Source organism: Terrapene carolina, unplaced genomic scaffold, assembly GCF_002925995.2.
Source record: "Terrapene carolina triunguis isolate 2854851 unplaced genomic scaffold, T_m_triunguis-2.0 Scaffold130, whole genome shotgun sequence".
NCBI lineage: Eukaryota > Metazoa > Chordata > Testudines > Emydidae > Terrapene > Terrapene triunguis.
In genome coordinates, this window is record NW_020664481.1 from 5,373,572 (window position 1) to 5,445,660 (window position 72,089).

The following is a 72,089-nucleotide window of genomic DNA, read 5'->3' on the forward strand; positions in this document are numbered from 1 at the left end:
TGAAGTCCTGTTGACACCTGCTCCTCTCCACACTTTAAATGTGAGCCATTGGTCCATGGGGAACCAGGGCTTTAAAAATAGAAATTATAGTAATTGTCTTCTGGGTTATTGGGAAGGTTGTAATAAACGTAGAAAATAACGCTCTGGCACCACAAGACTATAGCTGACAGGATGCATAAATTACTCCAGGTTTTGATATTTTCCAGCCCCCCAACAAATGACATAAATCACTGGATGCTAGTGCTGCGTTACCAGGGGGCGGAAGGGAGGGCTACGCGGGGAAATTTCATCTTGCTGATTTGAGACCTTTTCTTCAGCGGTGGCACCTCAGGGGGCTTTGTCATCTCCTGGCTTTGAGAAACTAAAATAAACACCTTCGTATGAAAAATACAGGTGCAAATCGCACTTTCTGCCCGTTCACTTCTTACAGTAAAGAAACACACACACACACACACACACACACGCTTTTTGAAAGGATACGTTCAAGAACTTAAGCAGAATTAGAGTAGGCATTTTGAGTCATACAGCCTCTCCTGCTCCTCATTGAAGAACAGATCACGTGGCCAATAGCTGGCTCTTGTGCTGGGCTTTATTCCAATGAGGAGCCAGCATGCTTTGTTTTCATTATACACTATGCCAGCCGAGCAACAGAAAAGGGAAGCAGCACCATACTGCTCATTACAGTGCATGCTCCAGCTGCACTTTCCAATTCTGTTCCCTTCCTTCTCCGTTTGAATGTATTTAACCAATGCTAGGATTCCACACACCCGCTATTTAACCCGTGGGTTTAGTTTTTTCGAGCCACTTCATTTTGTTACATTGCAGAAGCTCATCACATGATGGCCAGCAGGACTTTGTTGAGATGAGAACACTTAGTCAGGGACATTCTGTGCAGAAGGTAATTCACCCTTATTAGGACAAATCAGGTTTGAATGTTCTTGTTCTCTCTCTAAACCAGATATGTATGATAATCATGGGGATGGTAATGTATTATCTTCTCCCTCCTCCTCCATACAGCCGTTTTAAATGGACACTAGAATCCCAATTCTCTGCACCACTTTGATAACGTTAAAGATGCTTGGCTAGCCAGGAGTTCAGGTAATCAGGAGTCGAGGCATTGCAACAGAAGCAGAGTAATTCCACACTAATGCCTGGTGTCAGGAGACAGACTGACAGCTCAGTGGAAAGGGAAGTCCGGCAGTCCTAATCAGGAATCCACTGTACCTCGTCATAAACACTTACATCCATATTAAAAAAAACTTGCTTGGTTCCTGCTCCGCTTGAGTCCATGAGAACAGACCTCTGCCTCTACATGGAGTTAATAGAAGATCAGGATCCAAATTGATGTGTGTGTGGGGGGGATCTTGCTCCTGGTTACTTCTTTATATATCTGGATTGGAGCAGGGCACAACCCTGCCGATATAAAGAAGTTTCTAACTTCATACATCTCTTTGACCATCTTTAGGATGAGATGTAAAACTAATGCCCTGCATGCTTTTGAAAGTTTTTAAAGATCCATTGGTGTGTTTCATAAGAGCCTATTCCTATCCTTTTAGCTTCTAACTCCTGTTGTTATACTCTGCCGATTGAGATTGCTTGCGAGAGGGTGCTGGTTTTTACTGGGGACTGCAGGTGCTGCTGTAATAGAAATAATTATTTCTCCTCATCCTGCCTAAGCTGTTGCATGGTACTGACTGTTCAACAGATGCCCGCTGCACCCCAGAGGTGGCTGCATGGCAGCTTTCACTACTTCACGGTTTGTTGTGATGCTTAATTAATTAATGTTGAGCACTTTGAAGTCCCAAGTATTATTTATTCATGTTGTCATTCCCTACTGAGCATAATGTTTGATGTCCACAATCTAGAGGTCATCTGGATGCTTCCTTCCATCTGTGTAAAATTTCTCTGAGTGAAGGTAGAGGGGTGCTGTCAAGCGCGCCAAGGAAAAAGCTACACAGAAGATGCTATTCATAGTGCACAACAACAACTTTATTGAATATAAAGACATATGAACAATACAACATGCCCTATACTCTCATGCCAATAGATGGCGATTTTTATATACACTAACGCTCTACAAAAGTGCAGATGCCACTTTTATTGTCTAGAAATTTCATAATAGAGGGAATTCATTCAAGGCTGCACAGAGCAATCTTCAGAGCTTGTGGTTTTAGACAAATAAGCTATCTGTCCTATATCTTATTGCTCACTCAAGCCCCTGCTTGCAGCCCGCCAACAATAACAGCCTTGATCATCTGCTTCTCCCACAAGCATCTCTGTACTGTCTCCCACAAGGCCCCTTGTGGGTAAGATAAAGCTCCCAGTCAAAATACAGCCACTGTCTTACCCGCCTTCAAAACCCTCCTCAAAACTCACTTCTGTTGCAATGCACACAGAAAGCTGCCATCTGCTGGAAGCCGGGCAGATGGCGAGTTGCTATTACGGGCGAGACAGTGTAGCCTAGTGGACAGTGAACTGGATTAGGCATCGGAAGACCAAGGTTTTATTTCTGGCTCTGCCATTGGCCTGGTGGATGACCTGAGGCAAGTCACTTCATGCCTCAGTTTCCCCATTTGGGGTAATGGGATAATGACTTACCTCCTTTGAGATCTACTGATGGAAAGTGTTACAAGAGATAGCAGTTATTATTATAACCACTACTGATTGGCTGAGAACTGCACCCACAACTGGGCTGTGCGAAAACATCCCCTTGCATTTGTTACCCGTCTTCCTCCGTACTTTTTAGTCTTATCCACCTGATATGTCTCATCTTGTAAACTATGAGGGCTACAGACTGTCATTTTACTGTACGTTTGTACAGCACCTAGCACAATAGGGCACTGACCTGGTGGAGATTTCTAGGCGCTACACCAATATAAACGTTATAATAATAATGCCTGTGCAGATCCCAGTGACCTATTAAAATGATGACACATACATGTTAAATAATACTCCTTAAAAGCACATGGAAAGAGTTGCATGGCACCTTGCTGAATTTTTTTTTCCAGACATGAGCCCCGCTATGTCTGGTGCAGTGCTGGAATAGCCACATGACCCAAAGAGGGCGTGAAATGCCAAAAATGTGGTGGTTGCATTCAGATAAAGTTCTAAAAGTTTAGATGTTAATCAGAACCTCATCCAAAACTCGCTGAGGCTCGGTCTTCACCGCCAAACAATAGGGACCGCTTTGCATCAAGACCGCTAATGCCATGTAAAATCCTTGTGGAAACAAGGCACAAATGGTTATTATATCGATGTTGTTAGGCAAGGTCAACCCTCGCCTAGGGTGAACATAAGAACATAACATAAGAACAGGAGAGACTGGTTCCAGCGATTACAACACTAGGTGGGGTTTTGAAGACCTGTGGGTAACATTTCCCCTGTGCAGAGGACCAACACAAGCCCTCTTCACCTCTTAAGTCTCATTAAAACCCTTACAATGGGGTTTAATGATACTTCCAGGGTGCATAGACCTGGAGCTGGGCTTGTGCAGAGGGGAGAATTTCACCCATTATGATTTTACTCCGTTCTAAAGTTCATCTGGTCTTGCTGAAGTTCATCTGGTCCCTCAAGGCTGTAGCTATTTTCCTTCATGCATGCAGCTGGGAAAAGAAGTTGGTAGGTTTTTGGATAGAGATTTAGGACCTCATCCTGTGATATGGCGTCACCTTCCACTCTCGCTGCCTTCAATGGTTCCTGAGGTGCTGAGTACCTCGCAGGCCCCTTTGCACAAAACAAAAGCCGCATCTTGACAAGCCTGGCTCAGATGAGTAATCTTTGCTCCTGGGAGCAGCTTCCAATAACATCCAGGGAAAATCATTGCTCACAGGAGTAAAACTTTGCAGGGTCTGGCTCCAAAATGGTGTCCTTATAAAGTCCTTTCCCCCTCCTTCCCCCCAGGATGAAAACATGCAAGTTGTTTTATATGTGAAGGGGCAAACTCTCCGCTGGTTCAAGGAAGTCAGTGGAACAATGCCATTTTGCACAACCCCTAAAAAGCAATGTCTGCAAAACAAAGCCAGCTATTTACTTGGTGGGCCAGAATATCATATCCATTCTCCCACTGAGCAGCACCTATCTTAGAAGTCCTATTGACTTCAGTGAGATCACTTGTGGTTTAAAATACTATCTGATGATCATCAGGGTATCACAAGCTGACCATACAAATACTTTGGGTGAAATTGTGGACCCATCAAAATCAATGGTAAAATTCCCACTGACTTCAATAAGGCCATATTTTCAGCCGTTTGGTCCATAGAGCAAGAGAAATGCTACGTTCCTATTGGGTGAAGTCTTTATATGATAGGGAAAAGACAAATCAGGGCTCCTCCCCTTAGAGTCAACCCAGCAAAGTTAGTCTGGCCTTAATTTGAAAAGTAATACAATCAGTATCTTTCTCAAAAAGACATTACAGCCTCCCCAGCTCCAGGCATTTATATTGGGTAACTGTTTCCAATACATTCTTAAATGCTAATTTTGTCGCTGTTTGATTCCAGATGAGTTTAGAAAATGACGATAAGAGAGCACGCACACGATCAAAGTCTATCAGAGGTGAGCCGTTTATTCTCCTCCTGTGTGGAATTACATACATTGGCTATATCTGAGGTTAATGTGCTCCGGTTTTTCCAAGCAGGCTCTCCTTTCAGACCCAGAATCTCATTCTTTCACGTTTTTAAAACACTGCTTCCCCGCCTCCCCCCAGCCCAGGAGATCTGTTCACAAAAACAGCTCTAGCAACAAACACTTACACCCCACATAGTATTTAACCTTCCTTCCTCCCCCCTGTAAAAAAAAAAAATCCCTTCCATGCTTAGTTCTATAGGAATCGTGATAGCTTCAGATCACTTCCAGAGGCTTTCATCATGTATGCTCTGCTAGAGGCTTTGAAGTTGAACATCTGAGAGTTCCTGGCAGAGGTTGTACATGCTGCAGAAGCAAACAGGCCGTCTCATGGCGGGGACTTGAGGACAAATGACTTGTTAATTTAAAGCTTGATTGCTATTTATTTTCCAGCTTTGCAAAAAAATGTATATTTCATCCTCTAGATGCCTTTTCCCCGCAAAGAAGGAAGGTGCTGTCATCTATATTGCAGCGTGTAAAGTCATATCCAGATCATTGGTACCCTGTGTAATGATTACAGCTCAACCTCTGAATTTATTTTTTCTCTTTTCTGTGTGTATGGATCTGATGCAGTTCAAAGGTCACTGAAAGAGAGGAACTAATAGCACTGGTTAAAATGAAGGGTGATGTGGGAAGGTATTATGCAACTTCATCTACACAGCTGGGCCATTGTGCCTCACTCCATGCTGACCTACATCATTCTCCTTCTAGGCATTTGCATCGCTCAGAAAGCAGATACAGCCAATTGTGCTGAATCGTGCCACATTATGTGGTAGTTTTTGTAAGATATGTAATGCTCATTAGGGATTATAATGAGACCAGCCTGATTCTGCTTATTTTCCCACCTTAAACACACTTAAAGCTAGGTCTCCCGATGTGAAAAGGTAATTTCTTGGATACACCATGCTACGTACTGTTGCCTCCAGTTTGTTGAAGTTTGTGAGTCACTCCATTGAGGTTTGGATCCCCCAGAAACCCAATTAGCTCAAACAAATTGAGCAGCTGTGTTATGCCTTTTACCCTGTGCCACATAGCATTTTTTTTCTTCTTCTTTTTTTCCCCTGGCTGTTTGGATTCCTGGCTGGACATCAGGTTTTCAGTAAAGATACAGTAATGTCATCTGTATTATTCAGAAATGAAGAATCATCCCTAAAAATCTAGATTGGGGTGGGCTAACTTTTTGGCCCAAGGGCCACGTTGGGGTTGCAAAACTGTATGGAGGGCTGGGTAGGGAAGGCTGTGCCTCCCCAAACAGCCTGGCCCCCGCCCCCTATCCACCTCCTCCCACTTCGCACCCCCTGACTGCCCCCCTCAGAATCCCTGACCCATCCAACCCCCCCTGCTCCTTGTCCCCTAACCGCCCCCTCCCAGGACCCCTCACCCCTAACTATGCCCTGAGACCCCACCCCCATCCAACCACCCCGTTCCCCGTCCCCTGACTGCCGCCCTGACCCCTATCCACACCCCCGCCCCCGACAGGCCCCCCGGCACCCCACGCCTATCCAACCCCCCCGTTCCCCATCCCCTGACCCCTATCCACACCCCCGCCCCCTGACAGTCCCCCCGGGACTCCCATGTTTATCCAACCCCCCCATTCCCCGTCTCCTGACCACCCCCTCCGAACCTCCAGCCCTTATCCAACCCCCCGGCCCTGGCCCCCTTACCATGCCACTCAGAGCAGCATGTCTGGCAGCCGCACTGCCTGGCAGGATCCAGACACGCTGCTGCACTGCTCTGCAGGAGCATGCAACCCCACCACCCAGAGCGCTGCCCGCATGGCGGCGTGGCTGCGGGGGAGGGGGGACAGCAGGGGAGGGGCGGGGATAGCCTCTGCGGCTAGGGTGACCAGACAGCAAGTGTGAAAAATCGGGACGGGGCTGGGGGGTATTAGGAGCCTATATAAGAAAAAGCCCCATATATCGGTACTGTCCCTATAAAATCGGCACATCTAGTCACCCTATCCCCGTCCAGGAGCTCAGGGGCCGGGCAGGACAGTCCCGCGGGCTGGATGTGGCCCGTGGGCCGTAGTTTGCTCACCTCTGATCTAGAGCCTGTGCTATCGTTACAAAAGGGATTAAAATGAGAAACTAGAAAAATGCAATATTTTAAATGCATCTGAACTGCCAAAAAACTGAAGAGACACGAGAGAACTCAGTCAGTTCCTTTACCGGTTGCAGTCCAGATCCTGAGCTGGTTTAAATCGATGTCGCTCCATGGATTTCAATATTGCCACGCTAGTTTAAACCAGCTAAGAATCTGGCTCTGTGTGTGTGTTTGTGTCTACATAGAGATGTAGGCCCTTACCCTGAAAACACGACATGCCTAATGGTAACACGCTTAAAGTTAAGCATGTGTGTAAGTGGTCGCAGGCTGAGGGCTGCAGAGAGTTTATGCTTTTCTATTTACTAGGTAGCCTTGCCTATTTTATGATCTAGGATGGCTTAGCTCAGCGGTGGCAGTGGAATCTGTGTTTTTACTAACAACCTTGTGTTTCTTTCCACTTTTGTTTCCTGTCCCTCTGCTCAGTGCCCACGGAACTCATAGGACAGGAGGTGAGGTAAGAAAAGTGTCTTCTCAGCCCCATAACTTGGGGAGGGGGAGGGATTCTGGCGCATTCCTTAGGGAAATAAAAGCTGTGGAAAGCATTAGACGGGGCAAATCTATTACCAGGCCCAACCCTTACTCCTCCTGCAGCCCCTTCTTCTGCCCCTCCCACTTGGTGGGTCCCATTTTATGGCTATAGGGAAGAAAAATGAACAGGATTTTAGCTGTGTTACAGTTCCTTGTACATCATGTAGCCAGACACTCAGGGCTTGGCCCTGGGTAAGTCCCCTTTGCACCAGCCCAGAGCACAAAGGGACCCCAGGAGGGTTATAGCAGAGTTATAGCAGATTGAAACAGGAGGGGAGAGTTCTCATTGAACCAGTGTAGGGGGAGCTGTAAGGGCACACTGCTTACCCACGCCAGGCAGAAGAGAGCGAGCTGCCCTCTGCACTTCCCCATTCCCACTTTCTTTAATGGCGGGGAATCTGGCTTTTACCATTCACTTCCCCCTCCACGCAAGGTGCATTCTATGGTGGGCTGAGGGCGGGAGGCGGCCGGATAGGGATGAGAAGGAGCAATCTTTGGCTGGCAGGGAAGCCCCTAGGGGACTGTTCCAGCTGGTGTTAATTAGAGCGGCCCTGTGACTGCCCTATTGCTAGGCCCCACTCCAGCCCATAACCAGTCCCAGGAGCAGAGGAGGTGAAACGATGCTCAGGGTCTCCTCTCTCTGGGCTGCACTAAGGGCGAGGTCAGCCTAGGATCCAGTCCCCAGAGGGAACTGCAGCCTTAAATAATGGCACTTGAAAAAGTATTGTTATGTACAATGGTTAACAGCAAACTTCCCCTTCTGTCTCGGGTGTCCTCCCCCTGCTCCCATTCCTGGATCATCCGCTGGTTCCCTGCCCCTCTCGTCCCTTTGGTCCTCCTCCCCTGTCCATGTTCCTGGTCTCTATCTCCCCTTCCATCCTCTCCCCTGCCTTACAGGATGGATTTTAAAATGATTTAGCCCCACAGGTACAGGATAAGATTTTTCCATCGGTACAGATCTGATGCCCACACCCCCACCCGTCAGCCTGGCCATCCCATAGCCCGATGCCTGAGATGTTCAGGCGGTCCTGTTGTTCATTTGGTGTCGCTTGCATGCCAGCAACAGCCAGAGAAAAAAACTGGCGCAAACCTTTGCAGTCTTACAAAGCTTTTTATTATAAATCACAGGCTCCTGGATCTCTCAGATCTCTGTAAAACTGACATAAGTGCTTATGCAAGAGGAGGATTCACTAACCTGGGCATGTGCTAATGGCAGGGGCTGCATTTCCTATGGCCTCTATTAGAAAGCTTTCCATGTCAAAGAGTAATTGGACCTTAACTGTCCTAATTTCGTAGAATTTCTGCTCCTACGCTCTGCGATGACTCCTGAGAGACTAGCATGGGGGATGCTGGGCATTACACTTCCCTAACTTTTATTGCTGAATACTTGAGTGGAGGTGGTAATTGAAGCAGGTGACATATTTCAGGGGCAGCACAGAGTGCTCCACACAGCCCTCTCTGCAGCTGTCACCTAATTGCCTGATTAACTGGACGATTAATCGACTAATTGGAAGCTAGGCATCGTCTGCATGACAATAAGAAGGCTTTTGTAAAAGTATTAAAGCTGTTGAGAAAGAGAGAGAGAGAGAAAGAGAGAAATTGGTGAATGTTACAAAGAAGGGGGAACCATTAACAAACCACGGAGCCCTTTGCCACCAGTGACCCCTGCCAAGATGTAAGAAATTTCCATCTCTAAGGATTTCACAAATCAAAGTCCTAGACCAAGATAAAATGACCTGGCATTCCAGAAAGCACTGAGCGCCCACCCTCTGAATATTGGACACCTTTGAAGTTGTCTAAAGCTAGGCACCAAAAATGGGCCACCTAAAATCACTAGTCACTTTAGATACATTTGGCTCAGAGCCTCTGGGCTATTCTCTCTTTTTTTTTTTTTTTTTTTTTAACCACAGGCTGTAATTTACTGCCTTAAAAAAGGGAATCAACCTTAACTGATTTAGCAAAGTTTAGAAATGCCCATAACATCTTCATCAGAGCTGTTCTTGTTCCACACTAAATAAGCCTTTTTATTTTTTCAGGCAAGTCATTGCTAGCATAACCACTGCTCCGTGTCTCTGTGTGCAGTCACTTAGAGTGTGTCTGGGGCTGTTCAGAACAGAGCGATCTCAGTCATGACTGAAGGCAATTAAAATTAAATAGACTTTAAGATCATCAGTAAAAGGGAGGGGGACCCTCTTCCAATTATGCACATTAGCCTGGAGAGATCTTCTTATGTATGATCTCGAGCACGTCACTTGGAAGAACCCTCTGAGCTGCCACTTCCACTCAGCCGAGGCACCCCGTGAAAGGTGCAGTTTGGTTTGAGCGTATGCACCGTACAGAGGCTAGGAGGCTAAAGAGAACGCTGGGCATCCTCCCAGTTGATCGTGTGAGTTAAAGGAGAATCATCAGCTCAGATATTAAGCAGGTCACAAGTCAGCTTATTGCAAAAGGCAGCCCTGGGGTTTCAGTGTTACCAGGACATGTAGCAGGACCAGGAGGGTTTTGAGATGAGATAGGTCTAGGGCCTCTCTGGGAGTTCAGAGTCTCTGGCTTCGGCTTTCCTTCCAGTCAGCAAGCTCCCAAACACAAAGTGCTGCTGTTCTCCTAGGGCTCCCTGCCCTGAATTCTGGTCAGCAAAGCGTGGCACCACATCAGCTTCCATCTGGACCTTGGCCAGGAGTTAACCCTAACGACCTCAGAAGTGCCTGGCTCAGCTGGGCTAGTTCATAGGGACACCCGCAGAGGAGGAGGGGAGGGAGGATCCTGAAGAGTTGCTGCAGTTTCAGCAGCCAGCAGGGGGCAAGGGCCTGGCACAGGGCACGCTGCACATGCAGAGCAGGCCGCAGCACCACTCCCCGCCGCACCGTGCACGGATGCTAGTTACGAGATCACTATGCGTACGGCTGCATGTGCACCCAGCCAACCCCCCCCCCCCCCCCCCCCCCCCCCCCCCCCCCCCCCCCCCGGCAAATTGCATCTCGTGACCAGCAACTGGCAAGAGAGTTGAGAAACCAGCCAGCCCAGTCAAAAAGTGGTCAAGCCGTGTCCTGGGTGGCCCCCCTGGCTTTGCAGCCTATGGCAATCGCCAAAGCCTAATGTACATCCGCCAGGCGAACTGGCTGAAGCCGCTTTTCAGCCTCTGGGGCCCCTGTAATTCCTGGAGACTGGCCTATCTGTAGGGGTGACATTTACCAGGGCAGAGGAGCTGTGCAAAGCAGCATGCACCACTTCAGTCTGTGCTAAGGGCTTTAGAGGGCACAAGTCGTGCCTAGGGTTTCTGGAGCCCTCTGCGCTGAGACTGTCGCTTCAGCTGAGCAGACGCCAGGGCAGGGGAGCTAGTGAATTTTGTCCAACATGCTCTGACTCCTATCACCAAAGGCCTGACTCCCCGTGTCCATTCCTCAACCTGGCCTTCTCAATAGGTCCCCCATTCCTAGCATCCTCAAACAATGCTTGTCTGACAAGCCATAAAATGAAATGTAAAAAACCATGATTTATTTTGTACACTAGTGAAAAAGAAAACTAAACAGTGGCAGTGGGAGGCAGGGTACGGTAGTTGTCTGGTCTTTAAAGGCTTGCTTTTACACATGCAAATCTTTAATTAAACATACTCATAAAACTATAATGAACCGTTCATTTAATTAAATGGGGTGACTCATTTCATTAATTTTTAGCAAACTGCAAAGCCGCCATCCTGCCCTCCTTGCTTGGAATTCAAAGGGATGAAATGAACTATTTAAAGGAAATTATCTTCCCTTTTGCAGTTTTTGTTCCTTCTGCACAGATTCTTTTTAACTCTCCCACAGTTTATATACTTTAATTAAAATGCATTCTTCAAGTCATCACCGTTCTTGTTGCTTGATTGTTTCCCCCTCAAGCTGCCCTACCCCAGGATGTAATGGCTCAGGACACATCCGTGGAAAGTATGCAAGACACAGAAGGTAAGATTTGGTCTGGCGGATTTCCAGTCTAAGGAACCTGAATGCCAGTGGTAGAGAGACGTAGGAATCAAGACAGACTGACCCTGATCCAGCTCCATTGACTACAATGGGAGTTGGATCAGGTCCTAAACGAGCTTCCCCAAACTCACGGCCGATGCAAAAAGGAGGAGGCTGTGTTGCTATAAAATGAGTTTATTAATTCTGCTGAGATGTCTTCAGGCTGAGGACTTGCTCTGCTTGCTACTTGCGTGCATGGTGGAGGGAAGTGGGGTGGGAAATACCAGTTTGTTGCCTGCCTTGCAGTCCATTCTTCTGCTAACAGATTTTTCATCAGTGCATTATACTAGGCAGATCTGGACTCCTGGTGCCCATGAGTTAAATATGCCACAATGGCTGGACCTAAATACCAGTTCTTCTGGACTCCTGGTGCCCATGAGTTAAATATGCCACAATGGCTGGACCTAAATACCAGTTCTAGTTTTATAGCTAGAAGCAACCAACAGCCTTTAGTATCCAACAATGTCCAGGTTAGAAATAACTGGGCCTAGCGTAAATTGTGATGGCAGATATAAGATGCAATAGGACTAAATGTTTTTACTGGGCCAGGCAAACTCCCAGTGATCTCTGAGCAAAAACTGAGTAAAGGCATCAGGAGCTGGTCCATTCATAGGTGAGTTTCTTTAGAGAAGAGTGAAAAAGAATGAAGGCCAGATCTTCAGCTTGGTCAACAAAGCTAGGACAATGTAAACCAGCTGAAGATCTGGCCCTCCCTATGCATTGCCCAAAGTTGACCCGTTTCTCTTCAGTCCTTAAAGGACTTTTTTACCCCTTGCTGCATTGAATAAAGCATCCATTTCTGAGGTCTTTCTCAGACCTGCTCCCTCATGCAATGAGTCCTCTTTTCCTCTAGTTTACAAAGCTGCCCTCTAGCAAAGAAGAGGAAACTTCAGGACGCTGAGGCCGAGCACCTGGTGTCAAAGAGAAAATCCCATCCCCTGAAGCTGGCCCTTGATGAAGGCTACAATGTGGACAGCGATGGGAGCGAGGAGACGGAGGTGAAGGAGGAGTCTGTCACTGATGAATCCGAGGGGACTTTGGAGGAGGAAGAGGCAGAGACGATAGAAGAGGAGGAGACCCCCAGCCCTGAGCCAGCGGAAGGTGCTTTATCATTATTGATTGCAGAGCTTATTTTACAGATGGAAAAAGGGCAGTGAGTGTTAATAATGAAGAGTTATAGTGCCTCTAAATTATGTATAGGATGGGTTCTTCCATTATTATATTCAGTGGAAGAACAACAGAAAAACCCTGTTTAATCTGAGAAGGGCTGTTCCTGGCTATGCTGGTCACAGACTGTCTCCAACATCTTAAAAATAAGAGCTTTCCCATCAGTGACGATTCCTGGGGAAGGAACTATGGAGAGTATAAAAGCACTTTTCTGTGCGGCTCAATAGGTAAAGCAATGGGAAAGGCACACTGGAGTCTTGGAGCCTGATCCAGAGACAAGTTGTGAGCTTTTCTGTTGTCTTCAACCTGTGGAACTCGTTGCCGGAGGATGTTGTGAAGGCCAAAACCATAACAGGGGTCAAAAAAGAACTAGATATGTTCCTGGAGGATAGGTCGATCAATGGCTATTAGCCAGGGTGGGCAGGAATGGTGTCCCTAGCCTCTGTTTGCCAGAAGCTGGGAGTGGACGACAGGGGATGGATCACTTGGTGATTACCTGTTCTGTTCATTCCCTCTGGGGCACCTGGCATTGGCCACTGTTGTAAGACAGGATACTGGGCTAGATGGACCATTGATCTGACCCAGGATGACTGTACTTATGCTCAGTGGTCACAGAGTAAGGCCCCTAGGCCCAAATTCATGCCACTCTCATTGGCTTTGGGAGGAGGTATATGTGCGTAACCCGGGCAGAGTTTTTGCCCTGGGACCTTAGCCTTCTCCCTTATCTCTTTCCTTGTAAATTATTTGTGTATCACGGACCCCTGTTTATTGAGGCAGTTTGCATCAGCCTCCAATGGGGTGCTCTTTAGCATGAAAACATCACCTTGGGCTAGTGCAGACAACGTGAAAAAATGTGTAGCTGATGGTTTCTGATGGTTCAGTGGAGAACATAGATATCTGAAGGTGTTACTCATCTTATCAGTGGGAATAATTTTAAAATGGAAATCCCTTTTTATACCTGCCATTACTAAATGCAATAAATCAGGCTTCACCCAGGGCACAAGAGCAAGACTTGGGGTTCAATTAAACTGAAAGGAGACAAAGAGCTCTTTATGAGCTTATAACGTTTTTCCTTCTTCCTTTTTGCAGTAAGAAGCCCAGCAAAATCATCACACTATGGACAAAATGCAGCTACCAGTACACCCGGCCCTAGCAAGGCCAATTACAGCAGCTATCAAGAAATCATTGCCAACTCTCTCCTAAATCTAGGCCAAATAGCAGAAGAAACCCTTGCAATAGAGGGACAGATGCCTGAAAATGAACTGCAGGTCTCCAAACCTCCTGTTAATGTTGTGCACCTGGTCCATGAAGGGGCGGAAGAAGAGGTGGTCGAGGAGGAAAGTGACAAGGAAATTATTATCCAAACTGAGGATGCGGAGGAAGTCATTGAGGTCACTAGTGAACGTAGCAGTGAATTGTGTCCAGAGCATCGGGACGATCTGAACTGTGAGGGGTCCTGCAAGTTGCAAAAGGCCATGCAAGCAGAAGCAGAAGAGGAGGAGGAGGAGGAGGAAGAGGAGGAGGAGGAAGAAGAAGAGGAGGAAGAAGAGGAGGAGGAGGAGGAGGAAGAGGAAGAAGAGGAGGAGCTGGCACCTGAAGTCATCTGTGAAGAAACTCCTCAGACGTCTCGGGACTCCCAGAAAACCCACTGTGAAGGGCGGTTCAGCCCAAAACCTGAGTACTCGGTCATCGTGGAGGTCAGGTCAGACGACGACAAAGATGACGATGCTCGCTCCCAGAAATCTGCCGTGACCGATGAGTCTGAAATGTACGACATGATGACCAGAGGGAACCTGGGGCTACTGGAGCAGGCCATTGCGCTCAAAGCCGAGCAGGTTAAAATCATGAGGGAGCCCAGCCGCCTGCCAGGGGAGCATGTAAAGCATTTCCAGGTGGACGAAAAACAAAACAAACCTTTGGACACGATCAGAAAAAACTACTACAGCAAAGGTGGAGTATCTGAACAAGCTTCCATGCACCATCTTCCTCCCCAACAGCCTTGCACTGTGAAAGAATCTGAGCTTCACTGCTAAGTGTCCCATGAAAACTAGCTGGTTGTGGATTTTCAAGCTCAGTTAGGTGATTGAGCCACATAGTTCCTATTACTCTCAGTGGGAATTGCATGGCAAGTCCCCTAGTTGGCTTTGAAAATCTCAACCTGTACCTCTAAGACAGAAATGGGAAAAGCGATGCAGAGTGGATAATCCGGGAGACTATTTCTATTCATTTTCTTTCTTTCCATTTATTAAAATGTTCCCACCCAGTCTTTTGGCTATAAAGTCTTCCCAGTGACAATTAAGACCAAAATCCATAAGCTAGGACCCTCCAAAATAAACTCAGAACAAAAACTCTCCCACCAGTGCCACCCTTCTAGTCATTCTTCCCATTCCAGAAAAAGCCTGTGAGACCAGGTACTATGGACCTTGTAGCCTGATTTTAAGGGCATTTGGGCTTTGGTGCCATTTTTTACTTGAGCAATAGATAAGTAGAAGCCTTCTCCATGGGGCCATGATGTACGTATTGAATAGACACATGGAGAAAGTTCCATCAATATCCTCAATCCATCAATTTCATCAGAATCTTTAATCAGCACCAGTTTACTTTTAAATAAATTTTTGAACTAAAACTACAAAGGAAAGCTGTAGACAGGAACCACCTGATTCCATGCACACCTCTCCTACTGAGAGTTTGTCATCCTCTTTCCTAGCATAGGGCAGGAAAGTGGTGGGGGGGGGGAATATTTGCAAACGTTTCCCCCTTTTCATTTTTAAATTAAAAATTTTAACAATTTTTGAAATTGAAACACAAACAAAATCAACTAGCTCTATCAATTTCCATTTGAAAAGTGACTGAACACTTTCATGAAGAATTTCATTTAAAATGTTCCTAATTTATGAATCAATGAATTATCTTTCAAATTTCAAAACTATTAAAATTTGAAAAATTTCAACTACTTCTGCATAGGACTCATATGAAAATATCAACCTGAAAACTAATGCAGTTCACGTATTTTTCAAGCAGGGTATCACTTGCTGAGCCTTTCTGGATTCTGCAGGAAGTATTAGATACTAAGTGGGCAGGCCTATAGAAACTGAAGCCTGGCCTAAGATCAATAATTTCTTTTGGCTTGGCTTGGTCCATGATCGAAGATGAGCCAATGGGATTATCCTGGCATAATTCTTAGATGACCTCACTGACCTTATATAGCACATTACACGATACATTTTCAGCCACACTGAGCATGCCCTCCCTTTCGTATCCACCCGCAAAACTTGCACCTGTATTTTTAAACCTATAAAAATGTAATTGGGTTTGCAAATCAGAGTATTTGCACCAGTAACTACCTGATTTGCTCCAACAATCAGGCAGCTGGTTGTGTGAATATTCAACCTTGGACTCTCACTTGAACTACAGATGCAAACATATCCCGAAATCTTGGCGATAAACTCTATCACAGCAGTGCTGTACAATAGCTCCTTTTCTTTTATCCAGTCATCATGATTTGTACCCAGTTGCTGCCCTTGCCTTGGGTAATATTTTTCCCACATCCCCCTCCCCATATTTCCTAGATCCCTCAAGACCTGAGAAGCGAGAGATCAAATGTCCTACTCCAGGTTGTGATGGCACCGGTCACGTCACAGGCCTCTATCCTCACCATCGCAGTCTGTCTGGTTGCCCACACAAAGACAGGATCCCTCCAGAGAGTGAGTATACTGTAGAGATTCCCACACCGCAGAAAAAGGGCTGCCTAACCTGGGGTGCCGAGGCACTTAGCAGGTTTGCGCCTTAGAGCACATCTGTATTACAGTCTTGAGTATGAATGGGAGCTTGTCTAGATGCATCCACACTAGCTGAACTCTAGTTAGGCCACTAAAAGTAGAAGTGAGGACACAGTGGCAAGGGCTTCAGTGCAGGTTGCACAAGTGACTATGTACCTGTGAGGTGGGGGGGAGTCGGGCAGATTTGTGCAGCTCACCCTGCAGCATCCTCACTTCTATTTTTAGTGAGCTAGCTAGAGTACAGTTAATGCAGGTCCGTCTACACAGGTTGCCATTTTACATCCCTAGCTACAATGTAGATGCACCCTTAGAGTGAAATTCACCCCTGTGCGGAAGAGCCCCATCACAAGGCCAGGGCACCACTGAAGTCGCACGTAAGCTCTCCAAATACAACTTAAGTGGTGCACAGCTCATGTGCCGGCCTTCTGTCCTGGCGTAATTTTTGCCTTAAGAGCATTGTTTAATTTCTCGTGTTGTGTGATGCAGTTACAGTGTCTTACCTTTATGATGACAAAAGTTATAGCTACCCTTACGGGAAAGTTCTGGAGAATTTAATAGAAAATAATAACCTTTTTATAGGCTTTTAGATCCATCCCATACAGATCTCCCTACTATAGAATTCTATAGGGTGGCTTAAAAAAATACTACTTTTAGAAAGGATCTCATTCTCTGTTTACTTCTCTAGGTGTTGTCAGTAATTTCTATAGAACCCTACTGATCTTCTGTTGAACCATGTCGGTTTGGTCCCTATATTGAATCCCACAGATTTTTTCCCCCCCTATGGAATAGCTTGTTGGGAAGAGGGAAGAAGGGTAAAAAAAAAAAATCTGTACAGCAAATTTTTTTTTATTGTATAGCAAAAAAAAGTAACCATTTGATATGTGCACTAGAGTCAAATCTCTTTTTAATCACTCATGACCCTGACAGTTACAACATACCACCTAAAGATTCATATATTCTGCAGAAAATATTTATCATTATGCCATTGGCTCTTTTTTTTCGAATATAGATTTTATTTCTATTTGTACCAACATCCTAAATAGAATTCTCTGTACATGTAAATAAAGTTCAGTATTGTGTGCTCATGATAATGGAATAATGGCCAAAAAAACCCACAACCGCTGCCTTATCTGTAATTTCAGAGGTTGCAGACCTGCCATAAACACAGAACTGCAGGAGACAAGGCGAAAGTAACAGTTATCTTCACACAAATGTGCATACAAAAAATAAAATAAAAAAGCAAGCTGCGTGCTTTCTAAAGGCTTGCAAAGCAAATTATTTTCTTTACTTTTAAGGTCAGTGCTGCAGGGAGCAATAATCCTGAAGATTAAAATTTTTCAAAATCAAACAAAGACTAGTCCTAAGGATAAAAGCATAGATACAACTCCAATCACTTAAATCCACCTGAAATGGGCAGGCATGGCTCCGGAATGAAGGGGGAGGAGGAAAAATGGATTGCAATCAGCTAGCAAGGAAAAAAGACCAAGCTGGCCTGTGCAGAAATGCTAATCTAGTGCTGACCTGAGCAGTGTTGGCTTGTAACTCTTTTCTGTAGGCAGACAACTTTTAATTGCACAGTTTCATATTTGCTGATTTCTAGGAAGCCACCATCAAAACTTGACTATTTGTCTTTTTTGCTCTGTTTTTATAAAGTTGTTTTTACTTCCCTCCCCTCTTCCCTTCCTCTCCTCGCTACAAAGTCTTGGCTATGCACGAGAATGTGTTGAAATGCCCAACACCAGGCTGCACAGGACAGGGTCATGTGAACAGCAATCGCAACACACACAGAAGGTACTTACTTCAAGTTCTAATCAATAACCGCAGGGGCTGAAACGTCGTCAAGGCAAACAGCAAAAATTACATTGGTTTTATCCCTGCATAATGAACTTCACACTGAGATATGGTGTAACTAAGACAGATTAATTATAGATGGCTATAAAGAACTGGAAATCAGACAGAATATCAGGTATCAGATGGAAATGGGCAAGAAGGCAGAGCAGAGTTTCTTGGTTTGGGTGCAGGCATTTAGTTAGAGTGGAGTCAAGGAGATGGTATTCAGCTGTAGAGGAAGTTGAAGATGAGGTTCTAGTCCAAATGAGGGTTAGCGTTTGATGGCACAGAACACTTGTGAGGTTTTTGGTTGGTAGAAATATCATACGATCAGCTATTGTCACATGAATTTCTGCCATCTCAGCATGAATTTCATCTGTAGCTCCACCAGAAGTGAAAAATAGCCCCCATCTAGTTTTGGATCTCATACAGAACTAATCAGTAGAGATTGGTTCAGATCTGGAGATCTGAAATTGTACGTACCTCAAGTTCTGGTTTTGCCCTCGCTCTAGTGTAAAAAAGGTTATTGGTGGATGAGAATTCTGAGGTGATCCTCAGAAGATGTTTCATTAGTCAGGAGGGCTTCTAAGAAGCTAGTGGTGCAAAGAAATGCCAATGGTGTTGCCTTGGACAATATAGGCTGTATAACAGAGGGCTGGGGTTATCTAGCTCAAGCTTAGGACTGTCTTGGTCAAATCATTTGACTTTAATGGACATACAGATTGGCTGACAGAATCATAAATGTTAAATTCATTTGCAGGCGCTAGGTGAGTTTGCGTAATTATTTATTCATACGTTGTGGGGAGGTCATGAAAAAATTGATGTGATGAATGCCTCCTCACAGCCTGAGAGGCCAGAGGAAAATGAGTGAAATGTTCTCACTTAATTGAGAAGACCCACTTTTCATGCACACTAACTAGCAGTGAGCATCTGCAACGCAAGTGGAAGCATCCACCGTTACTGACAGATGCGCGTAGGTGGCAGTTGGCCCAGAAAAGAGCAGCAAGAGAAGTTCATTTTCAGTTTACCTGCAGGTCAGCCCAGTGATAATACAAGGGACTGTCAGCTGTTTTCAGTCTGATAGTCGATGTTCAGCGCAGGGGGGGGGGGGGGGGGGGGGGGGGGGGGGGGAGTGGTTGAGAGTTGGGTTCGTGAACTAGATTTGAGTCTAGTGGCCTGAATTCAAATGCTGGCTTGGGTCGCTGGTGATAATAAGTACGAGGGCCTTAGTCAACATCACAAAACTGCCCCATAACCTCTGCGCAAAAGGTGTCTGTGACTGGAATAGCAGGGGTGAGCCCGGCCAGGATTGAAGTTCAGATGCAGAGCTCTGTAAGGGAAGATCGTGGAGCGCCTCCTGTACTATGCCTGCTCAAGCCAGCCCTAGCAGCATCTCTCCTAAAGGAACGCTGAATTCACAGAAGTCAATAGAAGTTTTGCCTGACTCAGGCCTCAGTAAACATGGAGGGCCTGGAGCCTGTCTCCATGGGAACAAAGCCTCTCCACCCATAATTCCAGTCAGACCCTTGCACAAGGAGGGGAGCAGGAGTACTTCCTTCAATAAGCTGAGGTTCCATGCCCCTCAAAGCCATGAATCCCCTGAGACCATGACAAAGAGCATCTGTACAGAGGCCCTTTGCCGCTGCATTAGTGCCAGGGCCCGCTGGCTCCCGCTTACCCCTGGAGAGAATCGCTTCTACAGGGGCCAGGTTGCTAGTGGCTGCCTTGGCATCAGCTAATTCAGAGCCACTCTTTGGGCTTGAGGGGGATGTTTTCCAAGCCACTGAGAAGGGAAGCCATCTAAGTTGCTGCAGACTCTCTCCACAGGAAATTCCACCAGCTTCCCCTGCAGGTGTGAAGGGGAGAATCCAGTGTCAGCCTGCGGGCTGCCTACGCCAGGCCCTACCCTTCACCTGTTCTTGCCCCGCCATCTCCATGTGCGTGGAGACTGAACCCTGCAGAGTTCTGACAGAGGAGCTTCCACAGTGGGGACAGAAGAGAGGTGCTTGACACAGAGGTGGCCCAAACCTTCTCAGGACCTCCGCCCCCCCCCCCCAAGCTAGGATAGGAAGGGGCAGGATCCCCACTGCAAACATCTGAAGGGGGATGGTCAAGGCCTGGAGGATCCAGCTGTGCTAAAATGGGAGCCTCTCCTGTAATACTGAGTTACAGCCAATCATAGCAAGCATTTCAGGATCTGCCTGGCCTAGGCTGTGAGTGGCTCCTCTTCAGCCTTTCCAGGGCAGAACGGGGAATAAGTAGCTTCTCCTCCCCACCCCTTTCATGGCTGCCCAAAACAGCAGCTCCTTCACTCCCTACACGGGGTGGGTGTGTTCTGTTCCCCTGCAGAAAACAGGACTCCACAAAGGGTCCTGGCTCCATCACCCACCCTTGTAGCAATGGCCCATGGAATTGGGCTCATACACCCAGGGGTGCAATCTGTCCCATGTCCAAGGAGCTGCGCCAAGAGGGACTGTGCCTCTCTCAAGGCAGAATCTTTTTGGGACTCCTTTGGGACAGGGCAGCGCCACACCACAGCCTATGGACAGCTGTGGCTTAAAAGCCACACTCAGGCCCCATCCATGTAGGTCCTGGCAAACGTGTGTAAAAGTCACACTCAAACCCCCCAGTACAAGTAGATGTTGACACAACTGCACATCTACAAAGCACATTTTCCACTGAAATCATCCCTGGAAATGTTTGCTTAAGCAAGGAACCAGAACAAGTAAGGAGAAGGAATTCCATTTATTTATTAAAACTTCTCCAAATGAACCATACCTCCCTCATTCTCTCTTTGAGGAACTCGACCCAGTTTATTGATATTTTTTCATCCATATCCTGGTTCTTTGAATGCTTCTGAACTTTTGTTTCTGAGCAATGTCACTGTGGATGCCTGAATGCCAAATAATAATAATAATAATTAATAATTAATAATAAAGTATCAGAGGGGTAGCCGTGTTAGTCTAGATCTGTAAAAAGCAATAAAGAATCCTGTGGCACCTTATAGACTAACAGACGTATTGGAGCATAAGCTTTTGTGGGTGAATACCCACTTCGTCAGACGCATGTAGTGGAAATTTCCAGACACCATCAGCTCAGGATTAAACAAAGACTGTGAATGGCTAGCCAACTACAAAAGCAGTTTCTCCTCCCTTGGTGTTCACACCTCAACTGCTAGAAGAGGGCCTCATCCTCCCTGATTGAACTAACCTCGTTATCTTTAGACTGATTCTTGCCTGCATATTTATACCTGCCTCTGGACATTTCCACTACATGCGTCTGACAAAGTGGGTATTCACCCACAAAAGCTTATGCTCCAATACGTCTGTTAGTCTATAAGGTGCCACAGGACTCTTGTTGCTAATAAAAATAAAGAGATTTTCTCATGGGCTCAGTGCATATCCTGGTCTGTAAAGCATATGGAGATCTTCATCCCAGTTCCTCATGCTTAGCTTTTTCTTTCTTTCTCTTTTAATTCCATACAGTTTATCTGGGTGCCCCATAGCCGCTGCTGAAAAATTAGCCAAATCTCATGAAAAACAACAGCCGCAGGCCGGTGACCCCTCTAAGAGTAGCTCCAATTCTGACCGGATACTCAGGTATGCTAGATTTATAACAAAGGATTTGCAACAACATTTCTTCCAACCCCAACTCCCACCCAAAATAAAATAATGTAAAATCTGTTGCAAAAAGCACCCTGTCACAATCCATCCATGTACTGCTGTATCTTGGTACTGCCGATGCCTGTTATTGTGATCATAGGTCTCTCCAAGGTGCGGGGATATTTAATTGATGATCCCATGGAGGGCATCCAGGACAATGAATTGCTTCTGTAGCATCAATTAATGCTGAGGCTACAGGCCAAAGGGTTTTAACAGTACAGCAGAAGGCACTTGTGCTGATTACACTACAATGCAAACTGCCTGAGAATTATGGCTATTATATTAGCATTATAAGTAGGGGGTTGTTTTTTTTTTTAAGGCCACATACAAATTATTCAGTCGCAGCTTTTTTTAAATAAACCTCAACACTTGTCTTTCTTTGACTACATGGCTCGCAGAAATGGGACCCCGTTGGTTCGAAGGGAGTGTAATCATTTTTGAATGATTTGATTGATTTGTTTTGGTTTTATCTGATCTGCCTGGGATGAGGACTGGCCAGCACTAAGGATGTCCCTGATGATTCCTTGCCTACACAGTTTTGTGATTCATGATGCTATACCTGGATTGTAATATGGTTAGTTAGTTTACAATGAGAGCACTAAGGCAAGACTGCTGTGCAAACCCTTCTAAATGTTGATGTGCCACAGCTCAGCGAAGCATCAAGCTCTGATGGGTTTTTTTTTTTTCCAGAACAGCTGAAAACTCAGGTCAGCAGGAGTTGTGAGTGCTCAGCATCTTTGGAAGAAAAAAAAAAAAAAAAGACCATTAGCATTATTTATTGATTTATTTATTTATTTGTGGTAGTCCCCACTATGTGCTAAGCCCAAGGTGCTCACAGTCTAAGGAATAACCAGTGGAAAGAGGTTAGAGGAAGGGGAATAACAATAGGCAATTTATATGCAAGCCAAATTGATTCACTATGGGCTGCACAGCAGAAGTGGGTCATTAAAAGAGACTCTGCAGATAGGGTAGCGGCCTTCCTTTATTGTGTGTTCATATTCACTGTGGAGTCAAACCTACAGTGGTGACTTGAGCTTAACTCTGCTCTCTTTGTAATATTTAATGCCATTTCTTTTCAACTCTCCCAAAGGACAGCACTACCCCAAGATTTTATTTCTATTGGCAAAGAGAAAACATAGACACCGTGTCCCACAATAAAAGGTTGCATTGTGATTTATGCAATTAACATCACTGGATCCAGTGCAAGAATTACGAATGTGAAATTTCCAGCCCTACTCTTTAGAAGCTCAGGGTCAGATTCTGATCTCTGTTTCTCTGGTGTGAGTCTGGAGGAAATGAAATCAGAATCTGGACCACATCGTATTTTGTAAGGAAAACCTGATAAACCCATGAACGGAGTTATGAAGAAATGATCCTGCTTTGTTTTGGGCATAATATTCGTAAACCATCCTCTGGAGAAAAGATATGGCTTGGCGCTTTCACTGTGAATCACTTACAAAGCGGGGAAATGAAAGAGAAGTGTTGTTGATTGTTAGGTTTTGGTTCTTTTTTTTTTTAATCTGCAGGCCTATGTGCTTTGTGAAGCAGCTGGAGATTCCTCAGTATGGGAGCTACAGGCCCAACATGGTTCCAGCAACCCCTAGGGCCAACCTGGCCAAGGAGCTGGAGAAGTACTCCAAGGTCACCTTCGATTATGCAAGTTTTGATGCTCAGGTTTTTGGCAAACGCATGCTTGCCCCAAAGATTCAGACTAGCGAAACCTCACCGAAAGCCTTTAAATGTAAGTTGGGACGAGTGAGGGGTTTGGTGCTGAGTGCTCTGTACTTTATCAGCAAATATCACAGGCCAGAAAATACTGTGGCTCTTGGGAGGGTGTGTTTGAGTGAAGGGGATGGGACAAATAAGAACAGCTGTCTATGGAGTCCTTAGCCCAAAGGACAGTTTCTTTGGCTTCAGCTTTGGGGAGAATTGCATCCAGCCTTGGGTACGTTCATCTGAACAATATCTATAGGTGGGATAAATTACACAGTAGCCTCCAGTTTGTCCCCAATATCTTACAACTCATATATATTCCTCCATTCATCCATCTGTTTCTATTCTAGCTAGTTGGCTTATATTTTATCTCTTCTCTATCTGATATCTAACTAAGATATTCTGTTTGTCTCATGTATTATATTGTATTAATCATACACCGTCTAGCCATCAGTTATCTAACATCTTATCTATCTTATCTACCTACCACTCTTATCTACCAAGGATTTTGCATGACTTGGCAGAGCCATTGACCAAAGGAAGCCTCCAATTAGATGCATGTATAAAATGAAATGATCAAATAACCCCCCTGAGGATGGACCTTTAGGTGTAGGAGTTGAGATGGACATGGTGGGCTAAAATTAGCAATCGTATGTTACACCTCTGTAGTGGATGGCCAGTGCAGACTCATGCGGTTTCACTGTTTAATGTTCCTACTCCATTAGTCTCCACACATGCATGCTGAATCCATCTTTTAAAGCATAAAAAAAAAAGATTTAGGAAACCAGTTTGCAGAAGTCAGTAGCCTCAAGAGGGCTTTCTCTTTGTAGCTAATCCCACTTTCAGAGTCCTGTTTAATCCTGACGCAGCTGCTCTCTAAAAAGTGCTCATGCTTGAAAGCATCCTGGTTGTTGCACTACAATGGAAGCTCCCTTTTATTACAGTACTAAATCTGTAAAGGATCAGACAATGAAATTGGATGGAGGCCAGAGAGCACAACTGCCACTGTCATCCTGGGTTAGGGCTGATGGAAAAGTAATTTGTTTCCCAGCACAAGTGATTCTGCTGCTGAATAGATTGTGTTATTTGCAATATTCGCAAAGAATTTTCAGGGTAATTGTACTGACAAAAATAATTCCAGCAGCCCCACTAGGATAATCCCTTCTATTTTTTTCTCATCACTCATTTTTACTAATTTGCTGATTGCAAGTCCATTAGTGCTAGCAATACTTCTGAAATGGAAAAGCATCGCTGAGTGTACAGTGTGAAATTGAAATTGGCATCTCACCATTCTGGATATTGTCAGGTTATGCTTGCAAATACCCCGACCCCACCAAAATACATGGATTAAACTGGACAGAAATTAAAAAAAAAAAAAAAAAAGTAACGCACCAGAATAACCATTTGGGCAAGACTCCCATGGGTTAATCAGAGCAACAAGATTAATATGATTGCCAATCATAGCAGGCAAATCTGTTCCTTTCATTAAGGACTTACTTTAAAGAGCTCTTCATCCAGAGGGATGTGTGCACATAACTCCTATTAATGTCAATAGGCATTATGCACACACACAATGAGGGGGGAAGCGGTCCTCGAAAAGCTTAGCAGTTTATATTGTCTTATTTTTAGAGTTCATAATGGGAATAATAAAATCATTTTGCTTTGCTATGGCACCTTCATCTGAGCTTGTCAAGCTGCTTCGTGAACATAGGCCAAATCTTACAGGCCTTTCGCAGGCAAAACTCCCACTGACGTTAATGGGAGTTTTGGTTGGACAAGGGCAAAGGAAAAATTGACCAAGAACATCAGGATCTGGCATGTAAATTTGGAAGTACAGAGCCCATCCTGCAGGTGGATCCATGTGAGAAAACCCCTCCGCCTACACGGAGACACGGAGTTTCAATGGGAGTCGAGGGTGCTCGGCGCCTGGCAGGGTCAGACTCAGTTTATAGTAATGTACAGGGCAATGTAGGTCTAGACAGCATGAATATATTCTAGGAGATTTAGTTCAGCTACACCAGCTGTCAGAAGAGCCATATTTCACTGCTGTCATCATCAGAAAGTCACATTTTATAGCTGTGATTGGCATGGTTTTGCTGTTAAAATGTGATTTTTTAAAAAAAAAATACAATTATATATGTTTGTATAATTATATGATGTAAAAGTTTTGAGAAAGCAAAGGAGAAAAAAAACAGGTGAAGATTCACTATTGTTTCCCCTTTGAAGCCCTCAGGATAGTAGAGGAGTATGGTTTTAATGAAGAGGGCTACAGTATTCTGGGAATTTGATGGTGCAGTCAGTTAATGCAGGAACCTTTCACCTTAGCACACCTGAGCTTGAGTCCCCAGCTGTTAGCACCTTCAGTTCCAGGAGCACTACATTTGCTGACAGGTTTATAAGAAGTAAAGGGTTGCCATTGCAGTATCCATATACACTGAAATCAGTGGCATGGGGTTGATTTGCCTATAACTCTCATGTGTAAGTTATATATCAGCCCTGTATTGTTCCCTTTTTGCAGCTAAACCTTTTCCAAAGGCCTCTTCCCCCAGCCACAGCCCTTCCAGCAGTTATGTGAAGAGCACTTCATCTTCCTCTACAGGCTTCGACTACTCTCACGATGCCGAGGCCGCACATATGGCTGCCACCGCCATTTTAAATCTCTCCACCCGCTGCTGGGAAATGCCAGAAAATCTCAGTACCAAGCAGCAGGATCTTCCCAGCAAGGTGAGCTTGACTGCAAGGAAATGCAGGGGGCTGAGGGAAAAATCCACAACAGCAAAGCCAATGTAAACGGCACACTGTTCAAAAAAGATCTTCAGGTAATTAACTTCAATGTACTTAAAACCAGAGCTGGTTGAAAATCAGAATTTCTGGCCTGAGGGAAATGTGGATATTTTGACATCAGTTTTCATCCCGAATCAGGACAAAATGCCAAAACTTTATACAGAACAAAAGGCTCTGAAAAGTTTTGATTTCCGAAATGGCAGAGGGGAGACCCTGATGCATGGTGGGAGATGTAGTTCTAGTCAGGAAGCCCAGCCAATAGAGGAGAACAGGAGGCATCTTAACTACAGCTCCCATGAAGCACCGCATCATAAGAACATAAGATTGGCTCTACTGAGTCAGACCAAAGGTCCATCTAGCCCAGTATCCTGTCTTCTGACAGTGGCCAGTGCTAGGAGCCCCAGAGGGAATGAACAGAACAGGTAATCATCAAGTGATCCATCCCCTGTCGCCCATTCCCAGCTTCTGGCAAACAGAGGCTAGGGACACCATTCCTGCCCATCCTGGCTAATAGCCATTGATGGACGTATCCTTCATTAATTTATCTAGTTCTTTTTTTTGAACCCTGTTATGGTCTTGGCCTTCAAGTGAATGCAGGTTATTGTCAAACTTACCCTCAATTAAATGTTTCATTTCAATTTTTCCCAGTGGAAAATCAATGGTGGGGGGTTTTTTTGTTTTTTTTTTTTCAAAATGGAAAATGTCAAATTTGAGGAAGCCAAATTTTCTGTGGAAAACATTTAGAGAGAAAATTCCTGACCAGCTCTGCTTGAAGCCTAGATGGGACTGGTACTATTGGAGCTTGACTTCACAAGCCCCTGGTATGGCAGGGAGTGGAGCACTTCCTTAGTAGTAATGCATGCTTGTACTTCAAGCAACAGAAGGCGCTTAGCACCATCAAAAGGCACTGAGCACCTTGCAGAATGAGGCCTAAACTGAAAAATTGGGAGTAACACGCTGGCATGCTAAAATAATGAATGCCTGTGCTAGCTCCGTTGCCACTTTTGCTGTACACTGTACATCTTTTGCCTATTCGGCATGTCCTGTTTTGAAGAAAAAGTCCTTGATTGTTCATTTGGAAAATAGGTCAGTATCCACAACAGTGTCCGTAGAACATGGTATGGAGACGTGACTATACAAAGTCCCTGTCCGAGACAAGCATCCCTTCCAAACAGATGTTGCATTCACTGCTGGGACATATTCACGTGGGACATTTCTGAGAGGAAATCCCATTCTGCTCCATTCCATCCCATTGACTGTCAGAGCTTGAAGAAAGTGGGTGGCATGCTGGTGCCCACTATTCCATGTTGCTTTAGGCCCCTGACTGCCCTGTAAAGCAAAAGATACACTCCGAAAACTGATTGCAGTGGCTCATTTAGAATCTTGTCCCCAATCTTTCAGTCTATGGACATTGAGGTGGATGAAAACGGGACGCTGGACCTAAGCATGAACAAGCATCGCAAACGAGAGAGCACCTTCCCCAGCAGCAGCAGCTGCAGCAGCAGTCCCAGTGTGAAGTCCCCAGATGTGTCCCAACGCCAAAATAGCACGAGTGCCACTAGCAGCACCATGACCTCACCCCAGTCCAGCCAGACCTCCCGTCAGGATGAATGGGATGGCCCCATTGACTACACCAAACCAAATCGTCAGCGGGAAGAGGAGCCAGAAGAGGTGAGCAGTGATGGGACCTTGCAATTAGGTCCCTTTTCCACTGAGATGCAGAGAGTGATCTGTAGCAATAAGTTTCCACTCTAGAGACCAGGGACTCTTGGCTTCCTGGATCACTTTACACTCATTGACTTCAATGGGGGAAGAGTTAGGCCAGTGCAGAGTACTTTGGAAAATCCCACCCATACTGTGTTTAGTTTTACTTTCTGTCTCTCTCTCTCTCCCTGCCTCTCTATCCTTTTTCAGCCTCTCTGTGTTCACTTTTCACTCTGCCCACTCCATTCTCCAGTTCTCATTCTGGTTTTGTTAGTTGTTTTCTTCCTCTTTCTTGCTCCTTTTCTCACCGTCTCTCCCGAGTAGAATGCAGACATGATAAGGTTGAAGTTGCATGCAAATTTTAAACCCTCTGGCCCAGATCCCTGGGTCCAGTCAGACTGCACCCAGCACAGGATACAGGGTGAAAGGGGAAACAGCTCTAAGCCACCTTTCTGCCACCCTAGTCCTGGGGCTGAATCAGCCACCCAGCATAATTTAGAGCAGGCGTCGGCAACCTTTGGCACACAGCTCGCCAGGGTAAGCACCCTGGCGGGCCGGGCCAGTTTGTTTACCTACCGTGTCTGCTCCCACTGGCCGCGGTTCGCCGCTCCAGGCCAATGGGGATGGCGGGAAGCGGTGCGGGCCAAGGGATGTGCTGGCCGCCACTTCCCGCCGCCCCCATTGGCCTGGGCCGGCGAATCGCGGCCAGTGGGAGCCGCGATCTGCCGAACCTGCGGATGTGGCAGGTAAACAAACCGGCCCGGCCCGCCAGGGTGCTTACCCTGGCGAGCCGCGTGCCAAAGGTTGCCGACTCCTGATTTAGAGCAACCTAACAGCTGCTCTAAATTATGCAGATTGGAGTGATCCCTTAGGGACTGTTCCCCCAGCCAGGGATCACCACAGTACAGCATGCTCAGACCATGCCCCCTCCTATCCCAGCCTGCTCAGGAAAGCCCCTCTGCAGTAGATGGCATAAAGCTGGCTATGCCTGCTTTGCATCCCCTAGGAATTCTTTAACATCACATTAGGGCCCTTCTCCTTCTCCTGTGTGTCACTGGAGTGGGGCGGAAAGGCTGGAGCTGGGGACAAAGATCTGACCCAAAATGTGCAAGTGGCTGCAAGGTCAGGCAAAAAGAGTTTCCCCACTCCTAACTGAGAGGACTGCAGTGTGAAATAATGAGCCAAGCGGAGGGGAGAAATAATCAATTACTATAAACCCAGCGGCCTCATTCTGATCTCAGTGACATCAGGGTAAATCAGCCGCAACTCAAGTGAAATTACACTGGCGAACATCCAGTGGGAGCAAGACCTGAAGCAGGCACTGGACGTTTAGAATTCCTGACAGGAAGGATGATCCAGTGAGTAGGGGCTTGCCTGCAACTTGGGACACCTAGGGTTAATTCCCTGCTCCACCAGAGACTTCCTGTGTGACTGTAGGCTAGCTGCTTAGCTTCTCTGTGCCTCAGTTTCCCATTTGTAAAAACGGGATAAAAGCACTTCCCTGCCTCCCAGAGCTGTTGGAAGGATAAATATACTAAAGATTGCGAGGCGCTCAGATGATGGGAGCTATAGAAAGGCCTACGATGGATAGATGGACTCTTTTGATCCCTCAGCCCTGCCATGTTCACAGGATGTAGATCAGTAAAGGTATTATTCCCGCTGGTTTCTTACAGTCAGAGCCCGCAGCCCGTTCGTTTGCCTCCTCGGAAGCAGATGAGCAGGAAGTGTCAGAGGAGAACTTTGAAGAACGGAAATACCCTGGGGAAGTTACCTTAACCAACTTCAAGCTTAAATTCCTTCCCAAGGACATCAAGAAGGAGCTACTCACGTAAGTCCTGCCTCTTTGACGGCAGAGCCAAAGTGAAATGTATAAAATGCTCAGGACCGCCGGGAAGGGTGGGGAGGTGGGACTCAGTTTCAAAAAAAACCACACAACTAAAATGTTCAACATTGTTTCATACTGTGATGGTCTTATTTAATCCAAACACTTCAAACCAAAAGCTTCAAGAGAAATCTCATCCTCTGACTACTTCTCATTATCAAGATGAAGTGTTATCCCAGATGGTCTTCCTGGAACTGTGTAATGATTAAAAGAACCTAGTTGAAAGTTCTGTAGTCCCAGGATTCATGAAAGTGTCTGTGAAAACGTAATTTCCGAGACCATTTCCCCTATATATTCCCCCTTAAAATTAATACTTGTGCAGTGACCGAGGGAAAGAGTTTGCCCAGCACCCTGCCTCCTCAGGTATGAGATGCTAAACTATTCTTTGAAGTCAATGTGGCCAAGGGATCTTGGTACCTCCCAGCTGGTGCTCAGAACCCAGTGCATCATGCTCAGAGTTGAAAAGGCAGGTAAGCAGGCAGTTTTGCAGCCATCTCAGCTAGTGGAACAGTGTTTTCTGGCAACACAGAGCAGTGAGTACAGTCCCCTTGAAGAAAGCTATAAAGCCCCTACAATGTATACTATTGAAACAACGCAACTGTATACTATTGCACTGTGTGCTACATTTGAGAGGGCCCTGAACCAAACCCCAGACCTAAATGCCCGTAGAAACTTGGAAAGTTTGGATCCAGAACTTTTCAGCTGGATCCCTCTCCTTAGGAGAAGATGAAGCACCCTGGATCCGTATTGCTCATGTGAACAAAAGGGAGAATTCAGATCCTGATCCAAACACTGCAGCTTGGACCCAGCTCTACTCTAAAGGAATGCTGGAGTAAACTGTTCAGATGCAAGGTGTGGCAGGCTGATCCCCAAAGTAAAGTAAACTTGTCAATGGAGCTATAATTCCTAGGCTTATTTCCAGAGTAACTCTGACCTTTGTAAATATAAGGTAGGAAGGGCTCAACAAGCCTTCATTTCGCTAACCTCTTTCAGTCTAGCTCATTATTTGGCTATGCAAGTGGGAGGTTTGAAGGGGAGTATTTGATGCTGGGAGGAAACGGGGGATATGTGGAAGTCCCAGGTGAGCAGAGGAAGAGGGGAAAGAATACTTCCTACATGAGCAAAACACATAACGAACCCCATAGGCAAAATTTTAAAGTTTTTTTTTTCCAGAAATGGTGTGAGCATCAATTTCTGGGGTGGGTAAGCCAAGTTCTCCCTGACCCCTGGCAGTATTCAAAGAGAGACTGTTTCATAGCAATGAACAACTCTGGAAAGGAATCTTCCTGGTGTTCTAGGCAGCTCCAAGCTTCCTTTCCATACCATGGACACAAGTCCTCTTTGATCCTTCTGCCATGAACTACATGCACTGGATGCAGCCCATTCATGAGCAAACTCACTTGTCATGTCGATTTAAATTTTCATGCCCATGTGCTCCCTGCGTCACCTCAAGATGCTGGTAGCAAGTGTCTGGGAAAGTGTTGCCCATTTCTGTCATGTTTATGGCCACCGTACCCATACAAGTTTCTAGTGCCACACAGCAATGTATATTGTTGGTTGAACATCTGTAAATTAATCGTAGTTCCAGTGATGATATATTCTTTTTATTACTGTGAGGGGGACTTTAGGTTGATTTTCCTTTCTGTATCTTGGTGTGAGTAACCTTTGCATGTGCCCCTTGTCCCATAATGCAGAGGGAGTGGAGGCAGCAACAGCAGAGGGTATAAAACAAGTTGTTTTGTGGGGCATCAGAAACGGGAGTCCCAGGACCATCATCATGGACAAACTATGAGGTAGTTGTCCTGCCCTAGTACTAAGAATCTATCCAGTTCCTGTGCACTGTGTATTGATGTGGGTTGCTTCTTTCTGTGTTCAGAGTATAGCCATCTCCTTTCCCCCAACCCATTCTTGATATTTCTACTCTCCCACACCCTCAAAGGTGCCATGTTTTTCAACCCTCTGACCAGATCCTGTCATTATTGCTTTGTGCATCTACCATGGTTGCTCCAGGCTGATGCAAGACACTCCCTCCCCATAAGGGTTGGGGGCATTGTCTTTGCAGAACTCCCACAATCCCTTCAGCTTGGGCAGTTAGGGATAGGACCAGACCCCAAATTTGGAACCATGAATAATACCATCTAATGCTACCATTAAGTCACTGGGCTTGTTTCTATGTAGAGATCTGTACCATGGCTGGGCAAGCTGTGCTATGGAAGGGCAGGGAGGGAGGCCATATTACAGGAGTGCCGAGGCAGACACAATGCCTCTGCCCTGCTGTGGGAATTCACTAAGAAGCAGATCTTGCACCTCTCTTTGGAGGTGTAGCTTGTGCTCCCCCAGCACTGGCCTGGAGGCTGGTGGGCTTTTCCAGCAGCCAGGGAAGGGAAGCAAACTCCACACCCAAGTCCTTCAGAAGTCCCTTTCCTCAGAGTGCTTTTTATTGTTTACCACGATAGTCAGACAACAGAATAAAACAGCTCTGCTGAAATCACTGACCATAATACCCAAAGGCCTCAAGAGGTCACGATCTTCCCTTGTGATACCCCTGGACCCAGCTTCTTCTTCCTTATATACTCCACCCAGACATGTGACAGGCAGGGATCTCTCAACCCTTTCCAAGTTGCTGCTTTTACCTGGTCACATGGCCTCATTTCACTAGCCATGGCCATGTCCCGACCCATTTGGCATATTGACCACTGCTAGTGGCACTCTGGCTCTCCCAGCATTGGTCCTTATGGAGCACCAAGGATGGAGGAAGATGGCTCCCTAAAATCCCCAGCGTACCTTGCAAACCCATGCAGTGGGAGCCAGAATCCAGCCCAAAATATTTCATTAGCGCTAATTCCCAGATATGGTCCTGAACCCAGGAATCCATATTTGAAGACTGTGTTTGGCTACTGTTATAGTAAGCCCCACCGTAAGCAAATGTAGCTGTGCAATCACATGCAGCATTATGGATTTTATTTCCTGAATATCACAAACCACTACATGTGTCCCATTGCCTATAAGATTCATTGGGAAGCAGTGGGAAGGTAGAGATATAAAACAAAGCCAGGATAAACCATCTGTCTGCAGTATGGCCAACTCGAAGTGTTCAAGAATGATGAGTGAAGCCCCAGATATCATGAGATTTATTTTTTAAATTGAGGTCTTTTAATTTGCCTTCAGGTGATGGAACATTTAGGATTCACATTTTCAAGCTTTTCTCTGTAGCCTTGAGTGCTAGAAACTGAAAGAAAGCAAGCTGTAATAACTAGACCATCACTTGTCAGGAATGGTCTAGTTATTTATCTTAGTCCTGCCTTGAGTGCAGGAGACTGGACTAGATGACCTATTGAGGTCCCTTCCAGTCCTACACTTTTATAATCCTATGAAAGCTGAGATTCGCAGATAATCACCTGATTCCAGCAGCTGGGGATTCTAACAAAATGTCACAAGACTGCGATAAAAACCACGAGAACTGGCAATACTGAGTCTGTAAAGCTGGTTTTCCACATTCAGGCTGTTTTAGTTCCTCCTTTTACAAGCACAAACAAAATACCCCAAGCAAACAATCTTTTTACTCATTCTTCATATTTTGCCACAAATTCCTTCAAAGAAGGAAAGGTCGCCGTGGCCTTTTGGGAACAAAGGGAAAGAGAGCAGGCCAAAAAGGAAGCAGTTGGGTTTTTTTGTACAGATTTCTACCGGCTGCTAACACTAATAAGTAAATATCAAGGCCAATGCTAAGTTGTGCTAACAAAATCCAGAACACACACCGGTATTTCACCTACCCAAAGAGCCCTGGCCCACACACCAACCAAATTTCTTTTATTTTTCAACCAAGAAAGGTTTCTTCCCTGTTTTTACCCATGCATGAATCTTTCAATGAGTTTATTTCTTTTTGGCACTTACACTTTTTATTATTTTTGTTCAGTTGCCCTACCCCAGGCTGTGATGGCAGTGGACACATCACGGGAAACTATGCCTCTCACCGCAGGTTTGTTAACCTACTGTTTCAGGTTCTGACTCTTTAGACTACATATTTTTTTAATCGTGTGGATGGTTTGGTTCTGTTTCCTTCTCCCCTTCCTTCGCCCTTCCCCTCTTTTTCTTAATTTTTTTGGGCTTATCCAGATATTCCATCTCTTCTCTTTCAGCCTTTCTGGTTGTCCTCTTGCTGACAAGAGCCTCAGAAACCTCATGGCTGCCCACTCTGCTGACCTCAAGTATGTTTGCGCTAAACTCAAATCTCCTTTTTTTTTCTCCCTTGTGCTATGCTCTTGCTTTCCACCTACCCCTCATCTTTAGAAAACCCAATCAAAATCTGCCTGCATGGATCCCCAGTGTGTGAGCCAAACATCTTCCCTTGGCTTGGGGAGGAGGGAGAAAGGTTGAGATGGGCTCTTGGTCCATGACTTGGGCTCCTAGGCGCTGTGGTAATACAAATAATAAATTATAATAATATTAATAATAAGACAAGAGCATCAATGCTCAGAAAGTCTCATTGTGAAAGATGAAGTTCCATGACGATGGTCAGATGTATGATTTTAACCCCGGGGCAGATTTTTGTTGGCTGCAGTGGAAATGTGCTGTTTTCTTTTCACTTGGTGTCTCCTTCTGAGCTCCTGTAGCCTATGTAACACTATTATCTTTATCCTAAAACACTTTATATAGTGCCATAGCTGTCCTGTACAGAATTGCTGTTGGTAAAATACTTGTTACCCATCAGTATCAGAAGGAAGCTAGCTCTTTGCAAGCAACCTAACAACCTAATTACATGCAAAACATTGGGTGTTGTTCTCAGGGGCGGCTCTATGTTTTTTGCCGCCCCAAGCAGGGCAGTCAGGTGGCCTTTGGCGGCATGCCTGAGGGCAGTCCGCTGGTCACGCGGATTTGGCGGCGTTTCTGCGGGCGATCTGCCGGTCCCGCACCTTCGGCGTACCCGCCACCAAAGCCACGGGACCGGCGGACCTCCCACAGGCGTGCCGCCGAAGGCTGCCTAACTCCCGCCCTCATGGTGACCGGCACGCCGCCCCAGGCACGCGCTTGCTGCGCTGGTGCCTGGAGCCACCCCTGGTTGTTCATTACCAAATGGGAGATAATTCCATACATTCAATGGGAATTTGATTTGAGAGAGAGGGAGCAGAAGCACCATCATTCATAGGGCCAGATTCTCAGCTGCTGCAAATAGGTACAGTTCCAGCAAGGTCAGTTAACTGGCCCAAAGCATTTCATTGGAGTTCAGATTTGCACTGTTTTCATATATGATCCTGAATCAAGGAATCCGTATTTGAAATCTGTATGCAACTCTACTCTACCCACGGTTTCACCCCTCCCAAATCCTTATTAACCTTCATGGAGCTACACTGAGTTACCCAAGCTGAGGTTCTGGCTCAGAATCTTTAATAAGGGTCCTAAGGCTTATAGGAGAGTTTGTCAGGTTTTGTCATAACTTCTCTCCCCTAAGGAAAATTCAGGCCAAACCTCTAGATTTTTTTTTCAAAGGTGTGGCAGGATACTTAATATCCCTCCAAAAAACCTGGAAAATAAAGCGTTGTGAATCATTATTCTATATATATTAGATGGAGCCAGTCTGTGCCATTTGTTTTCTTGTTGGTTGATTTTTCACTTCGGATTCAGCAAAGCTTTGTGTGGATATTATAATGATTATTATGAATTGAATTTGTATTACAGTAGCATACAGACGTCTCGGCTGAGAGTGGGGTCTATTTGTGCTAGGCTCTGCTCAGGCCCATAGCAAAAGGCTGTCTCTGCCCATCAGAGGTTACCATCTAAATAGGCAAGACAAAGAGGATAGGAGGGGAAACAGAAGAATGGGCAAATTACTTAAATTTTCAAAGGTCACATAGACGGTGAGCGGCAGAGCGAAGAATCAAACCCAGATCTCCTATCTATACACTACCTCCCAATAGATAATTCAGTCGGGCTGATTGAAATTTTTGCGTTGAAACTGTTTTTCTGTGGAAAATTGGGTTTTCAACTAACTGAAATTTTCAAAAACCTATTTTCCAACCAAATTTGCAATTCAGCCTTATCCTAGGACATGTCTAAGTTGTGAGCCTCCCTTGGATGAAACAGAAGTCTAATTTATATAATTATTGGAAAGCTCCTTACTCCTGATGAGGCATAACCTACTTCTCTCTCCCCCCATCCTAACGCATGTTGTGGTTCTTTAACATCTGGTCAGCTATGTGTTCACGCTTACCTGTTTAAATACCTCTAAACGTTCTAGTTAAGAAATATTGAGAGGCTTAACAGATACTCAGGTGTGTCTTTGGGTGAATGTATTATTGACTCAGAATTATCAGGCTCTTCACAATCACTTTTTCTCTCACTTCTGATCCTACAGTATCGAATTTCCAAACATGGCTGCCCAACATGTGGCTGCACAAACAACAACAACAAAACTGAGTTTATGTGAGCATGTGCAACAAATGTGCCATATGAGCAAATGTAAATTGGTCAATTGCATATAAGCAGCCGTTGTATCCACAAATACTATAACCACTTGAAAATACAGTTTTATAGGTGGTCCTTGAGGCTTACGTGTTAAAAATGTGGCCCCATGTCATGTTAAAAATAAACGTTTTATTACAACACAAGGGATTCTTCCATAGTCAGACTGGTGTAATTCCTTTCTCTTTGCATTTTTCCTCATGTCTGTACAGCTTTTGGGGCCTCTTCCAGAAGTGCCAAGTTAAAAATAGGGACATGGCTTTTAACTGCACTGAAATACTTTGGGCCAGGAATGCTTAATGGAGGGACAGGAGGGGAAAATGGTAAATATTTTATTCAAAAACCTAGAGACTGTCCTACCTAATTAGGGATGTTAGGTATGCACAGCTATAGCTGCTTTACTAGCATGGTATTAAAACCTATTCCACCCCCTTAACAACAACAACACCCTCCCCCCCGCCATATCCTAATACTACCCTTTATAGCAATACCACCTTGGAATCCTGAATCTGAAATGTGTTTCCTCATGGAATTGGGGTTTTTTCCATCACAAGGTAGGGATGGGCAAAAGTAGTTTGGATAAAATAAGAACTGAGCTGAAACATCAAACTAAATCAAATTCAAACCTTTTCTGAGATTTGAAAAAGTGGTGTTTGTGGTGTTTTTTCATTTTGTTTTGTTTACATATGTTTTTCTGTCTTATAAAATGGAGGGGGAAATGACTATCTACCTCACAGAAGTATTGGGAGGTTGAATTAGTTAATGTTAATACCTTGTTATGGAGGTGGAAAGCACAGTATCTATATGGTCAGTGCTAAGTACAATACAGATAATATTTTTAAAGATATCTTTATTTAAGCAATATTCCTCCATGCTTTATATAGTAGCCCAAAGAATGACCACTGGATTATTTCACCACTGCTAAGAAACATTACATTTTATTAGGAACATTGACCATATTCGCTGTGGATCAGCAAAAAGGTATTGGCTGCAGGTGTATCTGAAACTGTAATTTATTCAGAAAATTTGTTGGTCAATGGATACCCCGAATTGACATTTTTCACCTGAACACATTAATGGTCTGGTGCTAACACCAACCCGTGATACAAACCAGAGAAATCCTGGCTAGCACTAAATCTCCAAACCTAATAGAGTATTATTATTTGTCTGTGCTTCTGTGCTGGTTTAGCACATTTATAAAAGGGGAAAATAGATTCCAAAGATATTAATGATATTATAGTGTCACTTTTTTCACAATTCTAGATCAGGCTATGTCAGCACCATTATAAATTCTATTTCAGGGGTTAATCTCTCAGATATAAAAAATTAGCTGCAGGCCAAAACATCCAATACAAGGTATCTGTCAGGGATGATTTCTTTGAAGATAATTAAAAATAAAAACCAGATAATTCTCTTCACCTCTTTAAAGGCACTGAGAGGCAAGAAGGAATTAGACGTCAGTGATACATATCTAAAACAATCCTAGAACTACAGAGAAATAGCTCTACTTTCAGATTTTAAAATGCAAAATCCTGGTGCCCTGTAGTCTCCCAGGCCTGTAGTTTGAAAGTTTTAGACATTCCAATCCCAAATCACAGCTGGTTGAAAAAGGTGAAATTTTCTGACAAAACAGGGATAAAATTTTCACACAACGTTTTTTTATTTTCCAACCAGCTCTAGTTCAAATGCTTAGGCAGCTTTCAAAATCTCCGCTTTAGTTGGTCTGGACACCTATAGAAAAGGTATGAAAAAAAGGCATTTATCTGAGGATTGTGCAGCTTTAATCATGGTAGATTCCACGCTGACACTCAAGTGTATTGCCAATAAGCCAGAGATGTACATCGCGGTAGTAGGCAAAAACGAAATTGTTGACTGTGTGGGATGTGACTATGTAGTTGTGTTCATAATAGATTGGGCTCAGGGGCCACATTCACGTTACACGTTTGAGCATTATGTTATGGGGACATTTTGGAGATATTTAAATAGCTGGGCATTTAGGGATGAATTCTACTCCCAGTGAAGCCAGTGGCAAAACTCCCATGGGGTTCAGTCACACAGGATCTGGCCCATATGCCTTAAAAGGAAGGGACTAAGAAAATGTCCAACCAGTGTAGCAAGGTTCACTCAACACGAGTAAATGGTAAGATGAAGGGTTCACAGTCTAAGGGTTTGTCTACCCTGGGGATGTGACCCAACCACAGCCACCTGGGTAACCTGAGCTGGTGCATCCCTAGTGTAGACCGGCAAAGCCACTATAAGCAGTAGTTTGTAGTGGTGCAACCTACCCTGGCAGCTAGGCAGGGAGAGCTGCATTCGTGTAAATTCTAGCTTATAGCACTCTGCCTGTCTACACTAGGAGTAGGGTCTACACCTGTAATTAGCCACCAATGACTGTGTTCTCTAGTGTAGACAAGCCTAAGTGTAGGAGACTGGATCTTCAGGAAGGAGTTCTCTCTCACTCTCTCTCTGGTATTCAAACTCCCATTGGAAACAAATGGCAAACCTCCAATTCATTTCACATATCCCCAGTGAGTTCTCATTCAGATACTGAAACTTGACTCAAAACTTTTGTTAGCTAATTTGCAGGCTGGCATGCAGGTAAATCATTTCCTCTGCTAAAGCTACTCGCATCTTTTGTGTGTCCCCATGACAACTTTTATTTCTGCCGCATTACCTACAACATTCGCAACAGAGCGTTCTGCTCATCACAGTTCATATTCCAACACTTTTTTCACTGCTTCCATGGCCCTAATTACTCACTGTTCGACTTGCTCAATTATCTCTTGCTTGGTAACAGTTTAAGCCAAAGCCAGCTTTCATGCCATTTTAAATGATCATAGAAAGGTTGGGAAATGAGCTGCATTGCCGTGCTCTTATTTTTTTCCTTTCATGCTTTAATTTCATTTATGTTTTTGAATGTTGGATGCTGTACCTTCAGATGAAGAACAGCTGGCAAAAGCTGAGCAGAAATGTACAGCCAATCATTTCTTTATAGCTGGTATAGGAAGGATTTGCAGTATTGCAATGTTAAAAAAAAAATCATAAACTCATGACGCCCCATGTGAAGTGACTTGGACTACAGCTTAGGTCAATATAACTAATGTCGCTCAGGGGTGTGAATAAGCCACCCCACCGCACCCCGAGCAACGTAAGTTACACCGATCTAAGCACCAGTGTGGACAGCGCTGTGTTCCACCAGCATACCCCCAACGAGCAGCGGTAGCTGGATTAATTAAGACGACTGGAGAGCTCTCTCCTGTCGGCTTACAGCAGGGGTCTCAAACTCAAATGATGACGAGGGCCACATGAGAACTAGTACATTGGCCCGAGGGCCGCATTACTGACACCTCCCCCCGTGCCACCCTCGGCCCCTCCCCCACTCTACCCCTTCCACGAGGCCCCGCCCATTCCCTGCCCCCATTCCAACCCCTTCCCCAAAATCCCCACCCCAACTCTGCCCCCTCCCTGCCCCCAGGGGGTACAAGAGGGTTGTTGCAGGGGCTCAGGGCAGGGAGTTGGGGTCTGGGATGCAGGAGGGGTGACGGGTGCGGCAGGGGGTCAGGGTGCAGGGGGGGCTCAGGGCAGTGGGGGGAGCTGTGCGGGGTGGAGCAGGGGGTTCAGTGCAGGGGGTCAGAGTGCAAGGTGCAGCATGGGGCTCAGGGCAGGCAGGCAGGCAGGGAGCCTGCCCTGCCCCCGCTGCGCATCAGGCCAGACCCGCTCTAGAAAATAACCCCGCAGGCCGCATGTTTGAGACCCCTGGCTTACAGCATCCGCACTGGCAGCGCTACAGCGGTCTTAGTGCCAGCTCTTACTGAGAACGGTTCCACAGCCGAAAGCAACTAGGACCCTGATTGGTAGTATTACCAGAAAGGAAAAGGACTGAATGAGCATGGAGACTGAACTAGCCTTTCACCTCTAGATAAGGTACTGTCAGACCAGCGATAAGGCACAGTCACAATCAAATGGTCTTGTGGTTAATTTGCGGGCTGGGGATTTAGAGATCTGGGTCCCTGGCTCTTCCACAGAATGACCATGAGCAAATCGCTTGACTTCTCTGTGCCTCGGTTCCCCATTTGTAGAATGGGGATAATAATATTTCCCTGCCTCAAGGTGGCACTGTGAAGCTAAATTCACTGGCATTTGTGAAGTGCTCAGTTACCATGGTGATGAGTGCATACAAATGATAATACACACATAAAAATGACAATTAGATTACAGCAGGGGGGACTTGCACTCTTGCAGCCCTCACTTTACCTGTTCTGTGTGTAAACTTCAGTCTCCAGAGTTGTCCGTCTTGAGCTGAGACCTACTCATCAGCCTCCTCCTGGCACTGGCCAAGATGGTCATCTACCAATCCACGAGAAGGGAACTTGGCAGGGAGGTTTTCTGTGACTATGGGGCCTTCTTCCATTCCCTCATCTTTTCGTGTCCTCTGGGTGGCATCCACTGGCTCCTTGGACTCCTTCACCGAGCAGTGGGCACTGTTTGGGGTTCTCTGCTTAGAGTCCCCATCCAATACCCTTGTTTTGAACCCTGTATCATTTGTTGTCCCATGGAATCAGTTGTTTTCTGGGCTGAAGGAGCGGGCCTTTTGTCCTGGTGTATTTAGGGCCACCCTCCATAAATTCATATAGGCCTGAGCCGAGACCTTCTCATCAGCCTCGCCATCCATCAATCCAGGAGGAGGGAAGCTCGATGGGGAGGTTCTGTGTGGCTATGCGACTTTTTTCTAGTCCCTTGTACATGCACAGACCTGGGTAGAGTTACTCTGGGTGGTATCCCCTGACTCCTCAGGTTCTTTCTTGGAGCAGTGGGCATTGTCCAAGGTTCTCTGCTCGCCTTCTGATTTCCCTTATTTTCACCCTATGACCTGCATCCCCAGCCCTGTTCATTTGTGTGTGTGTGTGTGTGTGTGTCTTCCTGCCCCTCACTCAATTGATACCTGGATTCTGTTCCCACACCTAAAGAAACAGGCCTTCTGCTGTTTTGGGCTCCACCCACCAATGCCCATCATCAAATAGGCCTGAGCCTTTCACTTTATTTTTGTTTAAATTGTACAACGCTATCTACCCGTTTTCAAATGGTTTCCATTTGGATTTGCGGTGTGAACAACGTGGGTTGTGTATTATTACGAACTATTTTGGAGGGGCTGGAGGGAAGGAAAAAGAGAGCTGCATCCAGTTAGATGCTCTCCAGCGCTTCCTTTAAAAAGTGGGCTATCCTAATGTTTCCTTCAATCAATCTGCCAAGCCCTTGCTAATCATTGTTTCCCATTGTTCCTCAGGTGCCCAACTCCTGGCTGTGATGGTTCTGGTCACATAACAGGAAATTATGCATCACATAGGAGGTAAGAGCTTCACTGAAATTAGTTTGTTCCATGGCCTCTTTTTATTTTTTTCCTCTGCAGTGGGCAGAGTTGTAAAGTTCTGAATAAAACATTAATGTTACTGACAACTGAAGCCTATTTTCGTCTCTTTAATCTGACTTTTTTTTTTTTTTTTTTTTTTCTAGATTTTTTTTAAAAGTTTTTTTTATTAAATTAAAAAAAAAAGGTTTATTTTTTTCTTTTTTCTGTTTTTTTTTTTCTTCTCTTTATTCTGTTTTTTTTTTTTTTTTGATGTTTCCAGCATTTGATTAGAAGCTCTCTTCAGCAGAATAAAAGACAAAGGGTCAGATTTTAGCTGATGCAATGTTCCTGTTGATAATGCTGCCTATTTATGACTTCTATTATGACTTTAGAACATTAATAGAAGAGATCTAAGCCTTCTGTTTCAACAATTCCATTAAACATTGCAGTCTGTTAGCAGATATCGCCTTATCTAGACACCATTAATTACTATCCATCTCCCTCAAAATGTGCTCTTTTTTTTCCCTCCTCACTTCTCCTCATGATGTGAGACTCCGAAATGAGCGAGATCAAAACACTACAGTACATTCAAGGGAAAGATGAGTGAGGCAGGGGAATATTAGAAGCGGTAATTCTGCCAATGAGACGGGCCTTTCTTCTCTTTTTAAACATAGTCTGTCAGGCTGCCCCCGTGCCAAGAAAAGTGGCATCAAGATAACCCCCACGAAAGATGACAAAGAAGACCCGGAGCTGATGAAGTAAGTCCCGAGGAAGTTCCTGAGTAGATCCTTTCAGGATTTGGAAACTGATCAATTTCAATAACTCATGCAGCATTACATAGATTTACACACATGTGTAACTTTACACCGTCCATTGATGTCAATGTGAATTCTCGCTGTGCCTAATGTTAAGCATATGCGTAAGTCTTTGCAGGCTCAGGACCTTAATTTGAAGTGGTGATTGGGGAGGGAGGTAGATATTGTAAAATATTTTCCATTTTTTCCTGTTTAGTCTTCCCCACAATCCAAAATACTTTTGAAATTTGAAGAATTTTGACTAATCCTAGAGCTTGCAACAAAAAAAAAAGCGGGGGAGGGAGAATTTGTGGTCAATTTTTCCCACTTATTTTCCAAATTTGAAATGTAGAAAATTTTTCACCAGCTCAATTTATTCATTTCCTGTCACCTTTTCTCTTAATACTTCATAAAGAAATTGCTGTTCTTATAACTGACCAGAGTTTCTGTCTAAGTGTTCTAGGCTTCCGTCCTGGCAAAGAGCAGTCCACGGGCGATGCTGAGTTCCCTCAACTCCCATTAATGCCAGTGGGAATTGAGGGCATGCAGCACCTCACAGGATTGGGCCCATGACAACACTGAACAGGACTTAATTAGTTTGGCTATTTCATGCTGTTAATGTATGCTCAAAGAAGCGCTCCGCCCCTCGCCCCCTCCGGCCCCCGCACTTACAATAGGCCCTAGAGCAGTGGTTCTCAGCCTATTTACCATTGTGGGCTTCATATGCAGCTCTCTGTGTTATGTGGGCTGCATCCACACAATATATATACTACCTGTATGGACCTGAGGATATCACGTGGGCTGCAGCTGTGTGCTGATTGGGCCGCAAATGGCCTGCGGGCTGCAAATTGAGAACCACTGCCCTAGAGTCTCTGGCTGAGATTTTCAAAGCATGTAGGGGATTGAGGAATGGAGATTCTAAACCCCTTAGGCCACTTTGGAAAATCTCATTGACTGTGAAGTACCTTGTACTAGTTTTGTAATAAATGTGTGACACACAGGAGTAGTGGTAAGTAACTGAAATTTATTTTCTAGCCTCTGTCACCTAACATGGGTTACAGAAGGTTAGACCTCTGACACGTGACAAGAGTCAGATACCTTAACAGACAAATCTTACATCTTTGTACCAGAATAACCACAAAAAACAGCTGTTTCAGAATCCCACAACCCTTTTGCGGGAACCAGGAAGTGTAGAGCCAAGTGAAAATAATAATGAGCAAAAACATTTCAAACTTCCAAACAGGTTTTTGGAAAATTCTGTGTTGCCAACTCTCTTGATTTTATCACTGTGCTTGTGACATTTGGAGGGTGTTTTCTTTCGAGTCAAATCCTGGATTTATTTGATTATGAGACAATCTCGGTTTTCAGTTTTTTAGAAGTAAGTTACTAGCCATTGTGGTTGCGGAAAAGTTAGAAAACATAATCCAAGTGTACCCTAAGGTCTCAAAAACTGGAAGGCAAATTGAAAGCACCCCATTTTTTTTCATTTAAAAAAAATCTCATTATTTTTAAGACAATCTCATGGTTTGGAGGGGCCTGACTCATGGTTTTTGAATATATGGGGTTGATAATACCGTATTTTAGCCAAAACGATTTGTTCAACTCTAAATGGAAGTACCCAAAATGGGCATCTTTTCTGTTGGCCTGAGTTCTGGCTCGTGTTTTTGTGGGTGTAAAGTTTGTCCTTGCAGCATGTATTGCAGGTGAGTAAATCTGAGTATTTGTGCCTCTATATTTCCAATTTCTGCCCTCAATCAGGTTGATAAATTAGCAATTTGTGCTCCCTTTTCAGCTGCAGGTGCAAACATGTGGATGTGTAATGTACCTAAAGTGCTGTGCAACCTTCTGTCATGAACAGGGAAAATGACATATTGCTACTCACCAATGGGTGTCCACGGTAAATAGAGATGCAATAACTGATAGAAAGGATGTTTAAAAACTAGATGATATTTGAGCCATCTGCTCTGCTTTTAGTCTTCAATCCACAGGAAGAGAAGTATTTGGTTAAATGAGCCGTGTGATAATTAGCAGGAGTTTATTAAAAATTAAGCAATCTATTCTAAAATCTTCAGAAAAATCCTTTTTTGACATAAATGTTCTAAATTGCTAAGGGGGGAAAAAATCCATAATCTGATTCCATTAACCAATGGCACAGAGAGGGGAGTGAAAATCGAAAGACAGCACTGGCAAAGTGCTGACTGGCTCAATTTTGGCCCTGTAAGCACAACTGGCAATCAGCTACACCGTGTGTGCCATTTTGTTTAAATGTTTACTTCGCTGAGTTTGTCCCCTGAGATCTAAAATAGGGCTGATGCTGCATGAGTGAAGACACAGGAAATTCAAATGAAGGCAGAACTGTGGGCAAAGTATGCACAGGAAGCACAGTATAAAGGATCCATGGGAAGCTCCAATCTATGCATATGAAACTTACATACACTCACAAATATATATACAGAATAGATCACACATCAGTAAAAAGGAGAAAGAGGTCCTTGGTTGGACCATTGCATCCTTTTGCAGTTGTTGTGCATGTGTGCACACACTCACACGTGCAAAAACATACATACACACTTTATGATGGCAGCTGAAATAACTTCTATAGTCGAGCTGCTTGGAAACCAGAATTTTGACATTTTGGGTAATTTTGACATTTTAGGGAAAAAATGGTCCGAATTCTGAACAAAAAGCTGAAATTGTAACATATCCCACAAAATGAAAATTCCAAAGAAATTCCGTTCAGGACCATTGAAACATTTTGTTTTGATATGTTTGAATCATTCTGTTTAGATAAAGTCAAAACTTTTCATAAGTCAAAAACGGGTCATTTCAATAATGTTGAAACTTTTTGTTCAGATTTTATCATGTTGGTTCATTTCGCTTAGACTTTTATTTTATAAGAAAATATTATTAAGTATAATATGTTCTGTCTTTTTATAAAACATACTATATACAATATTAAAATTAATATTTTAATCTACTATAAAAGACTAAACAAATCAAAATGATAAAGTTGGAACAAAATGTTATGCCACTCCTGAGAAGAACTATTTTGATGTTAACAACACGAGAAGGTTGAAATGATTCAGTTTGGCTTTTCTCCTTCACAAGTTTTATTGAAATGGAAATGTTTCCATTTTGGCAAAGCTGCACTTTTTGATGGAAAGTTCTTCCATAAACATTTTTTGACCAGGTCTCTCATCTAGCACTTTACAGGTTAGATCCTCAGCTGTAAATGAGAATTGCTCAGTGCAGCCGTGGGGGGAAAACGGGCTTTGTGCTATCCAAAATCATGGGGCCAGCAGCCTGATTTATTCCAGCTGTCAGTGGCCCCCAGGGGCCATTTCAGCAGCAGCTTAGAGAGGCAAAAGGGCACCATGGTCACACTCCGTGTGTTGCACCAGTTCCCAGTGGAGTGGTGTGGCATAGGAGTTGTTATGCTGGCCTTACGCTGCCTGCATATTCCCCCCATGCAGGGGGAGCCACAGGGAACCAGATCTGCCAGCTTTAAGGTGCATTGCAGTGCTGGAAATAGCACAAAGTAGCCCCACCTGGCCCAAGGATCTGGCCCTTTATATTCAAAGTGCTTTACCAAGTTTTTCTAATGACCATCCCAAAAGCCCTGTGGCATAGGAGAGTAAGAATTTGACCCCACTTTAACTCCCCTGTCTCAGTTTCCTTTTCTGTAAAAGGACTTAAGTGAAAGAGCTGGGATTTTCTGAGGCTAGGTCTACACTACAGCGGGGTTCCGACCTAAGATACGCAACTTCAGCTACGTGAATACCGTAGCTGAAGTTGCGTATTTTAGGTCGGCTTACTTGGCGGTGAGGACGGGGGAAAGCTGACCGCTGCCGCGCTGCCGCCGACTCCGCTGCCGCCTCTTGTCGAGGTGGATTTCCGGAGTCGACGGCAGAGCGATCAGGGATCGATTTTACCGCGTCCTCACGAGACGCGGTAAGTCGATCCCCGATAGACCGATTGCTACCCGCCGGATCGGCGGGTAGTGAAGACATACCCTGACTCCCAGCCATACGTGCTGGATAAAACATTGCATCCAAATGGGGTAATGGGGGAAGATTCAGGACCCTCCTCCCCAGATGGCATAACCCTTCAGCCCGCAATCTGAGCGGCTCATCTGCATTTGCAAATATGCCCTCCTGTGTAAGGGTAGCACATTTGTGCACTGCCCTAGGAGCACCCCAGGACTTCTCCCTCCCCCCCCCCTCCACATTGCTCCAGGAGGAGAATAGTTCAGATCACTGTACCACACCACCTCTGCTAGCAGCATGTTGTTGGAGGACAGAGCTAAGCACCACCCACTCCATGCCCCTCCCCTACTTGGTCAGGGGAGTATCAGGCTTGCAGACCCGGGGCCCAGGAAGGCCATGCCGGGCTGTAAAGGGAAGCGAAATCCCCCATTATGCCACTGTATGGGCTTCAATATCTGTCCGTCCCTCAGTTCTTAACACGTGGAAGTGGCAATCAGAATAAAGGGAGCCCATCGGAGATGACTTGGGGGCAAAACAGCAATAAGAGGAAATGATCCCTTAGTTGCTGAGTTACCCTAGTCCTTGGGAAGTTAGCATTTTGTCTTCTATAACGAGGTACGCTCTGGTGAAGGTCCCAGCAGGTTTGCATTAAAGAGGCTTAACTGTAATTCCATTACTCCATCTGTGTACCAAAAGGCACTTGGAACTGATCCGAGTTTTGCACATTGCCACCGAGGAGAAAGTAATTTAGTCCCTGTTGTTTTGTTGCTCATCCTTCAAGTAATTTACTACAGATGTGATTGAACAGATCACCTCAACCTTCAGCCTACCCCGGCATTAAAAAACAACAACAGAGAATGGCTGTCTAATTGATCAGCCATTACTAACACTTCCGTTAAATAAAAAAAATTCAAGTCCAAGCCAGCTGTTTTGCACAATAAGGCTCTGGTTTATTTTTTACAATAAAAGTGTAATGAAAGTTAAATTAACAGTGTAAAATATGTAACGGTTGGGCCATAGAGGCTGAATTCTAAATGCGGGGGGGGGGTTCTTTCTTTCTTTCTTTCTTCTCTCCGCCCCCACCCCTTTTACTCCTGGGGATTCAGTAATTTGCTTGTGATCATATAAAAGCAACGCTGTTATGAATTTAGCAAGGCTCCTGCTGGCAGGGATATTATAAGTGAATTGTGCTGCATTTGCAGATGATTAAAATTGAGATCAGCGTTTTTCAAATTATCTTGGAAAAAAATGGGTGTATAGCTCCCTCCTCTGCTGTCAATTTCTTTTTATACAATATAAAAATAATAAGGGTAATCATTTCATTGGTGAAACGTAGGTTGTGATTTCCAGGAACAGCTCAGTGAATATTTTGATAGGAATGCTTGAAATCCCTAATTACTTTCCCAAAGAGGATGAGGGGGTTAGCGCTGCCATTTCATACCTACTTTTTTTTAATATATGGCATTCTCCCTTGAGTAATAAACTTTTAACTGTATTTATAATTGACTAGCCTCTTTAAACAAATGCAAACCACAGCAGAAACCTTAGCAGATGCGCCAGGTTTCATTGAATGACTGCATGCCATTAGCCAGTGAGTTTGGAGGCGGGGAAGGGGTGAGAGATTCCTTTGTATGGTGGCACTTTTCCACATGGCTACTACTGTAAGTTGTGTCTGCACTTCCATTATGAATCCCGACCTCCAGAACTTTATAGCCAGCCTTAAACATTTGCTGAAACATGGCCTGCAGAATTGCCACAGGGTCACAATCCAGAAACAATAGCTATTATTACTTTTTAATGTATCCCCTTAGCTTTTTAATTCTGAGTGGCAGAATAAAACAATGGGGCCCCAATCCGAAAATCACACCTTTGTACCTGAGTGATGTACCTGGCTGCGTGATGAAGGTCTAAACAAGTGACTGATCCGTGGAAATGTTTGTGTTTCCACAACACAAAAGTAGCTTTTAACAAATTATGATGATGCTCGTACTTTCAAAACCCCCTTGCCTTGACCTTTAGCAGAATTCTCAGCAATTATTGTCTTAACTGTGCTTGTTTTGGGAAAAGGGATTTAAAAGTCTGGATTTCCTGGCAAGAATGTCAGGTATGATTTGCTGTAGCTATGTAAAAACAGGTGCCCGTTGGTTTAGGGTTACCGTGGTGTCCATACAATCATTCCATCACCTACAGATAAAGTCCAGTTTGATGAGTGACTGTCAATCTTTGGAGTCATTGATGTAATCAAGATGTGTGGTTTGAGGATAAGGATTCTGACCTGGGTTTTAGTTCTTCTGTTGGAAGTTGAAAAGGATTAATGCTAATGTGCTCTCCCGAAGGGATTTTTCGGTTATCCAGTTAACAGATATACTCCAAATCTTTTTTACTTCCTTTTCTTACCCTCCAAGGTACCTCTCTTCCCAGACCACAACCCAGCGCTGCCTCCCAATGTGTCTTACTCTTTCCACTCCTCAAGACGGGCCAGTCTTGTCCCAAATGTGAAGAGTGGCACAGGAGAAAGAGGGTCACATTTCAGGAGAAACCTAGTCTGGTGTCATGAATGCAAGCCATGGCCAGGCTGCTAGCATACAAACTCTAGAGCCTCCAGGTGTAACACTAGCCTCTCGGCATCTTTAATCAAATTCTGTGCCCGGCAACTCTGTCTGCCTGATCTGTCAACTTATTACGAATGAAACCTGTAAATCTTTGTCTCCTGCTCCCCACCTATGGGGAGACAGAGAGGAGAAGGAAAGGAGAATGTAGTGAACTGAATTTGAGAGATGTGCTTTCCATCATCCATCCATGTACCCTCCATTTGCTCTCCAGCCTATCCACCCTTCACTTTCCCATGCCACTCCTCAGTTGTGATCCGCTCTTGGTCAACTCCCCAAATAACAAAAACTTGCTCACCCAGCAAATAACCTCACACTTCCACCTCTCGGCTGACAGCAAATTTAAGTGCTCTTGATTAATCTGTAATTTGGCCAAAAATCTACAATCAGTTTATTAGATTAAAAAAATAAAGGGGGGGACGACAAAATTCAGCTGGTTTCCACAATTGCACCCCACGAAAATTGGCTCAACATCTATTTTGTGTTTGTAAAACTGACGCATTGGCCAATGTTGCCATTGTAGTTAAGGAGATACCCCATCACTGTGGCCCTTTCTATGATGCCTTTACATTTAAACACTCATTTATTTTTTAAAAAAACAAACTAGAACAGCCAGTCAAAGTAAACCCTGAAATTGGTTTAAACATAAGTTACGGTCATGAGAAGGAGAAGCCACCGGAACCTTCAAAGATGAGACTTTCTATCTGTCCCTGTCTCATGTTGTTCCTCACGTCCCCCATTTCTGAGCTTCCCTGTGAATTTCTCAGTGAGTGCCAGACGCCTCACTGAAAGCAGTTGCGGATGTTAAATGATCACTAGTACGTGATGTGATGTTCATTCTGAGCTCTGCGTTGCTGTCCCTCTATATACAGGGTAGCCAAACACTCAGGGCATTATGGCCACCCAGTCATTATAAATTGATGCTGTGGGCCCACCGTTGTCTGGGAGCTGCTGCTCTGTTCTTATCTACACATTGCACCACCTCAGGCCACTGTTTCTTTGCCTGCCCATCCATTGTAGTTCTTATCATATATTCCCTCTGCTCACAAAGCTCTCTGTTATTTATGCTTTGTGCTGGACCCATCCCCTGCTCCTATTACTCTTTACCCTTGGCAACAAAAGGAGCCAGTGTAAGGAGATGACTTATCGTTGGCTGCTGCCCTGTGGAGTAGCTGCTATGCAGAGGGCCACACATGCCGAAATCTCTACAGCACTATTGAGTTATGCACTAGGGCTGCATTAGGAAAGCTGGAGGCTGTGTCACAAGAAATCCCTTGGCTACATCAAGATCCATGGCAAGAAGTCTGTAAAGCCTCAAGACGACAGTATTTAGGCCCCAGCTCAGCAAAGAACTTAAGCAGGGTGAGATTAAGGCCATAGGCCCCATAGGCCCATAGCTGGGGGGCCCTGGCTCCTGCAGGCAAGTGATCGTGACAGAATGTCCGCTTTCATTTAAAAACAATAGAGTACGTCTCTAGCCCTTGTGGTTGCAAAGAGAAGTCTGAAGCATGAAAGGAGCGTAATGGATGCAGTGGTGTCTGCACAGCAGAGTGTAGCCGATGGTGAGCCACGCCCCACCCAGTTTGCACCCAGGCCCACCCAGATCTGAGCAGTGGTGTAGCGCTTCCAGAGCGGTCTGGAGCATTGCTCCAGCACCTGAAATCCAGGATGGAGCGATGCTCCGTCACTTCGGAAAGCTACGCTCTGGCAGCTCTGCCTTGTCATTTTCTAAACCACCCCCTGCTCGTGCCCCTCTGGGCAGGCCGAGCCCCGTGTCTAGCGGTGTCAGGGCTAAGGAGGGGGTGGGGCCCTGCAGCACGAGGGCCCCACCTGCACATGGGCCTGCAGGTCACCTGATGCTGTGGCAGGCTCCTTTGAGTCTGCGAGAGCCCACAGGCTGGACTGGGGAGCTGTAGTGGGGAGGGCTTGGTCTCCAGCCTCCCAACCCACCCTTCAGGCTTCCCCTCCATTCCAGGCCTGGATAGAAATTGCACAGTGAACCCCCCCCCCCCACACACACACACACACCAGGGAGCTCATCTTATGCGCACAAAGAGACCTTCCCCACAGAGCTGGGAGCCTGGTCGCTCCCTCCATCCCAATAAACAGCTGCCTTCACAACAAGCAGAACCCTCCCAGCACACATCCCTTCTCCTTGTGCAGGTGTCAGGGCAGCTCCTCGGCCTCCAGGGGCCCAGGCTGCATCCCATCCCTGTGTTTGTCCCCAAGAGGCCACAGCAGTGTGTGCTGGGGGCCGGCACCTGCTTTAGCCAGTTTAGTTTCTCCTGCTTCTTCCCCACCTCACACCCAAGGGGCTGGGTGAACTTAGCTCATCCACCATAAATGAGGCCCAGCCAGATTTCTACTCCTAGCTACGCCAACTGTTGCCTGAAACAGTATCTCTGAGAGGTGTGAACTGCCCCGTGCATTGCAAGGATTTGTTAACTCCAAGCACCACAGCGATGGGGGGGGGGGGGGGGGGGGGGGGCGGAGGCAACAGCACCCTTTGGAACACCCTAAGCAATTCCTCACCCTCCTTTGGTGTTTAGACTTGTGTAAATGGTGATGGAGCTGTGACCGTTTACTGCAGCTGAAGATCTGCCCACTCCAGTTGAGATGAAGTTCAGATCCAGTGGTATGCCATCTCTGTATGGAAGACATGCATTGCATGCCCCAGAATTCAAAAAACATGGTCCAGCTGGCAGCCCGTGGGCTGATTTTGTCTGGCCCCTGATCGTGCACTGAAGAACAAAATGGTGTCCTCCGCACAACATGACCTCTCACGCACCTTATGTGAGAGGTCACGCTGCATGGAGGACACCATTTTGGACCTCTTAAGGCATGTAAGTGTAGAATTGCATGCCTTACGAAAAAGGTCTCGGCACTCCACAATTTAAATGAGAATCTTGGCTTTGGAGTACTCACCTCAGAACCTTATTTGGCTTTCCCCGTCACTAATTTTATCATAAGTGTGTTTGCACCTTTAAAATCCTGTTTGCTCCCATTTTCATCTTATAACTTTTTGTAATTCTCTGTGGTTAGGTGTCCGGTTCCTGGCTGTGTTGGGCTTGGACACATCAGTGGCAAATATGCCTCTCATCGCAGTGCATCAGGATGTCCTCTTGCAGCCCGTCGGCAGAAAGAAGGATCACTCAATGGCTCATCGTTTTCCTGGAAGTCACTGAAGAATGAGGGGCCTACCTGTCCGACCCCTGGCTGTGATGGCTCGGGTCATGCCAACGGAAGCTTTCTCACTCACAGAAGGTAATAACTGGGTACACAGCAATCCTATGCACAACTACACTCAGCAAGGAAGTAAATGTTGTCAGGTGGCCTTGGTATTTTTGATTTCTTCCATCCTTTCTGGAGATGGTGGGCTAAAAATATTCAGACCTTCAGCCACAAAATAGGCTGAAAAAGTTCACACTTTTGGTCTTAGGTTTTGCCCAGTTTCTCATGAACTTGAAAGGGGTTTTCTCCAGCAAAACAAATAGCCATTGTGCTGTGAAAAATTACGAAATCTGACTTCGGGCAAATTGTGAAAAATGATAATTTAATTGAATTAAATTAGCATATCATGGCATATTTTTGACACTTTTGAATGTCTTTGTTAGTCAGAGCTGTCCCATAATCTGTCATGTCCACTCCTTTAGGGGATTTGCATTTCCTAATCTTTGCACAACAAAAATCGCTCTTGTTTTATAGATGAGGATGATTGTGGTGTTATTCATAATGCAATTTCCTCTCTAACCTTTAGTGTAGGATGTTTTTAGAAGAATCGCCTCATGGCACAAACTCAGCCAAACGGTGTGGACCATTGTTGGGCACATAAACATCCATAGATGCTAAGAGTTTATGAAACCCATTTTTACTTGCCTTTAGTTTATCAGGGTGTCCAAGAGCTACTTTTGCTGGAAAGAAAGGAAAACTCTCAGGGGATGAAATTCTCAACACTAAATTCAAGACCAGCGATGGTAAGGATATTGCACTTGGTTGCTTTATCTTGCATATGTGTTGATAAGCTGACTATTTGTGTATTGTATCCATACTGTATTATTATTAGAATCAGATGACTCATGCAAAAAATGGCTATTTTGCCAAATGTCATTGTTATCAATTAATTATTGAAATAATTGTGTTCCATTCTATTCTATATAGGTCCTTACACTGCGCTCATGAGTCTAATATCTGAGCACCTGCCACTAGTACTTAAGCAACATGACTCCACAGTTGTCACTTGTTTGTTCTGTCATCTTCTCCCCGAGGGGAAAAGTACGCGCAGAGCAGTGTCTTGTTTTGGTAGGGTTTGTTTATTAGTTTTTGTTTGACCAGCCATTGACCAGCAGAGAAATGCAAAAAAATTATTTGGGACTCACTTCTGCCACCTTCTCTCACTTTGAGTAGTACTTACTCACACAGTTAGTCCTGGTTTGCTCAGTGGAACTGCCTGCATGAATAAGGGTGGCAGAGTCAGGCTTTTGATGCATAATTTATTTAACAAATAACAGCAAAATTGGCAAATACATTTGACTATCTCTAATAATTATCAGCCTTTGATCATCAACATATGAACTTGTTGTCTTAGTATAGTGATAGCCCTACTATTCGTTCAGCTTCTCCCTCCCACAAATTGATGAGTTACATCATTTCTTTGCATGCTCACCCAATTTAGGGCTAGATTGTGCTCACCACCGTGAATAGGGTCGCTCTGTCTACCCTTATCCTGCTATTTCTTCCTCCACCTATGCTCTTATATTGTTGAAACTGGAGATTGCCCCAATTTTGTCTTTATGTTGTCATAAAGATCAGTGTCAGATATGCAGCGGTCACGGTCATATAATATTTATTTAAAAAATAGATATTCAAGTCTAATGTGCAGTACAAATTTCTGAATGCTAAATAGAGCTGACGAGAGTATTCACGATGAGAAAGGTCCTGCTTAATTTGTGATACTGCGGAAATTGCAGATCCTGCAATATTAGGCTTCCACTGCAATGTTGATTTTAATTAGCTTACTTTGCACAGTCCACAATTTGGCATACATTTTGAGGTTTGCAACATATACTTTTTTCTCCATTAGTACCCTAGAATCCCATTTATCTGAGCTGATAGCAGCTGGGGCTTGAGCTGTCAGTCCCGGTCGGCTTGGGCTCCTGCTGTCAGCCCTGCACACTATTGACCATAATGTAGTGGCAGCAAAATGTCTTTTAACCCCCCTCCCCCAAATAAAAAATTAGCAGGCATAACATAATACTTGAGTGTTTATATTGTTCCACCAAATTTTTCTTAAACAAATCGATCTTCTCAGGCTTTTCCAAATCAGCCCAATAAATAAAGTTCCATTATTACTTTTCCGCTATTTTCCATATCTTGTCCACAGCTCAGCTGCAACTACTTTACAACCATCCCACAATTCAACTAGGACCTTAACTCTGAGTGATATTTGTTATTAATTTAGCTCCACCTTTTTAGCAAATCATAGGCAACCCCATCCTGATTTCTGAGAGTTTATTCGTTAAACATCGTGTACGGCACAGAGCGTCAGCCAATAATTTCTAGCCTGATGCCTGCTAGCAAAACTGTTTGCTGTGAAAATTCATTACTCATGTTGTGAAATTCGTTGTCTAAGACACTTGGTGGTGTTGCTGCTGCCGGACTGGATGACTGAAAGTTAAGAAACGAAACATGACAAACAATGAGTGGCCATTGTGAATTTTCAGATGAAAAATCGCCAGTGCCAAAATTCATAAAACTTTCGAGAATTCAGAGACATTTTCATGAATTCCTGCTAATCTTTCAAATGCTCTCACATGCTCAGGGCTTTTACTCACACAAATATTTGCAAATCAGGATTTTTGTGGTTGGTTTGTTGGTTTACTATTTGATCGAGCCCTACTACTATACTAGAACACTTCCTTCTTTCTGATCCAAGGAAATTCTACACAGTTCTAGAAATATTGCTCTAATTTATACTCACGCCAGTTTATTACTAAAACACATTAGCACTTGAAACGAGAGCCTCACAAATTCAGACTGCACACGGTTCAAACTAGCAGCGTGCCGAGCAGAACATACATCAGTTCTGAAGAGCTTGTGAGTAGGAGAGGCTCTAGATGGAAGAGTCCATTATCTGGTTCTGGTTTTACACATTTATTATATTATTTATTATTATTATTACTGTAGCGCTTAGGAACCATTGATCTATGAACATAATTAACCGTGATGCTATGGAACATATAAAACCATGTGAAATGTGAGCTCGCTTTAGATGTGGTGTTAGGAAGAATGTAAGCATTGCCAGCGCTCTGATGCGTATATAAAAGAAAGTCCCAGAGCAGGAACCTCGCATTCATCAGAAAACCCTGCCTTCCCATTGCTTTTTTCCTCATCTGTGAGTCAGAGCAGCAGGTGATTCATTGCAGTTTTCCCACCTGCAGTTCTAGAGAATGATGAAGAAATTAAGCAGTTAAACAAGGAGATTACTGAGCTGAATGAGTCCAACTCGGAGATGGAGGCTGCCATGGTGAAGCTGCAGTCACAGGTATGTGAGTGTGGACTCTTACCAAGATCTGTAATCATAGAGCTTGAGCCAAAACTCATTGGAGTCAATGGAAAGTGGAGGGGGGAATCCTCAGTTGACCTTTCAGGGCAGACATAAAAAGCAATGCAAAGTGACCTCATCCAAGGGCGGGACCTGCCTCATTGTCTTCCACTGATGTCCTAGGTATGTAAATGATTTGCAGTAATTTATCTTAGCAAAGTAAGTAAAGAAGGGAAGGAAGTGTCATTAACATCAAACCCCTGATTAATTTTTTCTAATGACAATAGCAACTTACAAAAATTCAGAGTGCCTATATATTTGAGCCCTTTGGGAAGTGGTTTTTTTTCCCCCTGAGGAAAACTGGCAAAAATGGGAGAAAAATTGTCCAAATAAAAATTTTGATTTTTTTCATCCAAAATAAATAAATAAATAAAATCAGCCAAAAACTGGGGGGGGAGGGAATTTTCAGCTTTCCGATGAAAAATCATACCTGTTCCAGGAACACAGACTCCTTCCATGAAACCATTCATTTAACTGAAAACCCAGCTTCCCATTGGAAAAAAGTTTCAACAGAAAATCTTTGACCAAGCCCAGGGCATATTATATGGAGCGACAGGTTGAAGGAGAGGGCGAGGGCAAATAACTTTGCTGCACTCTTTGCTGTGCAGATATCAACCATGGAGAAGAACCTAAAGAACATTGAGGAAGAAAACAAAATCATAGAGGAGCAGAATGAAGCCCTGTTCTTGGAGCTCTCAGGTCTGAGCCAGGCTCTTATCCAAAGTCTTGCCAATATCCGCCTTCCACATATGGTAAGGAACTTTTAAAGTGTTTCATCAAAATCACTGTGATCAAATGAGCAACACTAAAACCATTTTCATGATAGGGTTTATATACAATTAAAGATTGGGAGAAATAGCTAGAGATGGTCATCTCTTTATTCACACATCTGCCTTTCGTAACATCAATACCTATACTGTATCTCTGAAGCATATATTGTTATCTTCCTTTTGTTGTCACTTTCTGCTGATCTCCCTTTGTATCTATTGTTCTGTCTCATTATATCTAGTAGCTAAATCAGAAAATAGGAACTTTATCAAGGGCGCATAGCGCCTTTCAGACTAAGACAGCACAAGCAGAGATCAGGAGGGATTCGATTTCAACGTCAGAAAGATCTTACAGCTCCTATTATAATGCAGGTAGTTTCAATTCAGTTTTGAATAGCTAGCAGCCAAAGAATAGCATCCTTAAAGAGAATGTATTTTGTTTAATTTAACAAGGTCTAACAGGACACAGCATGTTGCCATAATGTTACTGCAAAATGAAAAGACTACATTAAAATAGAAAAACCAAAAAGAGCTATTAATTACCTTCTCGCTAGTCCCAGGAAGTTAATTATTATTGTCTAAAATAGGTGTGCAGTATGTATGTGAGCTGGGGGGCAGATGTGGAAGGCATCTGCTTGCAGATACTAGCGAGATGATCATAGAAATGAGCTTTTGATTTATGGAATGAGCTTTCCCATCACCTTTTTCAGTATTTTTTTTCCACCAAGGTTTGGATTTAATTTTGGGCTGGTTGGATACTATCTGTTCTTCAGCAGAGAATTTCCTTGACAAATACTTTCAGGCTGTATTCACACAGCTCTCCACCTGGCGAAAAACTATTCATTGAATTGGCTATTTGATAGGTGACGGTCAACTAAACCAACCAGCGATTATGTTTTTAATGTGTTCAACGAGCTCCAAATCAAATGGTGTCCACAAAATGTACACACTCATATTACTAATATTTCTTCATCTTTCTGCTCTTCCTCCTCCCTCTCTCTCCTCTTCCCCTTTTTCTCTCCCTCTGTTTAATCTGATGCGTCTATCTGGGGTGTTCATATGGTAGCCAATCAGTGTGGTGTCTGGACTGGTGTGGCAACATGCAGTGCTTAATTTGTAATGAATGAGGTGCCAGGGCTTTTTTACTTTAATAACTGATGCGGCAAGCCCAGAGGTGCCGGGGGGCTCTGAACTGCCAAGCCCAGAGGTGCCGGGGGGCGCTGAACTGCCAGGCCCATAGGTGCCGGGGGGCTCTGAACTGCCAGGCCCATAGGTGCCGGGGGGCTAGGAACTGCCAGGCCCAGAGGTGCTGGGGGGCGCTGAACTGCCAGGCCCAGAGGTGCCGGGGGGCTCTGAACTGCCAAGCCCAGAGATGCCGGGGGGGCTATGAGCGGACAAGCCCAGAGGTGCCGAGGCTCAGCCCTGGCGCAAATTAAGCACTGGGACCATACTCGAGTTGATAAAGCATGATGCAAGGACTCAGAAGACTTGGGTTCTAATCCTGACTCTGCTGTGTGCCCTTCGGCACGTCTCCACCGTTAGTCTGCCTTCTCTATTTAGACCTCAATCCTGTAAAGACTTATGCACGTTCCTAAATGTATACACTGTTACTAGTCCCATTGCAGTCAGTGCATAAAGTTAACCATGTGCTTAAGTCTGGCACAATGGGGCCCTGATCTTGTCTGGGACCCTGTAGCTGCTGCTGTAATACAAATAATGATTAATAACAAATATTGATAATCTCAGCACCACCCCAGGAGAATTAAACACAGTGATTAGGCTCTTTTTTTCCTTCCTCCCCCTCTTCATTGTCTTTTTAACAATTTATATTTTTGTTTTGTTTTATTGGATTCAGGAGCCAATCAGTGAACAGAACTTTGACGCTTATGTTAATACCCTTACCGACATGTACACCAATCAGGAGTGTTACCAGAACCCTGAGAACAGGGACCTGCTAGAAAGCATTAAACAGGCTGTCAAGGGAATTCAAGTCTAGTGCCGTGGGATAACACAAATAAACAAACTGTAAGAAGATGGAACCTTCACTCCGAGTATTCAGGTTTACAAGTTATAAAACGTGTCTCATGAATGAAAAAAGGACCAAAATTTAACCAAGAGGCCATTTACAAGAAGCAGAACTGAACTGAACTCCATGTTGTCGTTTACCTAACTTGGACCTTCTTGCAGAGCGTGGGATTTTCTACCCGTACCAAGAGGTAGATGAGAATGGACGATGAGACACTACAATAGGTTGCAGGGCTTGGTTGCTGGTGGAGATAAGGCATCTTCATGAGTTGCCACATTTTACTGATGAGAAAGAAGGCATTGTAGCCGAATTAATCCAAGGGTTAGTACATTAGAAGAACAGGGTTTTGTCTGATTTAAGAACAGAGTATGACTGGCTTCAACCCTCATGTTGTCTATGGTCATATGTCCAGATCACCTACTCACACATGAATTATGTTATATGTTACTGTAAATGAGAAGCTGGAGCTGCAAGCTACCTGTAAATCTGAACCTCTGCTGGGCCTCCCACCCCTAAGGTATTCAGATATCCACTGGGTGTGGGAACTCTTAAGTATTATAAAGTAGCTTATTTTTATTTTCTGAAGAGCAGTTCTGGATCTCCAGTGGAAAGCGCAATGGAAAAAAGGTTCTCAGGGAAGCTTTTGGAGTTTGCAACTACAGTATTCCTTTGTCTGTCTTAAATATGAGAATAGCTATTATGAATAGACCAATACCAGATATTTCATACGGAAGAATTCTAAATGTGTCATGGTCCAGTGTATATGATTTTTTGGAAGTCTATTGGTGGACTGTTCTGGTTCTTTTCAATATTATGGTCATCATTTCAGCAGTGGAGTACTGCCAGTGCAGATATCATATATCAATGCCAGAGAAATGTTTAAAATGATTATCAACAAAAATGAAAGATACTAATTGATGGCCAGCAAAGTGCTTATCTACCATGGACTGTGGTTGATTCCTTATAGATGTACATATAGCAATGGGGTTTGGTTTTGTTTTGCTTTGGTTGGTTGGTTTTGGTTTCTGTATTTTGTGCAAGGTTACAGAGCAAGCGTCATTCCACAAAAAGAGCATTTGGGTATTGATCTTCCAAAGAACCCTTTTGTAAGCTGTTGGTACATGCAGCCCAACGTGCACTTAAAAGAAGTACAACTATGTGAATGTCTTTGCAAAACCAATCTCTAGCACCTCATTCATCCAACCATCCAGCATTGCAGAGCACAGTGATTAAGGTATTTTTCAATCTGTAAGAAAGGAGCCGGCAGAGAGGGAGAGAAGTATTGGTCTGTCCCAGCAAATTGCAAATCCTGAAGGCTTGTTTAATAAACTCATCTCACACAAGCATTAACTATCATTCAGAATTCTTTATCAGCCTGGTGATAACACTTTGGAGAAGAGGGAGATAGAAGCCTCTAGCACCCCAGTACTTGTCACATAAGCCCCCCACTTTCAATATCATTTCCAGTGAGGTGAGGGGTGGAGAGGAATTTGCTCACCAATAATAAAGTGAAGAATATTGTGTCATTATGAGCCCAATCCTGCAGATATTTAGGGGATAATGCAAAGCTCAAGGGAGATAATGGAAAGAGTCCCATTGATTCCAGTGGACATTGGATCAGGTTCTTAAGCACGTGAGTAGGTAGGTAGCCCCACTGAAGTCAATTGGGCAGCTGATGTGAATAAATTTAATCACATACTTAAGAGTTTGCAGGATCAGATCCCATGAATTCACTTATTTTAGAACCCATTTCAAGTGCAAAAATAAAATGGAAAAAAATGTAATTTGATGTGTTAAAAACACAATTCTTAACATGTAAATAGAGTCCAACTTGCTTGTGACTACAATTCAGTTAGTATTTAAAAGTAGAGAAATTGCACTTCCTGGAAGAGAGAGAGACGGGGGAAAAGTAGCTAGTTTAATTATCCTGTAAATTATTTAATTTTGGCAAGATGTATGTAATTTATATTCACAACACCTTATGTTAACTTTTTCCTATTTATTTAACCTTTCTTATTTATTAATTTTATACTTATTTTAAACTGGACACCATACCATGGAAAAGAAAAGCAAAAAATAAAAAAGTAAAACTTTTTTTGACCATAAAAAAAAATTTCCAAAAAAAAAAAGAAAGAAAGAGAAAGAAAGAAAGAAAGAAAGAAAGAAAAAAGGAAAAACCCCACGTATCTACAACTCCTACTTGTAATTTTGATGCAACCGAGTTATTTTTTATATATTTTGTTATTTATTCTTTTAACAATGGGAATTTTTTAAAGATATTTTATAACTGAGGCATTTTGATAATTTTTTGGTTTGTTTTTTTGAAGGGGTGGGGACAATGGGAGGGGAAGAGAGACTTTTAGGGATTTTGTTTTCATTCATATTGTTTCAGGCACTGATTAACGGTAAATGAAAATTCTGTATTTATTATTTATTTAATATTTAAGTCCAAATGAACTGTGCTCTTGTTGTATATTTATTTTGTCACGTTTGTGTGTTGGTTATGTGATGACTGAGTAATTGTTTATGTGAAGGAATACTGTTAATATTTAAATAATAAAGAGTCACATTGAAAGTTATAGCAGGCTACATGTTATTCTGTGAAAAATGAATACTGTGATCCACTTTCCTCAGGAAATGTATGCTGCAGACAGCATTTCATTATGTATTTGCAGGGTTCTTTCATAATAAAAACCCAGTTCTGTTTGTGACTTTAGTTCCCATGGTCTTTCTTAAAGATATTGTTAAAGTCCCCAGTATTTTCTAAGAGCTTTGTTCCAATGCATGGGTAACCCACTGTTCAGCTGTGTTATGAATTTCTTTCTGAGCCCAATCCCCAAAAGATGGGAGTCTGTTATGACCCAAGCTAGAGGGATTAGACCCAGTTTTTCAAAGATGTTTAGGCACCTGAAGATGCAGATAGTTGCCTGATGGGATTTTCAAAGTAGGTCAGGGCCCAGATTTTTGAAGGTATTTAGGCTTTGTTGGGCTCAGAGTTGCAATTCCTAACTCATTTAGGAGCCTGTTTTCATTGTAGGTTCCTAATTACCTAAATTCCTTTTGAAAATGAGACATAGGCTCCTAAATCAGTTAGGCATTTCAACGCTGTGTGCAGCAACGCCTAAATGCCTTCAAAAATCTGGGCCTAGGCTCCTAGTCCCGACTGAAATCAATCGTTGCTTTGTGCAATGGTTATTAAAGGTTCTGCTCATTGCAAAGGAGACACTTCAGCTCTGTGGTCTGGGTTAATGGTTGCAGTGCAGTGGGCTGAAGTAAAGCCCTCAGCTGTGTGCCTCAGCATGGTGTTAACTGGGAGGCAGGTGTGCATAAGTGAGGGGCACTCAAGGAGTCTTAAGACGGTTGAACAGAGGGGAGAGCAGTGTGCAACCCAAGCAAAGATGCATTATTTTTTCCATTGTTCCAGAGGCCTTTTACAACAGAAATGGCACAGCAATTTTGACTTTAGATTTGTCATATTTTTTTTGGTTTCCCAGAAGTTCATTATGAATACATACCCTTTAGCATTCAAATTTGAGCTGTTTTATGATTGGACAAGAAGGTCATAAGGTATGTTTCTGTTCCCCATCTGGATGACTGTAACTTTAGACCGAGGCTATTGGAGGGAATATTCGGAGCTGCAAATTTGAAATTCACTTTCCTCAAATATTCTCCAGTGTTTGATCACAACTTGTCAGCCACCATCATTTCCACAAGGGCATGAGCCAGTGCTCACTAAAGTCAATCAATGGACTCTCAGTGGTATCACTGGGCATTGGATAATGTCCTCAAGAATGTTCACACCAAGAGAACACATTCCAGGTGTCCAGCTCAGCAGGATGCAGCCAACTGACACTGGGCCAAATTTTGTCAGTTTACACATGTGAGTAACTTTGAAGTCAATGAGCTACTCGCATGAGTAATGTTACTTATGTGCATGGGAGTTTGCACGATTGGTCCCTAGTCTATACTTGTATTTTAATTTTATAGGTAGAAGGAAAATGCACAAATTACTCTGTAGACCCTTGTTTTACTAAGGCAGAAGTCACCCCAGAATGTTGCATAAATGTTCCCATGTGTCACGGGGGAGCTGGGCCATTAAGACATTCAGGTTCCAACTCTGACCTGTTATCTCCCCTGAGCATGCAACAAAACTTGTCTACACTTCTGGCCGCATGTAGGGTGCGTGTAGCTGCACGCCGTGGTGAAAGGCAGGTTGCATCTACACTGTGATGTGTAGCTACACATGGCAGTGAAAGGCTCTGGTAGGGCGGCAGCAGGGACACGACACTGCTAAATATAGCAGTGCAGGCCTGGAAGGCACTGCTTGAGCATATAGAGAGCCATGTAGGGTATATAGGATTCTGACATGTCTCTACTGTACTCACCTAAGCAGTGCCTCACCATCTATACCTGTGCTACCTGTGAATTCTGTACGCTGCCACAAGTGTCAACCTACCCTAAGAGCACATGACTGAGAGCCAAGCCTGCTGGGAGATATAAAAGGCAGCCTTTTCTGAATGGAGGGCGATCTGGCGGAAGAGTATTTCCTTATTAGGGAAACCTGTCTGGAGAGACTGGATCTTGTGTGGGGTGCTCCACCAAAGGGGCTAGGGAAGGCCTGCGAAGAGGTAGGTCACACCAGGACCCTGGAGGAGGGTTGAAGGCAGAGAAGGAAACTCTAGGATACTGTACAGTACTAAACTGTGTGGGATGGAGGCCCCAATTACTACTGGCCCTTGGTTAGGCAAGCCAAGCCAGCTGTTCTGGAGAGTGGGAGGAAACCACTTTTAACTCCTGTGTCAACAGAGACTTGATCACAATGGACCTTGGTGGGAAAACTACAGCTATTACTATTACTTTTGTTTGAAGTTACTATTGCTTGAACTGAGGGAGGGCTAAGGAAGAGGCTACTACATCTGGTGAGAACTGAAAAGCCTTCAGCAATGCTGGAGCCTGGAGAAGGGCTAACAGGTTTGTTTGGACCCTGAGAAGACTTTTGTTAGATTTGGCTGGAAGACTAAACCCCAAATCACTCTGCCAGCCTGAGAAGATCATTATCAAGGGAGGTGACATGTCCTCACACTGAGCAGAGGTAAGCTGTTCCTACAATGTTCAAAAGCTGTTTCTTCTGTGTGGTTATTCAGAATGAGCCCCAGAGGCTACTATCTATAAAACAAAACAGTCCCTGTGAACAAAGGTAAATGTCTCATTGGATTTCTCAACAAATCTTGCAAGAAGTCTGCGGTTTCTTTTTTGAGGTTCATTTTAAGACATTGGAAGATGTTTATCTTTGTTTTTAAAAGCTTCTTATTTGCAGCTAGTTGGCGGTCATAGTCCTAGACAAAATTCATGGAATAACTGAGTTTTGCCCTAGTAAAACATATCTAACACTTTAACATGGTGATTGCCAAAATGAAAGAGAAGCTATTGTAGGTCTTGGTATCGGAGACTTCCACAGAAGAATTTTACACATATATCTCTTTTAAAAGTAACTGAAAAAAATATATTTGTGCCCATTTGGGGGGGGTTGGAGCCTGATAATCTATAAAGAAGATTGAAAATGCTTTATTAAATATGGGTTTTACCTTTGGAATATTGTTTTATTCTCCCGTTACTGAAGGACTCCTAAAAGGACTAGAGAACTGGAGTGGGAGCCGTCTCATCCCTCATTTGAAGAGATGGGGATATCATAGAATATCAGGGTTAGAAGGGACCTCAGGAGGTCACCTAGTCCAACCCCCTGCTCAAAGCAGGACCAACACTAACTAAATCATCCCAGCCAGGGCTTTGTCAAGCCTGACCTTAAAAACCTCTAAGGAAGGAGATTCCACCACCTCCCTAGGTAACCCATTCCAGTGCTTCACCACCCTCCTAATGAAATAGTGTTTCCTAATATCCAACCTAAACCTCCCCCACTGCAACTTGAGACCATTACTCCTTGTTCTGTCATCTGGTACCACTGAGAACAGTCTAGATCCATCCTCTTTGGAACCCCCTTTCAGGTAGTTGAAAGCAGCTATCAAATCCCCCCTCATTCTTCTCTTCTGCAAACTAAACAATCCCAGTTCCCTCAGCCTCTCCTCATAAGTCATGTGCTCCAGACCCCTAATCATTTTTGTTGCCCTCTGCTGGACTCTTTCCAGTTTTTCCACATCCTTCTTGTAGTGTGGGGCCCAAAACTGGCAATGCCCCTACTTATACAGCCCAAAATGCCGTTAGCCTTCTTGGCAACAAGGGCACACTGTTGACTCATATCCAGCTTCTCGTCCACTGTAACCCCTAGGTCCTTTTCTGCAGAACTGCTGCCTAGCCATTCGGTCCCTAGTCTGTAGCAGTGCATAGGATTCTTCCGTCCGAACCTTTAACAGAGATTATTCCCACGAGTGTCTGCTGGAAGTTTGAATGAAATAGGTGTTAACTAAAACAAAAACCAGAATTATAACAGTTTGAATAATAATGTCTTTTCCTGTCAGCTGCTCAGCTTTCTGTCTTTTACCATAATCCCCAGATGACCAGAGTGCTTTATCCAAAACAGGGTAGACAATATGTAATATTTCTAATGCAGAAACAAGCAGGAAGAAATTCAGGCCCTCTTTATACATGATGATGAAATAGAAACGGGGACAAACACACTCTTTTCTGTCTGCAGATCACACTTCAAAGAGGAAAGGAAAAAATCATATACTAAAAAAAAAAAAAAATACCACTTTCAAGGGGCCTCAAACCAGCCTCTATTTTTGGAGTGGGTTTTCTGCCCATATTTTTAGACAAAGAAAAATTAAAATAAAAGGTTTGATTAAATGGAAGTAGGATCAATAGGGAGGAGAGTTAGACCGGGACCGAGTGCTTTTAAAAATCCCACTCTTAGGCTCCATTCTTTTGTGTTTGCAAATTTTTCAGGAAAAATTGCGGCTGCCATTTTACAGGCAGCTACTAAAAATGTGTCCTTAAAAGATGAAGTAAACAGACACATCCCTGAAGTGTAACGGTTGTTCAGTGAACATTGTATGCTGAGAGCGTACATTTTTTGTTGCTTTGGCAGTGGCACATAGACCCTAATCATAGAATATCAGGGTTGGAAGGGATCTCAGGAGGTCATCTAGTCCAACCCCCTGCTCAAAGCAGGACTAATCCCCAGACAGATTTTTGTCTCAGATCCCTAAATGGCCACCTCAAGGATTGAGCTCACAACCCTGGGTTTAGCAGGCCACTGCCCAAACCACTGAGCCATCCCTCTCCTAACACTAGACAGATCTGTCTCTTCAGTCTTCTGAGAGACCAGGTGGATGAGGTAATATCTTTCATTGGACCAACTTCTGTTGGTGAGAGAGACATGTTTTCAAGCTACACTGAGCTCTTCTTCAGGTTATTGTGTAGCTCAAAAGCTTGTCTCTCTCACCAACAGAAGTTGTTCTAATCAAATATATTATCTCCACCACCTTGTCTCTCTAATATCCTGGGGCCGACATGGCTAAAATAACACTGCCTACTTCACTCTTCTCCAGGGTACTTTGAATTCTATGGACAAAAAAGGACCAGTTGAGTTGCTAATTATTCATTTTCCATGCAACACAGCAGTCGTGAACCATAAGGCAGATCCCATATTACACTTTACTGTTGATGGGAGTCAGCTTAAAGTCTTGGCAATTTGGCGTGGCTCAGCCAGCCATCCAGTCGTGACTAACGAAGGATTGACATGGTTGGGCTCCCTAAAAGAACACATCAGTCATCCTTGACTAGATGGTGGCTGTGACACAGGGAATCAAGGGTGGGAGATGGACTTATGTGGGTCAAAATGACGGGAACTTTCAAAGTGAGGAGGGGAAAAGATATAGTGAAACTTTGATGGGTTCCACAGGTGGGGTTCTCTAATGCATTGTCTAAAGCATGTAATTCCAGTGTGAGAGATTGTGCAGCTTTATCTGAGAGTAATGGGTGTGGATTAGAGAAGCAAAAATAGCAAAACCAACGTCATTGACTCCTGCAGAAAGGTCAGCAACAAGGATTTTTCCACAGGCCCGTTGGCATTAAAGGAAACCGCATCAGTATCAGATGCTCATATCTCAATCAGCTTCATGCTACATTAAACTATCTTCATGGTGCAGGATTAACTGCTTAGAACCGACTCGAGAACAGGAAGATCCTTCCTGGGAGGATCAGCCCGGCTGTCACAGGCACTTCAAACTGGTCCTTTAGCTCTCGTTACCGCCCTTGTTTGTTTTCAGGCATGGCTGATTTGCTACTATAATCTTCCCAAAGGCTTGTGTCCCTGATTTGTATGTTGTCAGGCTGAGGTGTATGCTGTGTAACTAACCTGGTTTCCTCTCTATTCCCCTGCCCCTCAGTGGACATGTTACAGAGATGTCAGCAGCATTCGAAAGTGAAAGGCATGGGCTGATAAGGACAATTGAACTCAGGGCCTGCAGTCTCCTACAATCAGTGAATGACAGCGAAATCGGGAGAGTTACTGGGAGCCATTAAACAATACAGCAGCAACTGTCAGAGATACTAGAGACAGTTTGATTCAGAGCCTTCCCGCTGACCCCAAGCTTGTGTGCAGGGGTAACAAATCTTCCCTTCAGCTTCAACCAGCATTTAGGTCTTAACACGCTAGACATCTTGGGATGCACAGTGTTATGTCTTGTGCTTTGCTTGTCAGCCGCACAGCATTTGCCCATCATTTACAATCAGTCAGGAAGCAAAACAGTTCTTCAGGTATTGGTTAGGGACTCTAATGGATGTGCAGTAGGGATGTGAGTTTGCATCCCAAGTTCCTAGTTCCAGCAGGAAATGGGTCTGCTGCAAAGCCAGGATGCACAGCCCCTGTCAGGCCTCATATTCCCTCTACAGAGGGAGTTACATGGAAGTGTGTTGACAGGATGCAAAGCAAGCAGACTGCAGGAAAGCCTGCTGCAGAAAGGGACTTGGGAGCCAGCTTTTGGGATCCATAAAATCCATGATTTAGGAGGGGCCTCCAGTTTATACCACAATCCTAAATTGAATGTCTGTTGTTGGCTGAACGTAGTGATCTAAGTGGGAAGGGGCAACAAGGGGGGAAAGGGCCTCCCGTCCCCCCGACCATCCTGAACTCAGCCTTGAATTTGAAGTAAGTGATCTCTCTCCTGCCATCCATCTCCACCCTCTGACAAGCAGAGGCTAGGGACACCGTTCCTTACCCATCCTGGCTAATAGCCATTAATGGACTTAACCTCCATGAATTTATCTAGTTCTCTTTTAAACCCTGTTATAGTCCTAGCTTTCACAACCTCCTCAGGCAAGGAGTTCTACAGGTTGACTGTGCACTGTGTGAAGAAGAACTTCCTTTTATTTGTTTTAAACCTGCTGCCCATTAATTTCATTTGGTGGCCCCTACAACAACATTCCTATTTGGTTTTGAGTTTTAATATCTTGTTTTCTCCAGAGCCCAGTCCCTGACTAGATCACTGCTCCAGTGCCGTCTGCTCCTGGCCACACTCCCAAGAGCAAACTCTCATCCCATTGTAACTGTAGCCACTCTCCTCTTCTTAGCCCATCCCATCAGGGCCTTTGTCATTACTCTGTGTGATCTTTCAAATTTAGGGCCCTATCCTGCATCCCTTAGTTACATGGTCCCTTAGACATCAGCAGAACTACACACAGGAGTGAGGGATGCAGGATTAAGAGCCCAGGATTTAAGTTCCTCAAGGCAGGGGTTAGTGTGATGCTGGCCACCTTAGCTGACGCTGGGGGCTGAATTGGGAACCTCCAGAGCTAATAGCAGGAACTAAAAAGCCAGGCTCCCATGCTGTAACGTTCACCCCTTCTGTGGATCAGGCACAGAGGGGGAAGCACCATTGTTCACCTGCTTTGTGCACAGAGCTATTGTGCCTAGCAATGCAATTGCAGCCATTTTGTGTGGGGGTTAGGCACGCAAGTCTGAAAACGGAGGCCATAAAGTCGGGGATCCTTTGTGTGGAAACCGCTCTGTCAACATAAAACAAACGCATCACTATTCCTCAAACACAGCACCATTCCTGGTTTGGATTTTTAAATGGCCTTATCCCTCTGATGAACCCTCCCATGCCTATGAAGCATCTTCTTGAATGATAGTGTCTCCTGAGAGAAGGCCTCTCTAGAGCACTGCAGTGGGAGGTTTGGATGATCCAAGGACTAGGCTTATAGGGTCTTATGCACTTCAGTAAAGGGGCAGCTCATTTTTAAAGAAGGGTGTGTAATGGTCCAGCTAAACGGACTTTTTTTTTTTAAAGGGCGTATAATTGTTTTAGGCTTGTTTTACATAGATGTTGCATTGCCAAGCAGTTTATTGTGCCAATATTTGATTATGGTGATAGAGCTAATAGACATGCTAACTTGTCCTTTCTTAACGAATTGGCTTGTGCTGCATAATAGAACAGGTAGATTTGTGTTAAATTGCAGCTTTGGGAGCCATCATTGTGAGATGTTATCTTCTCTGAACTGGCTTCCTTTATCACAGGGAAGGGAATTGAATGGGTTTGCGATGGGTTATAGGTATGCTTAGGAGATGCTCAGCGTCTGAAAGCTGAAAGGCAGTGATGAGTGGCTCTCTTGCTTCAAGGATGCGAGGGAAAAGAGGCTTGTCAGTGTACGTGTGCTCCTAAACACATCAATAAACCATTAACCTACTACATCATTAGTTGGCATGGCAAATGGAGACAGTTAATTGTTCAAAGCTGATCGCTAAATACTCCCTCCACCCTTCTGCCAAAATGGTATGCTCCACTTGTCAACATTTACTCAGCCTCCCCTAGCAGGAGCATTTTTCACAGGTTTAGATGGTGTCTTTCATGTGCTAACAAAGAAAGTTTTCTGTAGCCTCCATTTTTCCGTTCCTTGGCCGAGATTATCAGAACATCCATGAGGAAGCTGCCAGAAGCAAATGCTGCAGACTTTAAATAACGTTCCCAGGTGTGCTTTGTCCAGTTCCCATCCGACTCGTTTCCACCTCACTGAGTTCACCACCCCAATTGACACCAATTTGCCCTTTTGTCATCAGTCTTAACAGGGAAGCCTTAGGAGCCATAGAGATTGGACTCCCCTTTAGCTCCTAGTGGTGGTTCCCCTCAGGTCTGGGTCAATAGAAACCCATGGAGCAATGTGTTGGAGTTTTTGCATCCGCTGTCCACGTTCTGTGGTGAAAGAAGAGAACTTCATTCTCCAGGACTAGGCCCCTCCGCATTAAACTCACACACAGAAATTAAAAGAATGTATACATTCATAGAAATGTAGGGCTAGAAGGGACCTTGAGAAGTCACCATAGTCCAGCCCTGCACTGAGGCAGGACCAAGTAAACCTAGACCTTCACTGACAGGTGTTTGTCTAACCTGTTTTTAAAAACCTCCAGTAATGAGGCTCCCACAACTTCTCTTAGTCTATTCCAGAGTTTAGCTACCCTTGTAATTAGGAAGATTTTCCTAATATCTAACCTAAATCTCCCTTGTTGCAGATTAAGCCCATTGCTTCTTGTCCTACTTTCAGTGGGCATAGAGAACAATTGATCCCCATCCTCTTTATAACAGCCTTTAACTTATTAGAAGACTGTTATCAGCCCCCCTCCCCCAGTCTTGTTTTCTCAAGACTAAACATGCCCAGATTTTTTAACCTTCCCTCATAGATCAGTAAAAGCAGCAAAGAGTCCTGTGGCATCTTATAGACTAACAGACGTATTGGAGCATGAGTTTTCGTGGGTGAATACCCACTTCTTCGGATGCATGTAGTGGAAATTTCCAGAGGCAGGTATAAATATGCAAGCAAGAGTGAGTCAGGCTAGAGATAACGAGGTTAGTTCAATCAGGGAGGATGAGGCCCTCTTCTAGCAGTTGAGGTGTGAACACCAAGGGAGGAGAAACTGCTTTTGTAGTTGGCTAGCCATTCACAGTCTTTGTTTAATCCTGAGCTGATGGTGTCAAATTTGCAGATGAACTGAAGCTCAGCAGTTTCTCTTTGAAGTCTGGTCCTGAAGTTTTTTTGCTGCAGGATGGCTACCTTTAAATCTGCTATTGTGTGTCCAGGGAGGTTGAAGTGTTCTCCTACAGGTTTTTGTATATTGCCATTCCTAATATCTGATTTGTGTCCATTTATCCTTTTTCGTAGGGACTGTCCAGTTTGGCCGATGTACATAGCAGAGGGGCATTGCTGGCATATGATGGCGTATATTACATTGGTGGATGTGCAGGTGAATGAACCGGTGATGGTGTGGCTGATCTGGTTAGGTCCTGTGATGGTGTCGCTGGTGTAGATATGTGGGCAGAGTTGGCATCGAGGTTTGTTGCATGGATTGGTTCCTGAGTTAGAGTTACTATGGTGTGGTGTGTAGTTACTGGTGAGAATATGCTTCAGGTTGGCGGGTTGTCTGTGGGCGAGGACTGGCCTGCCACCCAAGGCCTGTGAAAGTGAGGGATCGTTGTCCAGGATGGGTTGTAGAACATCACCGGTTCATTACAGATCCAGACTAACACAGCTACCCCTTTGATACTTGACCTCATAGATCAGGTTTTCTAAACCTTTTTATAATTTTTGTTGCTCTCCTCTGGACTTTCTCTACTTTGTCCACATATGTCCTAAAGTGCGGCACCTAGAACTGGACACTGCTCCTAGTGAGCCTCACCAGTGCTGAATAGAGCGGGACACTTCTCTCCTGTGTGTTATTGTGACAGAGAGTAGGGAGTTAACAGAACCTACACTCTGATCACTCTGACACCCATTAGTACCTCCAGAGAAAACGGAATGGGGTAATTAAAGGTAGTTAGCTAATCAGGTCAGGAGGCTGGGTGAGCTGACAAGCCAATTAGCCCATCAGTTCAAGACTGATAAAGAGGCACAGGAAGGAAGTGGTGGGGGAAGGGGCAGGGAGATGAGGACAGGGCTAACTGAGCCCAGTCTCACAGAGGTCTCAGGGAAGGGAGATCAGCTTGTTCTAGATTTCATCCAGCAGCAGCATGCCTTCTCCCCATTCTGGTCAGCATCTCCTCTTTAGGAGAGCCTGAATGGCCCATCTATGGGGCCAGTCATATGGTGCCCCCTGAGAACACTGAAACAGGGATTGTGCTCTCCCGATTATCAGTAAAACTATGCCCACCTTCAATTTTCCTTCTGATATGGGGTTGGTGTGATGGGATGACCGAGGTCTGGAACTGTGAGAGTGCTGTGCCCCCTAACTCTCCAGCCTCTGGTGTTTCTCGCAATGCTATGCCAGTGACAAATAGCAGATCCCTCCAGGCACTGGGATCACTCAACTATTAGCAGCGGGAGCCCCACACCTAGCAAAATTGCACGAAGATCTCCCTGAGCCACTCATGAATCAGAGATAGGCACCAGCCTGTCACCCCAGCCTTGCACCCCAGCAAGATACCATCTTACACTGCTCAAGACTCCCTTTGACAGTGCAAGTTCATTAATTAGTTCACTCCTTCTTCAAAGGAAAGTGGACATGCACCAGCCTTCGTGATCTGAGTTGAGGTTCCCCGAGCACTTCAACCAAAAATACACTGGGCTATTAACACCTGTCTGGCCAGTGATAGCTGCTCTTCCGTCCCTACTGAAAGGCCAGCTGTGGGCATTTCCCAACCTCACAGCATATTTCAGCAACACATCTAGCAATACGTCATAACTTCACACACAATGATAGTACACACAATTCAACAGGATATTAACATTCAAAAGATTGAGACTTTTAAAATGATATCTCACAAGGCATGCATTGTGCAAAACGT

At 44.5% G+C, this 72,089-nt stretch overlaps 1 protein-coding gene across 1 annotated transcript; it reads left to right on the forward strand.

Annotated features, from left to right (window-relative positions):
- Positions 1 to 4,496: 4,496 nt before the first annotated feature.
- MYT1 (myelin transcription factor 1) lies at positions 4,497 to 58,329 on the forward strand. Its single transcript, XM_024219196.1, has 21 exons — positions 4,497 to 4,558; positions 9,187 to 9,213; positions 11,130 to 11,192; positions 12,103 to 12,350; positions 13,506 to 14,366; positions 15,986 to 16,120; positions 17,896 to 17,986; positions 21,511 to 21,624; positions 23,214 to 23,428; positions 26,000 to 26,124; positions 27,586 to 27,855; positions 29,562 to 29,716; positions 33,687 to 33,749; positions 33,910 to 33,978; positions 41,514 to 41,576; positions 42,251 to 42,334; positions 52,008 to 52,229; positions 52,848 to 52,939; positions 55,403 to 55,506; positions 56,175 to 56,318; positions 58,189 to 58,329. The coding sequence occupies exons 1-21, from the start codon at positions 4,497 to 4,499 to the stop codon at positions 58,327 to 58,329; spliced, it is 3,348 nt and encodes a 1,115-aa protein (XP_024074964.1).
- Positions 58,330 to 72,089: the final 13,760 nt, after the last annotated feature.

What these genes read in the sequence shown, in the direction of transcription:
- MYT1 (XM_024219196.1), top strand. Translation starts at nt 4,497, where the DNA reads ATGAGTTTAGAAAATGACGATAAGAGAGCACGCACACGATCAAAGTCT. An exon ending in AATCGCAACACACACAGAAG is followed by an intron (nt 17,987 to 21,510) that starts GTACTTACTTCA and finishes AATTCCATACAG; the next exon opens with TTTATCTGGGTGCCCCATAG. An exon ending in TGGTGAAGCTGCAGTCACAG is followed by an intron (nt 55,507 to 56,174) that starts GTATGTGAGTGT and finishes TTTGCTGTGCAG; the next exon opens with ATATCAACCATGGAGAAGAA.